At 43.1% G+C, this 60948-nt stretch overlaps 1 protein-coding gene across 4 annotated transcripts; it reads left to right on the top strand.

Annotated features, from left to right (window-relative positions):
* Positions 1–2212: 2212 nt before the first annotated feature.
* On the top strand, positions 2213–51420 carry ARMC1 (armadillo repeat containing 1). 4 transcript variants are annotated; one of them, XM_040354301.1, is made up of 7 exons: positions 2213–2315; positions 22923–23125; positions 26572–26663; positions 36513–36702; positions 43671–43787; positions 46451–46525; positions 48752–51420. In XM_040354301.1, exons 2-7 carry the CDS (start codon positions 22964–22966, stop codon positions 48941–48943), a joined length of 828 nt encoding a protein of 275 aa, XP_040210235.1. In that variant the 5' UTR covers positions 2213–2315; positions 22923–22963; the 3' UTR covers positions 48944–51420. The 4 variants fall into 4 exon arrangements, with proteins under 4 accessions (XP_040210235.1, XP_040210237.1, XP_040210238.1 ...); XM_040354303.1 differs by having other exon boundaries at positions 2255–2333; XM_040354304.1 differs by having other exon boundaries at positions 2258–2338.
* Positions 51421–60948: the final 9528 nt, after the last annotated feature.

Here is a 60948-nt window from a genome sequence, read left to right as displayed (position 1 = left end):
AGAAGCATGTTTACACTTGCCTCTCCCCGTTCTGCAGCTCTGTGACCCGATTGCGGGACACCAGCGGACATCGAGTCTGCAGGTCCCAAGGGCACGGTCACGGAGCTTGCGGCAGGGAAGCGCCGCCGGCGGCGCACAGCGGGAGTTTCAAAGTGCCGTATATATACGTCACTTTGCCCAGCCATACCATTCTGCGGACGTAAATCTACAGGAGCCGGTCGGGAATCGTTTAATTACACAGGTTCTGTGGCTGATTAAGGTGGTAATTAAACTCACTTAGTTCCTTATATGCACGTTTCTGCCCACGATTCCAGATTTGCGGCGGAACGCGTTTGCGATGCCATTATTTATTAATAGTGCTGTGCGATTTTGCGGCAATTGTGGCTTTTCTAATAGGGCGATCCGGTAGAAGCACCGGAGGGCGGCAGGAAGGGACACCATCTCCCACCGCCTGTAACAACGATCAAGCGGCTGAACTGCGGCTATGATTGTTCTTACGGTGCAGGGAATTGCTGGCTGATAAAGATGATATCTGGATGATGCCTGTAGCTGCATATGACGTACCTTGGGTGGGACGTGGTTAATTTCACTTTAACCGCTTCCTGCCCACCCACAATGTACTGGCCACTGTATGCAAAGTGACATACCCGTATGTCGCTGCAATTTCTGTAAATCTGAGGGGCAGATCTGAAATGAGGGGAAGCTCTGCTGTTTTTTTTTATTTTCCTTGCATGTCCCCCTCGGATCTACAGCGACTGCACTTCCAAGTGTACTTTCAGTGCAATTTCAAGTGCACTTTGCACTTGTAGTTTGCACTTGTAGTGCAAAGTGGATTTGCCTTTAGTAAATAACCCCCTTTATGTAAAAAGCAGTACACTTTACACACATTACACATAGTTAGGCACATAGTTAACGTCTTGTTAGCCCTGAGTATTAACCCCTTCCCAGCCTGTGTAATTTGTACAGTGACAGTGTATAGCATTATCACTGATCACTGTATTAATGTCACAGGTGACGTCAGTGGCAGTTAGTCAGTTCCCCCCCCAGCATCAGTTAGTGTCAGATTGACAGCAGCACTATTGCTGTCTTATTATAAGTCACTGATTGCCGCCATTAGTCTATCTATTTATTCGCTCTTGAGAAGAGGAGATTAAGGGGGAATATGATCAACACGTAAAAAATATATTAGGAGTCCATATAGTGAACTTGGTGTTGAGGTATTCACTTTAAGGTCATCACAGAGGACAAGGGGGCACTCCTTACGTCTAGAGAAAAAAAAGATTTAATCGCCAAATACGGAAAGGTTTCTTCACAGTAAGAGCTGTGAAAATGTGCAATAGACTCCCTCCAGAGGTGGTTCTAACCAGCTCAGTAGATTGCTTTAAAAAAGACCTGGATACTTTCCTAAATGTTCATCATTTAACTGGGTACTGACATTTCTAGGTAAAGTTGATCCAGGGAATATCCGATTGCCTCTCGGGGGATAAGGAAGGATTTTTTTCCCCTGCTGTAGCAAATTGGATCATGCTTTGTTGGGGTTTTTTGCCTTCCTCTGGATCAAATGTGGGTGAAGGATTGTGTATATGGGATTGTATTTTATTTTATTTTTTTGGTAGAACTAGATGAATTTGTGTCTTTTTGCAACCTAACTATGTACACTTATCGGGATTTTTTTTTATCAAAACATGTAGCAGAATATATTTTGGCCAAAATATATGAAGACATTTTTTTTTTTTTTTTTATATATATATATATATATATTTCATAGCAGAAAGTAAAAAATATAGTTTTTTTTTCTAAATTTTCCGTCTTTTTTTGTTTATACTGTAAAAAAAAAAGTGGTGGTCAAAATAGAGCTCTATTTGTGTGAAAAAAAATAATATAAATGTTGTTTAGTACATGACTACACAATTAGTAGTGCAGTGCTCCAGTAATATCTTCCGGAGCTGAAGTGGTTAATACCCAGAATGCACCATGCAGAATTTTAGAATGTACTGCAATGCTAAACATGGATATGAAGCTATCCTTTGTCTATGCAATTTGTAACGTCAACAATCCAGCACAATACACAGAAACCTGTCTAATGTTCAGAGACTGTTAGTTTTGACCTCTGCATTGGCTGCTGAACCTCCTGCCCACACAAAATATGGCAGCCACTGTCAGGAAAACGTCACTTCATTAACCAATAGGAGCAGGTTTCTAGAAGGAAACGTCTGATTGGTTGGCTGGGCTATGGTTTGTTATTAGCCAATAATCGACCAGACTTGTGGGAGGTGGACCCGGGCCGCGGCTGGAGGGGCCCGGACCAGTTATCGGTGAGGGTTTTCCGCCCGGTACGGTGTGAGTGATGTACGGGCATTGTGTGTGGTACGGAGTGTGAATGTGCGACACATTCCTGTACAGGGGCGGCACTATGTACAGGAATGAACGAGTCACAGGGGCAGGCTGGCCGACAACGACATTTCTTTCCATAGATAGATATAATCACTGATTGTACCGGAGGGATTGGTCGTGTATTATCTATACAGCAGGTTTATTATAGAAAGGAAATCCTGGCTTGTGTATAGTTATGTTATAACACATTCTCCCCTCATAGTACTGTACAGGGTGGGCGGTGTGGAGCTGTGCTGGGTAGAATGGTACTTCCTGGTATGCTGCCCTCACTTCCCACAATGCAATGCTTAGAGCAGACCTTGTTATAATGCGATGACCTGTGTTATACTGATCTGGATGAATGCAGGTCACCACCAGGACACACAGAAAACATTGGTTCTCTATGTGCCCCTTTCACACTGTAATGCAGTGATCTGCTACAAAATGCTGAATTATATGGCTTGCATACCACCTGTGATGATTCGATGTCGATTTGTGCGCTTCGCGTAAAGTTCACACAAAGAAAAAGCTGTAAGAGCCAGCCCACGAAGGACCTGTGCCGCCCTGCCCCATCTCCCTCGCTTACAAATGGTCATTTTTTTTCTTAACAAAGTGATTTATTTGCCTTTTTCTGCCTAGGTGAAAATTTCACTGATGTCCCTCTGGGCTCTGGTCCCAAGAGAACCTTGTGGCACATGCATGGGGTTCACCGGACATCTGTGCATGCATGGGGTTCACCGGACATCTGTGCATGCATGGGGTTCACCGGACATCTGTGCATGCATGGGGTTCCCCGTGCACGTGCAACCAATGCTACCAGTGAAGTTGAAAACCTTTCATGTCTTTCAGCATGCATGGGAAATCTGCAGGTGGGCCAATGGGCAAATCTGCACATGCGCCATAATAGTGCACTGGAGGGGAGAGGAGCAATCTGGACGGCAGACTGAAGTTCTGCTATAAAGTGGAGCTATACCCTCCTAGGCCAAGGAAGCTGTCTCTGTTTGATCTGCAATTGTCATAGTGCTGCACATGTGAGCCACTATGACAGTAGGTTCTTGATGGCTTTACAGTTTAGTTGAGAGTTAACATAACCACACTAATGTAAGGCTAGATTTACATTTGGGTGGTGGTAACTACATGTAGTAGAGTGCCACCAACTGTTCTCACTTAAAGTAATTGTAAAGTCTCTTTTAAAAAAAAAAAAAAAATCCAACATTACATCCAGCATACTAATGACACCGTGTAATTGTTATTTTCGCCTAGGCTTCTGGGCTCTGATTATTGCGGGACTGGGCGTTCCTATTGAAAGCTTAGCTGATTCACGTCTGGTGAAAATCTTCCCATGTCGCATAAAGCGGGTCACCAGTTTTCCGTAAAGAGCGGACAAATGCGAGACGGCGCCTGCGCCCGCCGTATAGAGCTGACTGTGCAGGCGCCATATAGCACCGACTCGCAGGTCGGCTATTTACGGAAAACTGGTGATGCGCTTTATGCGACATGGGAAGATTTTCACCAGACGTGAATCAGCTAAGCTTTCAATAGGAACGCCCAGTCCCGCAGTAATCAGAACCCGGAAGCCTGGGTGAAAATAACAGTTACACGGTATGTACGGAGAAAAAAAAATAATGTCGTTAGTATGCTGGATGTAATCTTAGAATTTTTTTTATGGGTGAACCTCCGCTTTAATAACAAATGTTATACTTGCCTCCTCTGTGCAGTTGGTTTTGCCTGGATCCTCCTCTTCTCGGGTCCCTCTTTGCTGCTCCTGGCCCTTCCCTCCTGTTGAGTGCCTCTGCAGTAAGCAGCTTGCTATGGGGGCAGCCGAGCTGCAGCTTCTTGTGTCCATTCAGACACTGAGCTGGCGTTTGGCTCCGCTCCCTCTCTCCCCTGATTGTTTTCCTCCTGATTGGCTGAGTTAATGGCGCCACTGCTGTGTCTCAGCCAATCAGGACAGAGAGTCCCAGATGTCCGAGGGACTTGTGCACATCGCTGGACAGAGATGAGGCTCCGGTAAGTATTAGTGGGTGCTGGGGAGGTTGCTACACACAGAAGGCTTGTTATCTTAAAGCGGGAGTTCACCCCAAAAACACATTTTTAACATTAGATTGAGGCTAATTACGGGAAGCAGAATCGGGTGTTTTTTTTATTTTTTAAATCGAAGCAGTACTTACCGTTTTAGAGAGAGATCTTCTCCGCCGCTTCCGGGTATGGTCTGCGGGACTGGGCATTCCTATCTGATTGACAGCCTTCCGAGCGTCGCATACAGCGTGTCACGAGTTGCAGAAAGTAGCCGAACGTCGGTGCACAGGCGCCGTATAGAGCCGCACCGACGTTCGGCTTCTTTCGGCAACTCGTGACGCGCTGTATGCGACGCTCGGAAGGCTGTCGATCAAATAGGAACGCCCAGTCCCAAAGACCATACCCGGAAGCGGCGGAGAACATCAATCTCTAAAACGGTAAGCACTGCATTGATTTAAAAAAAAACACCCGATTCTGCTTCCCACAATTAGCCTCAATCTAATGTTAAATTTTTTTTTTCGGGTGAACCCCCGCTTTAATGCATAGAATGCATTACGATAAAAACCTTCAGCCTTTATAACTCCTTTAAAGCTGATCCTCCTCTTTCCCCACCACTTTTGGCACTTGACTTTTTTTTTAGGGAGTGGGTACCTATTTCTAACAGGTACCTGCTTTCACTGGAATCGCCAGGGCGACTCCAGTGGAAGTTCTGCACCGCACTTCCCTGCCCGCAACCTCACGGGGCACATTGCAGGTCCCAGGAGGCTGTGGCATCATTCAGAGCACGGTCTGACTTTTCCATGCACAGTGGGAGCCAGTTGTGAAGCCACAAGAAGTCATAGCCGGCTTTCCACAGTAAAACATGCCACCATTAGGGACCCAGCGAAGAGCCAGCCCAGGTGAGGACGGCGCTGGATCCCTGGACAGGTAAGCGTCTATTAAAAGTCAGCAGCTACTGTTTGTTTAGCTGCTGACTTTTAATATTTTTTTTAATTTTTTTTTTTTTTTTTATGTCTAAGCCCTGGTTCACACTGGGTACGATTTGGAACGATTTGAGATGCGATTTGACATGTCAAATCGCATCTCAAATCGGCGGCAATGGCACTGTCCTAATCAGTGCGACGCCGCATCTGCGATTTCAAAAAGTAGTTCCTGTACTACTTTTTGCGATCTCGGGCCGCGATTTACATTAAATTGCGGCCGAAATCGCGGTAAAATCGCATTTTACCGCGATTTTGAATTCGCAGCAGTGTGAACCTAGGCTGAATGTCCTTTTTAAGCTTCAGAGGCAGGGTGGATTTGATTTAAATCAATCATAAAAGGGCTTGATTTAGAGGAGTTGTAAAGGAATATTTTTTTTGTTGCCTAAAATTAATGTCTGCAAGGTAGACAGACAGAATAGTGTAATGATTCTGTTAAAAAAATAGTAAATACCTATTAAATTCCTTCATCTATATCACCTCCGGCATTCTAGTTTCTGTTCTCTCATTCACTTCCTGGTTTGCATCCCTCTTTCATGTAAGAACTAAATTTCCCAGTATGCATTGCGGCACGCCCAGTAATTCACACCTCCTTGAGGTCTCTAACACGTAGAGAGCGTCCTGCCGCACAGATGTAGTTCCCAGGAGGGGGCGAGCACGTCACTGACCACCGCAGTAAATACTCCCTTCACTGTGGTGAGTAACAGTCAGACAAGCAGGAAGTGAACAGAACAGAGAAGAAATAGAGCAACTTCTGAGCAAAAACTAACAATGAGGAAGTGAAAAGAGGAATGTCTGCAGGTAAAGGATGCTTATTATGAAAAAAAAAATTTCCTTTACAACCCCTTTAAATCAAAATTTTTAAAGAGCAACTGTCATCTCTGTCCCGCAGTGGCTCCTCCTCTGACCCGCTGTTAACTCACCGACAGTCCCATTCACTTTAATGGGACGGCTGGTGATGCAACAAGGTGAGGGACGTGGCTGAAGCAGGTGAGTGGATGCCCGCTAACAGGTGCTGCTGTAATGGATGTGAAATGACAGGTGCGATTTAAATGTAAGGACTTATTCTTACTGGTAGTTAAAATCTTTAATATTTGCAAACAAAATGAAGGTTTCCTATTTAGAATAATAATACTAATCAGGTTAGTAAAACAGTGATATCGGGAACCGATTCAATCATACAGATTGTAGTGTACATAGATTTGCAAAACAAAGTGATAAAGGAATATTTCCGAACTTTGTTTTATCTCATGGTTACTGTGACATTGTGTGAATGCATCAATACAGTGCATGTTATCTCAGCTTGCAGAGCTTGGATTCATTTAATGAGTTTACCAAGAATGTAAATATTGTGAATATACAGCCTCATGCTGCTTAACTAAGCTCAATTTTGTGCTGAATAAACTAAATGATAAATGTATCTTAAAAAGAAAACTATCTTTTAGATAGATTTTTACCCCAAAAGCATTTTATTAAAAAAAAAAAAAAAATGGCTAAAAATGGAAATAAATAAAAAAAAGCATGGATTTATATCCACCCTGGACAAAAGTGTACACACATCACAGGCCGTGATTCTTTGAATTGCAGCTGGGCCAAAATTATCCCCCACCTCTGATGTTCCCCTGGCAGTACTGCTTGCCAAACGCAACTCTTCAAATGAATGGACCTGCCCAGTGGTGCAGGTTTTTAAGGGTTAAAACAGGTGGTGAGGCAGCAACGTAACGCCACCTGGCAAACACCTTGTGGATAAGGATGAGCTCCGGCGTGTTTGCATAGAACACGTGCGGAGCCCACCAGGAAGTCTGCACGGTGCTGCGCTAATCACAGCCAGGCAGACATTTCCCGATGCTCGGCTGCAGAGATCGGAAAATGTCTGCCTGGCTGTGATTAGCGCATCGCGGGTACCGACTTCCTGGCGGGCTCCGCACCTGTTCAATGCGAACACGCCGGAGCTCATCCTTACTTGTGGAAAGCGATCCACCACGTTTGGTAGCTCATTGGCTCCCACTGCTGTCAATCGCAGCCAGTGAGCCAATGGGGGGGGGGGGGCTTATGGACGCATAGAGCAGCGGCTCGGTAGCGCGCATGCAGCGGTGCCCCCAGGGCAACCGGCTTTCTCTGAGGACACTGCTCGAGGGGGAGGAGCCAGGAGTGCCAGAGGGGAACCCCCAAAAGAAGAGGATCGGGGCTGCTGTGTGAAAAACCTCTGCAGAGTGCAGGTACGTATAACATGTTTGTTATTTTAAAAAGAAAACAAGCTTTAGTACCACTTTAAAGTGGTTGTAAACTCTGTTACATCATTTAGATATTCAGAGTCCAAACACCTAATGACATCATTGGTGCATGTGCTCTGAAGGTCTGGCTTACAGTGCCGGTCCATCAGAACTTGTGCGGGAAACTGCTGCGTGCGTGGAAGTGATGTCATCGCGGCTCCGCCCACTCACAGTGCTTGAGTCGGCAAACACAGGGAAAGGTGTTGGCTGTCTCAGCGGTAAGTGGGCGCTGCTGGAATGGTATCATTCTAAGGTAAGCATTTCATAATGTGTTGGTATACAATGCATACTAGCACATTATGCTGTTGTCTTACAGGTTGTGTTTTTTTTGTATTCTTCAGCAGTTTACAACCACTTAAATTACTATTTTTGTGTAAGATATATATATATATATATATATATATATATATATATATAAAAAAATGTGTGTGTGTGTGTGTGTTTGTTTGTTTGTTTTTCTGCACCGTTTTGTCACTTCACACTAATCGGTCCTTGTCTACTTCCAGATTAAGTCTGACCTATTCATATCCCATACACTGCAGGAACATGGTTGTCAACCTTTTAAAATACTTTGCAGGAACATCTTGCTTCTGAGCTTTTATCAGGCTCTTTCTGTACAACTCGGTTATAGGGGACAAGTAAAGAGAATATATTTGTTTAGTTAAATTCTGAATTATTTAGTGCCTGAGCAAACTACATGAGAGTTCAGAGCTGACCTCTATTGGGAAGATCAGTGCATCACCCAAAGGTCACTCAAATGAGCATTTCAAAAAATCGCTGGATATTAAAATGTCTGACAGATCAAATCCAGTAATATAAACAGGTAGTGTTTTGCAGCTGCCCTAAAGCGGTGTTGTGTTTCATGGAACAAAAATGAAGAGAGAGTAAGAGCTAAGACAGTTGTAGCGTGTGATCATATGTTTAGGTCCACAAAATAAAGTAAATCAAAGCCAATATGTTTAGTTTTCATTCTATAAAATAGTAAAGGGTTAAAACCGCTGTCAGATTTTGTTTTGCCTTCAGTGTCTCATCAGGGTTAGTAAAGGTTCCGGTGGTTTTTTTTTTAATAACAAACATGTCATACTTGCCTCCACTGTGCAGTTTGTTTTGCACAGAGTGTCCCCGATCCTGGTCTTCTGGGGTCCCTTGGCAGCTGTCTTGGCTCCTCCCCGCAGGAGCTAACCCCCGTTCTGGGAATCGCTCTCCCAAGAGGGTTAGCTTGCGGGCACGCTCCCATGATGGCCGCCGACTGTATCCCTTGGCCCCGGTGTGCTGTGTCATTGACAGGGCTGTGGAGTCGGTAGATAAATGTTTAGACTCCTAAATGTTCCGACACTCTAAATTTAGTAGGAGTCGGAGTTGGAGTCGCTGCATTGTTTGCTGACTCCGACTCAGACTCTAGGTACCCAAAATTTCCTCCGACTCCACAGCCCTGGTCATTGACTTGATTGACAGCAGTGTGTGCCAATGGCTGCGCTGCTATCAATAATCCAATGAATGAGCCGGGAAGGAAGCCAGCTCGCTCACGACGTGGGACTTTAGACAACTCATGTAAGTAAACGGGAGGGGGGGCTTGTAAGCATCTGTGTTGTTGTTTTTTTTTTTTTTTTTTTACCCTAATGCATAGGTGGACTAGTGATCTTCGAACCCCCGGGGGCCAGATGTGGCTCTCTGCTTGCCTTTATCTGGCCCTTGGAGCGCTTCTCCTCCCACTGATATAAACTCTATTCCTCCCACTGACACGGGCACTATTCTTCCCCCTGATATCAAAGATGAGGCACTTTTTAGTCCCACCGATGCCAAGACAATTTCTACCCCCACTGGCCATAGACTTGTCCCACCCTAAAGTCTAATGAGCTGTAAACGTTCCCCTGGTCTAAACTGAACAGAAAGTGAGGATATCTTTCCATTCTCGGAGATATCCCAGCTTAGACAGTTGCCATGAGAGTAGATGTCCCCATAAGAAGATTTTTTTTTTTTTTATCTATTCTTCTGGTGGCAACTCAAAATGTTGGATTTGCCCTCGCATTCATTCCTGGTGACACAGTGATCAGGACAATTAGAGTGATTCTGGGGGAAAAAACCTGACACTGATTCTCTCCATCACTACTCCTATCCAAATAAAATAAAAAATTGTGTTTCGTTATACTTCAATTTTACCAATAAAACATATGAATTAAAAGCATTCATGGGCAATATAGTAACCTTTGTCAAAGGAAACGATCCATAAGCCACACATCATGAGGCAGACCCATGTGCATGAAGCCTCAGCCCTGAACTCCAAGCAGGCCACGCCCCAAACACTTTCGCTCCGCCCCTTGGAGCTTAATAATCTTTTTTTTCTCCCTCAGTGTAACATTTGATATATTTTCTATTGGGAATAAAATAAGGGGTTATGAGATTTGCAAATCATTGCATCGTTTTTTATGTAGATTTTACACAGCGTCCACCTTTTTGGAGTTGAGGTTATATAATTTAGTAAATGGATTATTGCTTCTTCTACAAAGGTTTAAAGGATATCGCCTTATTTTGCAGGAAAAAAAAAATGAACATTTTAATACAATTGCAAATTTAAAAAAAAGTTTACTCTGATTTGTCTATTGATTTGTGACTATCCTGCTGTAAGCAACTTTATTAACTGTAATTAACTGTTAGTACTATGAAGTCTACAGTCTCTGAGTCAAGCTGTTAGAGAGAATGACGCCAATCATCCAAGTGTTATCTGATTGCTGTGAAGTAGACAGTGAACAGGAATGAACCATTTTCAATTTGTTGATCATTGCACATTTTCTTCAACAGTGACCATACATCACAGTATAGTAAGGCCCCATTCACACCTGAGCGTAGCGTTTTCAGGCAGAAAGTCGCGCGCTTTCTTGCTGCTTTTTTGTACAGGTCAAGAGGTCACCAATGTAAAAAGCAGAAAAACACCCAAATCTGCTTAAAAAAAAAAGTTCCAGAACTTGTTTGAGTGGAGATGTCAATCATCTCCATAGAGAATGATTGATTTTTTTCCCCTCCAGCGTTTCGTAGCTTGAGGCTTCAAGCTACAAAACGCCCAGGTGTGAATGGGGCCTTAGAGCTGAATGTCAGAACCTAAAGCGGTAGTAATGGGGAAAAAAAAACTCCCTGCAAGGTTGTATGATAATGTGCTAGTATTCATCGCATACTAGCACATTAGATACTTGACTTAAAACAAAGCCCTCCAGTGGCGTACTGTCATCACTGCAGACATTTCCATCTTCACCTGGCCTCGCTTCTGGGTTTGCAGGCTTGAATGGCCGAGCCACGATGACGTCATTCCCGTGCATCCGTGGTTGGTTGGCACAGAGCTTTGCAGGAGCGGCACTGGTATGCCGTTCTTTCATGGCACACGCGTCGGTGATGTCACTGCCTACTGCTCACATCTCCAAAACCATGGGCACTCAACCTGTGCACCTCCCGCTTTGGAACTACAAGTCTCATCATGCCTCTGCCTTTGGGAGTCATGCTTGTAACGGTCAGCCTTGCAATGCCTCATGGAACTTGTAGGGCCGCAGGTTGAGCACCCTAAATGGTGCACGTTGAGGAGATATAAATTTTTACCTACGGCTTAGTTTTATAATACAATAAGCTTACTTGTTGCTAAAAATAGGTGGAAAGAGTTTAGTTGTATTGCATACTTGGACCTTGTTCCCACTGGCGTATTACAGTGTCCACATGTGCGAGGGCAGAAATCACAGGTGTTCCATTCACCCCCATGCAGGCAGTCACATTCATGTAAATTGGAACACAGCCAATGCTTCCAATTTGACAGTCACGCTGATGCGGGTGTCTGTGCAGGCACTGTGGCCCAGTTGATATGAATGGGACTTTCTGCACAGGGTTGCATGGAACACCTATGCCTATTTGTGAGGGAAAACCTGTCCCTCACACAAGTGTACACTGTAGTATGCCTGTGGGAATAAGGCCTTATATTGGTCCTCTTGGCACATCTCATACCTGATGGAGAACCTGGAAATCACTAGTCAGCACTACTAAAGTGGTGGCTGTGAGCTTCATAGTTCTGTTTGGGTTCTGTGTAGCTCTCCTGATCCACTTTGAACCCAGGTGGTTGCTTGTTCAGCACTGCCACAATTCATATAATGCTTTTTTTTATTTTTTATTCAATGAATACACTATGATCTTTGATTGGATGATGTGAGGGAGCCGGGACGGTGATGTCATAATCTACACCTTGTCCAGTCCTTGTGAATGGCACTTCTAATACTACAGTATATAGTAGGAGCCTGTTCATAATGCACATACCAAGATGTAAGATAAGAATTGGCTGCAGAAGGGGCTGGCTTTAAAGTGAACCTGTTGCTTTTCCCTATATGGACAATAAACAGGTATGCTATAAAACAGCTGTTTGTCAGGAGCTCTGAGTTGCATGATGTTTTTTGCAGGTATATACTAAAGAAGTGAAAAAGAAGCCTGCCTAGCAAGATTAGGGAGCGTGTGAGCTGCATTGCGACTGTGTTGTTGCTTTTGTTAGCACTAAGCCCATTATATGGGGCATTTGAGGACCACATAATAGAGCTTTGTGACTGAAATATAACTGGTAGTTCATTTACCTTGTATAGGAAGCTAAGGGGCTTTAGGAGTTAGTTCTTGTGGAGGTGATGCTGGCTGATTTTGGATGTAAGCTACTTGAGCAACTCTGCAACTTTGGATTGTGAAAGGAAATTATAGCCCTGTGGAAATCCCATATAAATAATTTCTCGAGTCGTCTTCCAGGACGGCACCTTGAGAGTAGACTGGCTCCACCTGACAGGAAACACAATCAAAAAGAGGTTTAAAAACCCCGCCCCTCCCCGTGCACCTCAGTTCATGATTGTGTTTCCCCCAGCGAAACGTTTTTTTTTGTTTTTCCAAAAAGACCTAAGGCCTGGGGCTGGTGGTCCCCCTCCTGGGTGAGCCATGGGTCCTGGGAGGCCTTGAGCTCAGTGAGGCTATTGCCTGTCCGGAGGGTCTCCCTGTATTGAGGGGGGGGGGGAGCGGAAGGAAAAACCATGTTTGGAAACCCCCCCCCGGCTAGGTGTATCTGGGATAGTGGCTACCTCAGAACACCTAGGTGGCTGGAATCCCTCTCTCCCGAGCGTCCTCCTACCTGCTGGGCCGGGTAAGGACACTTCTCCGCGCTGTGGACTCGGCTGCTGTTCTCCCAGGCCCGTTTCTCGGTGGAGCCAGCATTTCCGACGCTGCGTCGATGGCGGCGCACGGTGATGACGCGCTTCCGGTTCCGGTCTTCGCCAAAATGGCGGCCGCCATTGGCGTTAGCTCACACGCTCGGAGCGCAGCAGGGGAGAGAGTGGCGCCCGATTCGATAGTGCCATGGAGCGTGAGGACCGCCCGGCACTAACCGCTGCTGCAGAGGAAGCCACCAAGGGTGAGTCTACCTCCAGAAACTTCATTGGGGCACTTGGACTGGGTCCTTATTCCCCACACACCCCCCTTCCCTTCCCCCTACTCCCATTGTATTAAAGCCTTGTCTTTTACTTTCAGGGGAAGAGGTTACTGCCCAGGGGGAGGCTTCTATTGTTTCTGCTAAACATACATCTAAAGCTAAAAGATGTGGGAATTGTAGCATTAAGCTAGCCACTGACTATTCCAAGCTTTTGTGTGCTAAGTGCATTCAAAAGCTTACAGGGAAGGAAACTTCGCTAATAATGAAAGAATTCCTGACGGTTCAGTCAGAGATGCTTTCCACATTAAAAGAGTTTAAGGAAGCCTTAAAACCCAAAGGACCTGATCCCCTAGCAGCTGGACCCTCCTCACAGGAAAGCTTATCCACCTCGGCTCCAAAATTGTTGAGGGCTAGGGACGTTCTTCTGTCAGACTCTGAGGATTCAGAGGCTCAGGAAGAAGGTCTCATCGCCAGACAGATGAGGAGGATGAAGATGCTAGATCAGGCAAATTCATTTTTTCAGCAGATGACATGGGTGGTTTACTGGCAGCTATCTATACCTCTGAGGGGATTCAGCAGCCGACCGAACTAGTGTCAGCACAGGATAAGATGTACCAGGGTTTAGCTAAACCCCAGCCAAAGGTTATCCCAGTTCACCAATCTCTTCAGGACTTAGTTCTAAAAGAGTGGGCAGAACCTGAAAAGAAGTTACTTAGGTACAAAACCTGGAAAAGGCGCTGTCCCTTTAAGGAGGAACTAGAAAACAAATTTTTCAAAGTCCCTAAACTAGACGCTTCCCTAGCTCAACTGTCTAGACAGTCTGACCTCTCCTTTGAGGATGCTGGGAATTTAAAAGATTCACTAGACAGACGGGCAGAGACCTCCCTTCGCAGGGCCTGGGAGGCTAATGCGGCAGCCCTTGGGCCCGCCCTGGCCTCATCCTGCATTGCCAGGAATACGGATACCTGGCTATCCAGGATGTTAGAACATATCCCACAGACTTCAAAGTTTAAGGATATCCGAGATTCCCTTAGAGTCATAGGTAGCGCTGTCGCCTATCTAGCAGACGCATCAATTGAGTCCGCTCGAGCCTCTGCTAAAACAGGCGCTCTTATTAACGCCTCAAGAAGGGCACTATGGCTCAAAACATGGGAAGGAGATTTGGCCTCCAAATCCCGTCTCTGTGCCCTACCCTTTGAGGGATCCTTCCTCTTTGGGACAGGTTTAGACCAGGCTCTAACTAGGGCCTCAGAAAAGGGTAAACGGTTCCCTCCCAAACCTAAACAAAATAGGAGGAGATTTTTTCGAGGCCCCCAGAATAAAAACCGACCTTCAGACCGAAGAGCGGCCTTTAATAGGAGGTGGATCACAGGAAAGGATAAACCAAAAGGGGGAATCCTTTTCCCTGATCCTAAACCCGCTGGGAAAGACTCCAAGTGACTCGAGAGTCGGGGGAAGGCTCTCCCGATTTCTTCCAGCTTGGGAAAGCATAACACGGAGTCCTCATATTTTGCAGATAGTGAAGGAAGGCTACAGATTGGAATTCCGCCATCTTCCCCCACCAATTTTCCTCCTCACTCATTTACCCCAAAATCCCCTCAAAGCGGCAAGCCTTCTAGGGAATGTGTCAGACCTAGCACAACAGGGGGTCATAGTCCCAGTTCCGGTAGACCAACAGGGTCAGGGGGTGTACTCTCACATCTTCGTAGTACCAAAACCCTCGGGAAAATTCCGTCTAATCATCAACTTAAAACCCCTGAATACTTATCTCCTCTACAAGAGGTTCCGCATGGAGAACATTTACAGTCTCAAAGGACTTCTTTTAGAAGGGGTATTTATGATAACCATAGACCTGAAGGACGCCTACCTCCATGTCCCCATTTACCAGGACCATCAAAGATTCCTGAGATTCGCCATTGTTTCCCCTCAGGGGATCCAACACTGGCAATTCACTGCTCTTCCCTTTGGGCTTGCCTCCAGCCCAAGAGTTTTCACGAAGGTGCTAGCAGAGGTGGTCGCCTTTCTACATCTGAAGGGCATCTCCCTTGTTCCCTACCTCGACGATCTGCTGCTGTTCAATCCCAGTCGAGCACTTCTTCTCACGGACCTGACCACCGTCCTGACTACACTGGAATCCTTAGGATGGATTATAAACAGAGAAAAATCTTCTCTCCTCCCAGAACAGAGAAAGATCTATCTGGGATTCTTAATAGATTCCTTAGAGAAAAAGCTTCTCCTACCAGTAGACAAGGTCCAGAGACTCATCTCAGTGGTCAGGTCTGTCAGGGGAACAGCAGATATTTCACTCAGGGAGATCATGAGATTGTTGGGACTTATGACCTCATGCATCCCAGCAGTTCCGTGGGCCCAGCTTCACTACAGGCCACTACAGGCCTTCCTCCTCTCCTCCTGGGACGGGAAGGAAACATCCCTAGACTCCAGGGTCTCCATTTCAGAGTCGGTAAAGAACACTCTAGAGTGGTGGCTCATTCCTCGGAACTTGGGAAGAGGCCTTCAGTGGAACCAGTCAAACCCCCTCAGGATAACCACGGATGCCAGCTCCTGGGGATGGGGAGCCCACATGGCGGGCCTACAGGCCCAGGGTTCCTGGGATCGACACCAAAGGGAGTCGTCTTCCAACTTCCGAGAATTATCAGCGGTCGGAAGAGCCTTGGAAGCGTTCGAGGAGAGAATCCTGAACCAGGAAATACAAATTCTCTCCGACAACGCGACCACGGTGGCGTTCCTGAACCATCAGGGAGGCACCAAGTCCCGTTCGCTCCTAAGGTTGTCCCTAGAAATTCTAGGCTGGGCAGAACAGAGGGTTCGCTCCCTGTCAGCAGTTCACATCAGGGGAGTCCTAAACCTAGAAGCGGACTTTCTAAGCCGCCAACCCATTCTCCAGGGAGAGTGGGAACTAAGTCAGGAGGTCTTCGATTGGGTATGTCATCATTTCGGCATCCCAGAAATAGACCTCTTTGCTCACAGGAGGAACAAGAAGATAGAAGGGTTCTTCTCCCTCTCCCGGGATCAGGGATCGAAAGGTGTGGACGCGTTGGCCCAGGCCTGGACATTTTACCTAGCCTATGCCTTTCCTCCTCTGAATCTGATCCCGAGGGTATTGCAAAAACTGAGTCGTTCACAAGGGAGGCTGATTCTGATCGCTCCCTGGTGGCCCAAAAGATCTTGGTTTCCAATGTTAGAACAGTGGTCAGTCCTTCCTCCCCTCCCTCTCCCGGTCCGGGTGGACCTTCTGCGGCAGGGGCCGATCTTTCATCCAGAGCCAGGCTTTTTCAGTCTGACGGCCTGGTACTTGAGAGGTGGAACCTGCAGCGGAAGGGTTGCTCAGAGAAGGTAATAGATACCCTCTTAGCGAGTCGTAAGGTAGTTACCAGGAAGATCTATGCCAAGACCTGGGGAGTGTTTTCACGCTGGTGCGCGGCAAGACAAGCTCCACTACCCGAAATCTCCGTTATCTTGGAGTTCCTTCAGAAAGGGGTAGATCTAGGTCTAGCTACGAGAACCCTAAGAGTACAGGTTGCCGCCTTGTCCTACTTTTTAGACAAGAGGCTGGCTCTGGATCCTCTTATTAAGAGGTTCCTGACGGCCAGGGATAGGTTGTCACCTATACAGATATCCAGAGTTCCCCCTTGGGACCTCTCCCTGGTGTTAGACCAGCTATCCAAACCTCCGTTTGAACCGATAGACAGCATTCCGGTTAGGCTGTTAGTATTTAAATTCTCCTTTCTTTTGGCCATCACCACGGCTAAAAGAATAGGAGACATGCAAGCGCTCTCAATCAAAGAGCCTTATTTTCGTTTATTCGAGGACAGGGTAATCCTAAGTCAAGATCCCCTGTACCTACCTAAGGTGGCAACGAAGTTTCATAGGTCACAAGAAATTATACTTCCTTCTTTTTGCGCAAAACCACAGAATGAAAGAGAACAAACCTTTCATTGTTTGGATGTAAGACGCTGTTTGTTAATTTATTTAGAAAGGGTGAGCGAGTTCAGACGCTCATCACACTTGCTAATCAATTTTTCAGGAAAGAAAAAGGGTTGCCAAGCATCTAGAGCCTCTATATCTAGATGGATAAGACAGGCAATTTCAGTAGCATACAGTAAGGCTGGCAAAACAGTACCTAAAGTCAAGGCACATTCCACGAGATCTATAGCAACCTCCTGGGCAGAGAGAGCAGGAGTTTCAGTGGAACTCTGTAGATCAGCAACGTGGTCAAGCCAGAATACCTTTCTAAAACACTACCGAGTGGAACTCCTGTCACCCCAAGACTTGACGTTTGGCAGAAGAGTCCTGCAGGCAGTGGTCCCGCCCTAAGGTAGGCCTGAGGGTTACTTGCTTATCTCTCAAGGTGCCGTCCTGGAAGACGACTCGAGAAAATACCAGTTACTCACCGGTAGCTGTTTTTCTATGAGTCTTACAGGACGGCAGGCCTATTTCCCACCCTGAGGAATTTATATGGTTTGTATTTTTATATACTGGTTCCCGTGCTCTTATGGTGGTTACTTTATCACGAACTGAGGTGCACGGGGAGGGGCGGGGTTTTTAAACCTCTTTTTGATTGTGTTTCCTGTCAGGTGGAGCCAGTCTACTCTCAAGGTGCCGTCCTGTAAGACTCATAGAAAAACAGCTACCGGTGAGTAACTGGTATTATCTTTGGTGCAGAACCATGGATCTGTACAGTTCTTATCATTTATGGCTTGTACACATGATCGGAATTTCCATTGGGATAAGCTCCCAACAGATTTTTCCGACGGAATTCTGTTTAAACTGTCTTGCATACACACTGTCACACCAAATTCTGACCGTCAAGAATGCGGTGACGTACAACACTACGACGAGCCGAGAAAAAGGAAGTTCAATGCTTCCGAGCATGTGTCGACTTGATTTCAAGCATGCGCAGTTTTTTTCTCCGTCGGGAGTTCCATACAGACGAACGGAATTTCCGATATTATTTTCCATCGGGAACATGTTCTCTTTCTAAGTCCGTCGGAATTTCCAAAGGAAAAACTCAGGGCTACACACGGTCGGAATATCCGATGAAAAAATTCCGTTGGACTTTTTTCATTGGAAATTCCGATCGTGTGTATGCGGCATTAGACCCCTTTTACACTGGGGCGGTAGCAGTAAAGTGCAGCTAGTTTTAACGGCGATTTATCGCTGTTATAGCGGTGCGCTTTTAACCCCCAGTCCTGCAAGCGCACCACCCCAGTGTGAAAGCACTCAGGCTTTTTACACTGGGGAGGCTTGAGAGGCGCTTTACAGGTGCTATTTTTAGCGCACAAAAGCACCTGAAAAGCTCCCCAGTGTGAAAGGGGTCTTGGTGACTGGGCTGTGATACTGAATGTATTTGTGAAGTAAATTGCGCTAACTTATATTTATATAAACATTTACCACGACTGATCCTGTGAACTTGTTGCTCAAAAAACAAAAAGTATGTACATGTGTCTATGGTTATTAATTAATGTGCAAACAATCAACAAATAGTGTGCAATAAATACCAATACAGTGCCCTGTGCCAAACTATAACATATGAATCTCTCAATCCATCAAATGTGAAATAAATCCAAAAAGATTTTAAATATGCTACTGTTACAATCCACAGATTGAATGTGCCCCAAGAAAGCAAGAAAAATGTATTGTACACAAAAAAAATAATAAAAAATATATATGTATATGTGCTAAGAAAGTCCTTAATAGATAATTTCTTGCTGTGGTGCCCAGCTATGTTTCCACCTTCACCGCCAATAGTGCCTACACTGTCACCGGATAAAATGGCCACTCACCAGATGGACCCAGAAATCTGCCTTTGGTTCATATGGATAACCACTCCCTCTCTCAGGTTTATCAGCAGTCACTCCCAATGCTTTGGCTGTAGTCTTGTTCTATATCCATTAATGTAACATATAAAAGACTATCATGGTGTAGTATATCAAAGAATTTATTACGATTAAAACATATATAGTTAGTCCACTCACACAGGGGTTGACAAATTTGCTTGGAATCTAGGAGCCAGCTAAAAAGTTAGGAGCCAGAAAACGTGCCCCGTCCCGACGAGCTTGCGCGCAGAAGCGTGGGCAGCGCCTGCATATGTAAACAGTGTTCAAACCACACATGTGAGGTATCACCGTGATTGGTAGAGCGAGAGCAATAATTCTAGCCCTAGACCTCCTCTGTAACTCAAAACATGCAACCTGTAGATTTTTTTAAACGTTGCCGATGAAGATTTGTCGGCATTCCACTAGCGGACGCAATTTTGAAGTGTGACATGTTGGGTATGAATTTACTCGGCGTAACATTATCTTTCATAATATAAAAAAAAAAATGGGGATAACTTTACTGTTTTATTTTTTAATTAAAAAAAGTAATTTTTTCCCCAAAAAGTGCGCTTGTAAGACCGCTGCGCAAATACGGCGTGACAGAAAGTATTGCAATGATCGCCATTTTATTCTCTAGGGTGTTAGGATATCAAAGATATATAATGTTTGGGGGTTATAATTAGAGGGAAGAAGATGGCTGTGAAAATAGTGAAAAATGACATCAGAATTGCTGTTTAACTTGTAATGCTTAACTTGTAATACCAACGGCCACCACCAGATGGCGCCAGCTCACATCTGGTGGTAATAACTTGTAATACCAACGGCTCACCACCAGATGGCACCAGCTCACAAAAAAAAAAAAGTCGCCAGGACACTATTTCTAGTCGACCTGGCGCCCGGGATTTGTCGATCCCTGGTGTAGTATATCAAAGAATTTATTATGATTAAAACATATATAGTTAGTCCACTCACATATAAAAGTGCCTGGGAGCCGACACTGAGCTAATCCAGCCGTAAATAGGAGTATACAAATGTACGAGTATGTCCTGGTCCGCACGTGTGATGCCTCACTTTATCGCTTGCGTTCCCAGCCTCGGTATACTCAGACTGGACATGACGAGCTGGCAATGGTCCCGCAGCCTCAATCACTTAATGCGTGATACTCTATGGCAGCATTTTCAAGTTGTGCTAGCAGTTCATGTTTTATGACACGGGTAACTAAATTGCACACTTTAGAATGACCTTTAGCCCTGGTTCACACTGGGCTGCGGGAGTGAAGCCGTGCAAGTTCAGCTGAACTCGCACGATTTCACTCCCGCCGGCAGTCCCGATTTCGGCCGCGATTTAAGAGATATCTGTGCAGGTTTCTGCACAGATGTCAATGTAAATCGCGGCCCGAAATCGCAAAAAGTAGTACAGGAACTACTTTTTGAAATCGGTGCGGCGTCGCACCGATTAGGACAGTGTCATTGGCGGCAAATGCCGCCGATTTGAGATGCGAATTCATCGCAAGAAATCGCATCTCAAATCAAAGGAAATCGTACCCAGTGTGAACCTGGGCTTAAAGGTTGCACTGTTGGTGGGATTTGAGAATAGTTTTGTAGTACTCAGCTCAGTGGAAACCGCTAGTCAGACTCTAGTCCCAAAGGCTTCATAGCATTATTGCTGGAAAGGGGGGCAATCAAATCAAGATAGCAAAAAAACAAAAGAACAAAAGCTGGACAGCCGCACTCCAAAATTTTCTTTAAAAGAGATGTCTTTATTTTCAACTGTGCATACAGTCACTGCAAGCCCACAAAAATCAGTATGGCCAACGTTTCGCACTGGCGTCAGTGCTTAGTCATGGCTAAGCACTGACGCCAGTGCGAAACGTTGGCCATACTGATTTTTGTGGGCTTGCAGTGACTGTATGCACAGTTGAAAATAAAGACATCTCTTTTAAAGAAAATTTTGGAGTGCGGCTGTCCAGCTTTTGTTCTTTTGTTTTTTTGCTATTACCGCATTGCCAGCACCCTGGTGGTTCAACAACCCCTGATCATCACGAGGCTCACCTGGAGCGGTGAGAATTCTGTCTGTGAATCAAATCAAGATAGTCCCTACCCTCAAGGAGCTTACAATCTAAGGTCCCTAACTCACATTTATACATGCACATACTAGGGCCAATTTAGACAGGATCCAATTAACCTACCAGCATGTCTTTTGGAGTGTAGGAGGAAATCGGAGTACCCAGAGGAAACCCACGCAGGCACAGGGAGAACATGCAAACTCCAGGCAGGTAGTGTCGTGGTTGGGATGCGAACCATGGCCCTCAAGTTGTATGAAAGTCAGACCAATGTAGTGCATGAACTACTTTGAAGTTGCTGCAACTTTAAAGGGGTTGTAAAGGAATTTTTTTCCCCCCTAAATAGCTTCCTTTACCTTAGTGCAGTCCTCCTTCACTTACCGCATCCTTCCATTTTGCTTTTAAATGTCCTTATTTCTTCTGAGAAATCCTCACTTCCTGTTCTTCTGTCTGTAACTCCACACAGTAATGCGAGGCTTTCTCCCTGGTGTGGAGTGTCGTGCTCACCCCTTCCCTTGGACTACAGGAGATTTAGGACACTCTCTACATTGCGGATAAATAAAGGAGCTGTGTGTTAGTGGGCGTCCTGACTCTCCTGTAGTCCAAGGGAGGGGGTGAGCAGGACACTCCACACCAGGGAGAAAGCCTTGCATTACTGTGTGGAGTTACAGACAGAGGAACAGGAAGTGAGGATTTCTCAGAAGAAATAAGGACATTTAAAAGCAAAATTGAAGGATGAGTTAAGTGAAGGAGGACTGCATTAGGGTAAAGGAAGCTATTTAGGGGGGAAAAAATTCCCCTTAAGTCGCACATATATGAATGGTTATCATTGGAAAAAATGGAACGACTTCTCATTCAACTTTGATGTCCAAAGTTGCATGACAAGTCGCACGAGCAACATGTTTTTTTTTGTCACTTGAATTACTTTGGGGGCAACTGAGTGATGTGGCTGCTGTGAGCACTGTACCATACTGTATGTAGCAATGTGTTCTGGCAACATCTGTAACTTCTTTTTTTTTTTTTTTTCTTTACTTAAGGACCGAACCTGTACGTCGTTTTGTTCATGAGACACTGCAGGCACAACAGGGGAGCAGATGCATGTGTTTTGCGGCCGCGATGTCCGCAGGCCACCAGCTATTGTTCCTCAGAGAGGCCGAACAGGGATCTTCCAATGTAAACAAAGCAGATCCCTGGTCCCAAAAAAGTGTCCGATCTGTCCGTCGTGAGGGGGGGGGGTGTTGGTTGTATCCTCTCTGTGCTCCCTGTTCTGTAAACATGCTCTCTTAGGCCCCGTACTCACGACCAAACATGTCTGCTGAAACTGGTCCGCGGACCATTTTCAGCAGACATGTTTGGCCGTGTGTAGGCCCGAGCGGACCATTTTCGGGCGGATCGGACAGGTTCCGCCTGTCCGGCCGGACATGTACGGTCGTCTGTACAGACCTACCGTACATGTCCTGCCGCCCGCCATCCCTCGCATGCGTCGAATGACTTCGACGCATGCGTGGAAGCCTTTTAAAGGCAGGCCGCCCACGTCGCAGCGTCATTGTCGCGGCGACACCGCGGACACGCCCCGCGTATTGTTTACACGCGGACCTCTGTTCGATAGTGTGTACGGCCATCGAACAGAAGTCCCCGGGCAGACATGTCCGATGAAAACGGTCCGCGGACCGGTTTCATCGGACATGTTTGCTCATGAGTACTCGGCCTTAGTGTTAGGCTGGCAGCACTGTGCAACATTTATAGCGCTCTGATTGGCTAGGAGTGTTGATTCTTCTTTGAGTATTGCAGTGCAGCTAATCTTTTTTTATTATTTTGGATTTATGCTAGTTGTGTTTAAAATGTATTTATGTTTTGGATATACTTCCTAGATTATTTTCTAACTCTACATTTTGTTTATTTTTAGCATAAATTAAGAGAGCCTAATTTTTAACTTTGTCCCAACCTTAGCTATTCTTTTGCGTATGGCATAAAAGAAACACTTGAGAACAATGAGCGGAGAGCCGGATGCGCTGTCAGTTGTTAATCAGCTGCGGGACTTGGCTTCAGATCCATTAAACCGGCGAGCCATCGTACAGGATCAAGGATGTCTCCCAGGACTCATCCTATTCCTTGACCATCCCAATCCTCAAGTGGTTTACTCTGCTCTTCTGGTAAGTGCATTTAGAGCATTATTCTCCTCCTTTTTGATGACGTTTATGCAAACTTCATCTCCAATTTAAAAAAAATTATGGAATTTGAATTATAAATTCTGTGTTTTTCAATGTATTTCTAACTAGTAATAGTCTGTCCATTCAGAAATGGTAGCCGCTGCTTTTCCTATATTTCTACATCTGTAGATCAAACTACTGACTCAAGGTAGAGTCAGTAGTTTGAATTACTCATGGGCCGTATTCACACTAGAACAGATGGCTGCCAGAGCACTTTATTTCTCCGGCAGCTGTCCATTCCCAACTGCAGTGCGCTGCTCGATTTCAGCACATCATGCGCAGCACTTTTATTTTAAGTGTACAAAAGTACCGTATTTATCGCGGTATAACGCGCTCCCGCGTATACCGCGCACCTCTAAAGTTGCCCCGAATCCTGTGGAAAAAAAGTTTTTTTTTTGTACTTACAGTTTTGGTGTCTTGCGCGGCGTCCATCGGCGGCTTCGTCGGGTCCGGTGTCCGCTTGCGGCTTCGGGTGTCCTCTTCGTCGGGTCCGGCGTCCGTCTGCGGCTTCGGGTGTCCTCTTCGTCGGGTCCGGCGTCCGTCTGCGGCTTCGGGTGTCCTCTTCGTCGGGTCCGGCGTCCTTCTGTGGCTTCGGGTGTCCTCTTCGTCGGGTCCAGCGTCCTTCTGCGTCCTCGCGTCCTCCCCGCTCGTTTCCCGCGCCGAGTTTGAATACTGTGCCGACATATACAGAGCGCAGTACACTTGTGTATTGTCGGCAATGCTCGGCTACCCACGCTGACGTCCTGTACGTCAGTGCGGGAGGAGCCGAGACTGCCCGACAATACACGAATGTACTGCGCACGGTATATGCCGGCACAGTATTCAAACTCGGCGCGGGTATCGGCGTATACCACGCACCCACGATTTTGCCCTGATTTTCAGGGCAAAAAAGTGCGCGGTATACGCCGATAAATACGGTACATTCTTATGTCCCTGTACAGCAGCCTAATGCGCTGTGCTGTTGTACAGTGCCAAGCGATTTTGTACTGTGCGCTGCGATAAAATGCAGCATGTTTGCTCCGGGCTGCATGAATGGGATGCACCTTGTTACAGTGCTTTTGTTCTGAGGTATACAAAAGAGGGAACAAAGTGTGTGGGTGTATACATATACATATATACAGCGTATCTATATATTACGTGGACTAGTGTCCAAAAGATAAAACAGCGCTGTGAGTTGGTGTGTGTCCAGCTCAAAATAAAGCTATCCTGGAGATCAGTGATGATATGAGAGGTGATCAGAGAAGGTGTAAGTGCACCATACACCTAAACAGATTCACCCCTAAAGAGTGGGTTACTCCCCCAATTGGGGTGCAGGCTTACCACAGCAAAGGGATTAACTTTGCAATCAAACCATCAGATCATCCGGGTATTGATAGGGATTTAACTCTCAGCCGAGGTACATGCAAGGCAAACAAACAGACCGAACATAGTGTAATATTGCCTAGATGTCAACTCGGCTAAGTTGGGTGAAAACCAAAAGCTAATGCCCGTACAATGTATCACTATAGAATGAACATGTAAACAAAAAGATTTCACTGCGGTCTTCCTACCCACAGGGGCCACGCGCGTGCTGTGCGGTTGCTGTAATGTCCTACACTGTGGTTGGTGGAACGCAAGTTGTCTTCCTTGTAGCGCCGTTGTAGCCACGCCTTGACGCGTTTCGTCACTTCCGACTTCGACAGAGGGCGCCCTCTGTCGAAGTCGGAAGTGACGAAATGCGTCAGAGCTTTTGGTTTTCATCTGTTTAGGTGTATGGTGCACTTACACCTTCTCTGATCACCTCTCATATCATCACGGATCTCCAGGATAGCTTTATTTTGAGCTGGACACACACCAACTCACAGCGCTGTTTTATCTTTTGGACACTAGTTCACGTAATATATAGATACTCTGTTTTTATTCTTTTAAATGGTTTCTTCCATTTAATTTAAATAGCTGCTTTTAAGATTATTACCACTTTTATTACTGGTATTTTCTTCATACCTATAGTATTATACACCACTTCACTTTCACTTTGGGAAAAAGTGTTATATTGTTATCTGGCGCCGGAAGTGCAATACTAGGCCACGTTTATTTGCACATCTCTATCTCTCTCTCTCTCTCTATCTATCTATCTATCTATCTATCTATCTATCTATCTATCTATCTATCTATCTATCTACATTTTAGTTTTTAATCATCATTTATCAATTTTGATGCTTCGTACTGCGGTAGGCACCGGCTCAGGAGTGCTATAAATACAGACGTAGGACCGTGAACAAAAGATTACCCCCCATTTCTCAATGCAACTGCTCTGCTTTAACTACATTTGGCATGAAATTTTTTTGGGGGGGGAGTGGGGGCTTCAGGAGAAGGGGACTTCCTGTCCCACTTCCTCCTTCTGCCGAGGGGCTGGAAAGGCGATTTAGCTTAATCGCCTTTTCACAGCCCCTCCCTGTAGGCGAGCGCCTGTCCAATCGGACGGCGCCGCTCGCGCACTGCCGCTCGCGCATGCGCAGTGGGTGCCCGGCCGTGAAGCTAAAAGCTGTCACTGCCGGGTGCCCACACTAAGAATGAAGACACCGGCGAGGGGGGGCAAAGAGCGGAGCCCCGGCCGGCGCGTCGCTGGAGCCGTGGAGCAGGTAATTTTTAGTTTATTAAAAGCCAGCAGCTACACTTTTTGTAGCTGCTGACTTTTAATAAACGTAAAAAAAAGGTGGAAAACCCCTTTAAGGACCGCCTCCTGTACCTATACGTCGGCAGAATGGCACGGCTGGGCACAAGCACGTACAGCTATGTCCTCTTTGAGTGCTCAGCCGTGGGTCGCGCGCCACGACCCGGTCCGAAGCTCCATTCCCCGTTCTTCACTGTGGCGCCGTCATTGATCGTGTGTTCCCTTTTATACGTTTTTACATTTTTATTCAAAAAATATTTCTCATTGGGTTTAGTTACACTTTAAAATATAATTTAAGCCAAAACTTTTATTTTTTAGTTCTGGTCAGAGTGGAGAGGGATTAGAATGCTTGTCCGTCTTTTCTTTCTTTCTTTCTGTGTCCCAGATAGGGACATTCACCCTCCTGTATTTGTCCTGTTTCCCATTATTATTGAAAGTAAAAGAAACCTAAAATGTTGGGTTGTCCCCAGAGAAATATTAGAGGGGAGATTTTCCAATAGGGAAACCTAGTTTTGGTGACCTGGGGGTTGCCAAGGAATTCCCTTAATTTGCAGTGATTTTCTTTCACTTTCTGTTGTGAAGGTAAATCTTTCCAATGGGACACAGATGGCAAAAAATAAACTTACAGGAGTTATAACCCTCCATTACTTTCAATGTACTCTGGTGTTGCTAAATAATCTATATGTACTGTACATGCTGCGCAATTCGTATAAAGTTTATTTTTTATTTTTTTCAGGGTCTCCGATATTTAGCAGAATGTCGTGCCAACCGGGAGAAAATGAGGTGCGAGTTGGGAATGATGCTCAGTTTGCAAAATGTCGTCCAAAAGTAAGTTAGAAGCCACAGGTTATATTATGCAATATAAAATGCTGGAATATTTTGCAGTTCTTGTGCATTGTAAAACAATATTGTAATATTTGTCCAAAACCTTTATTCTCCTTTTATACCATATGTTGAAAATATCCTTGTCACTTTTGAATAAAGCCTTGCTCCCTTTGACTTTAACCACTATCCACCCTAATGCCGCGTACACACGTTCGTTCGGTCAATCCAATGAGACCGGTCTGATGGACCGTTTTCATCAGACCAAACCGATCGTGTGTGGGCCCCATCGGTTATTTATCCATCGGTTAAAAAATTTGAAACTTGTTTTAAAATTAACCGATGGATACCTAACCGATAGAAAAAAAAACGATCGTCTGTGGGCACGTCCATCTGTTCAGAATCAAGCTCAGAATCAAGTCGACGCATGTTTGGAAGCATTGAACTTTGCTTTTTTTTCAGCACGTCGTTGTGTTTTACGTCACTGCGTTCTGACACGATTGTTTTTTTAACTGGTGGTGTGTAGGCACGACTAACCATCAGTCGGCTTCATCGGTTAACTGATGGAAAAATCCATCAGACCATTCTCATCGGATTGACCGATCGTGTGTACAGGGCATTAGGCCTTCCCCTGGATGTCCTCGGGTTTCAGTGGTTATACTGGGATCATTGCTGCAGCTGCAAACTGCTTTCAAACCACCATCCCCCACCTTCCTGGGCTCTACTGTTCCACTGGAGAGCCTGGGACTAAAGCCGGTGATTCCGCTGGCTGATCATAGCGATGAGGGAGGAACTTGCGTTCCCCGATCGTCTCTATGGTCTATGAAAGCGGTGAGGATTTTTTGTCACTTGTGATTTCAGTTTGATGTTTACAAGCCGTTACCAGCTTGTAACAGCATCTGATTAAACCGATTTTGGTTTGATCAGAAGCTTTTAAAGGCAGAGGCGTACCTGTCACTGCACGTGCTATCACAAGGAGCGTTGTTCATCTCTTGTGATAACAATAAACTTGATCAAAAAATATTTAAAGAGATAGTGTAAAAAAAATAAATAATTAAAGCGCTCCCTGCTTCCCCGTGCTCAAGCGCAAAGGCGACCATTCTGTATGCACTGCACGCATTTGTGAATGATGATCACACCACAAACATCGCAAGAGCAATAATTACAGCACCAGATCTTTTATATTTTTAGTAAACAATTTCATAATATATTGTGTTTTTGTGCATTAAAATCCATGAACGTGTATTGTTTCCAAAAAATTTGTGTTTTAAAAAAACAAACAAACGGTGTGCAAATATTATGTAACCTAAATTGCATCACCCACCATTTTTTCTCTAGGGCCTCTGCTTTAAAAAAATAAAAAAAAGTTTGTCTCGCTAATGGTTAAATAGTTTGGACCTGGCTGCCCCTAATCATTGATTTTCTTTACTAATAGATGTACTCACTGTCCGCTATATAAACTGTATGTAGAATTGGCTATATACTGTATACATTGCTGGGTTTGGGCAGAGGTTTGGGGAGTCTGTCTGCTTCCGAAACAAAATCTAGTCTGGCTGAGGCTGTTTAGCCAGTCACGGGAAGTCTTATATTTTTATCATTGAATACAATGCTTCCTCTGGCTGAGGTGGAGATGAGGGCAGGTAAAGTCACAAGCTTCTCCTCAGCCAAACCGAGGATTCCTTTATTCATTAATAAAATACAAGCCTTCTTGTGACGTGCTGAGTAGCAGTCAGCCCAACTTTAATTTTGTTTCAGCATTGCAGACAGAGCGCTGTATACTGTACATAGCTGATTATATTGCTGAGAGCGGGCTCGCCTATTTGTAAAGGAAATAGTTAATTTTTAAAGGCAAAGTAAAGATGAAGGTAGGCTTTAAAGGCAAAGTTCACATTTTTGGGGAAAAAACATTTTTTTTTTGCAGGAAAAAGATCCTTTAAACAATTGTTACTGTGTTGAGAAAAGGCTTGATGGTTTGTTATCTTTGCTGCAGTGCTTTCACTAACCACTAGATGGAATGGAAACTACGTACAACATACTACCAAGCACAAGTATCCATCCTTTCAATTAGTTTGTAGAAAGAAAGTCCCTTAAAAACTAGTGCTATACAGTTAAAGGGGTTGTAAAGGTTTGTTTTTTATTTTCTAAATAGGTTCATTTAAGCTAGTGCATTGGTTCACTAACCTTTTCCTTCGATTTCCCTTCTAAATGTTTTTTTTCTTTGTCTGAATTTCTCACTTCCTGTTCCTCAGCAAGCTTGCCCCCATCATCCAAGCTCTTCTGGCTGGGGGTTAGTTGGCGTGCTCGCCCCCTCCCTTGGGACTACATCTCTGTAGGGAGACGCTGTGAACACAATGTCTCCCCGCAGGGATATAGTCCCAAGGGAGGGGGCGAATATTCTGACTAACCCCCAGCCAGAACTGCTCGGATGATGGTGGCAAGTTTACTGAGGAGGAACAGGAAGTGAGAAATTCAGACAAAGGAAAAAAACCATTTAGAAGAGAAATGGAAGGAAAAGGTAAGTGAACCAACAATGCACTAGCTTAAAGGAATCTATTTAGAAAATAAAAAACGAACCTTTACAACCCCTTTAATTGTGTTTTTTGTATTGATTAGTTTAGCCTGGGATTTCTCATCCTTGTTAGTATAAACCCTCAGCAAAAAGTTTGAGAGCTCCTGAAATAAAGTTCACAGCCACATCTCACAGAACATTGGTGTGATTAGCGAGCTGTTGATATAACAATTATTTTTACAAATGGCATTCAATTATGCAATCAATTTTCAACTCTAAAACATACCTTTTTCATGTGAAACTTGTACTGGCTTTTTCTGCATAGATGCTCTGTGCTGCAATGGTGTGGCGGTGATTGGGAACACTGGTCTAGTGATAGTGGGACTTGTGTAGCGGTGATCAGGAACACTGCTGCTGACTTACACTGGTTTGGTGACACCGGGGCTGGTATGCCGACAATTATACACCGTTGCCGGCCTACACTGGTCTGGTAGCACTGGGACAGATGCACTAACCGAGATTGATGGATCCCCATTGGTAGGCATTGAAAACGCAGCAGGAATGCACCTGTGTTGTGTGTTTGATGCATTTTATGAGTCACGAGAGCTATTAAAAACACACTATAAGCAGGTAAAATCGCGGCCATTATTGGCACCTTTTTTTGCTTTCGGCACAAAGCTAAAAAGCATATTTTCAGCTGATAATTTCCAGCGGGCAAAAGTTTGGTGCATCACATAATTACGGCCATAGAATTATTGCTCTGATGGTCGTGGTGATACCTCATGTGTTGTGAAATTGCGGTTTACATATGTGTGTGGGGCCTACACATGCATTTGTGTGTATATGCGCCGGGCGAGAGGTGGGGGTATGGGAGTGCTTTTCCTTTTTTATTTAACTTTATTGCTGTTGCAAGGGGGCTAACAACCATCATGGGCATGTGACGGGTACTTTCTATGGAGACATCAGCATCTTTTGCATCCCAAATCGCCCCTGCCTTCCAGTGCAACTATCCATGCTTAATTGGCTACATCCTCGGCTGCAGTAGCTGAAATGACAGCTGTGACTCCCTGAAGTGATGTAATACATGTTGCTTCCGGGGTCATTAGTCTCAGGAGGGTGGACCTTGTAAAATGCAAAGTCTGCTTAATAATCTCTGTACTTCCAAAATGTACCTGTAAGAATCAATTTTTTTTTTCATTTACTTCTCTTACCCCTCTTTTTCTCCCACAGTATTCGAGTAAGGGTAATGTGACACTCCTTTCAGCGAGATCCTTTAGAATGCAGAGTAGGCCAAATTTTGCAAGAATTCGCTTTTTAACTGGACTGGAGTGTTGTCTTGTGAAGTTTCAATTGCTTAGCATTCTTTAGCATCGTAAAGGCAGTGATATCAAGCTCTGCAATGTGGTTTTGACAGGCGATCCGACCAGTTCTCCTATCCCCCTCTCTGTAGTCTTCTGGGACACATCACAGATCCCAGAAGACTGCAGGACCGATCGCAACACGCAGTGTGATTTGTGGGCTGTCACAGCCAGGTGCCCACAGTTAAAAAGCTAGCGTGGGGAAAGGGGCGGCTCAGGTGATTACTTCGCTGGATTGTGGAACTGGTGAGTGTGTTTATTAAAAGTCAACGGCTACAGTTTTTGTAGCTGTGGACTTTTAACCACTTCCAGACCACCCGCCTTAGTGTTACGTCGGTACTTTTGAAGGGGGATATCGTTGTTATGGCAGCAGCTAGCTGCCATAACCCCAGTATCCTCTTCAGCAGACGGTCCGCTACAAGATAAAAGTGGTGTCTGTAGGGGATTCGCCACAAGATCACTTATCGACGACGGGAGAGGGCCCCCTCATTCCCGTCGATCGGGTCCTCTCCCTGGCTTGGTGTGGATACGAGTGAGGCGAAGATGGGCCCCCACCCGTCTCCATATCGGCAGTTTACTACCGCTTTAAAGTAGAATCAAAGGCAAATTTGTATTATTATTATTTCTTATTTATTTATTTATTTTTTCCTTTCCTGGTCTGTAGCCAAAACAGGTCGTCATCTGAACCAGTGTTCCCATTGAAATATTGCCCTTCTATTGATGCTTTCTTTCACTTTTAATGAGAACAGTAAACAGAACAAATAAAGGTGAATCTCCCTAAAAGGCGCAGACAACAATTAAAACCTGACAGGGGTTCTACTAATGTTGCTCTGTGCAATAAATCACTTGGTGAAAAATTAGTCATTACTGCAAATAGCATACTTTAGGTATAACACAACTATAGTTTGATGCTGTGCTTGCCCTTTAAAATACAAACATGCCAATAGCCATGACCTTTGGAATTATTACGTTTTTGTTTCTGTATATACAAATACCCGGTGCATAGAAATGTGGGTGATAAATCCACATCCCAGAATAAAGAAGACCTTCAGAAAATGTCACAAGCAGAGCACAAAACTGACATCGGGAAGGTTAAAGAGTAGATTAGCAAATGCTTGCCTAGGTTAAATATGCCTCCTTCTGATAATTGTATTCACAATTACTACTAATTTTCATATAATCTGCCTCAATGAATTTGCAGTTGTAGAACATATCGGAACAATGTCTGATGTTTGCATCTTTCCTGCAGCAAGACATTCCAAACATTAACTCCTTCAACCCTCATTGCTTGCCTGACTGCACTCCGCTTGGATGGAAGAAATGTTTGTTTAGGCCCCCCGGGGCAGTAAAGGGCTAATCTGGTTTCCAAAAAGAAACTAAACTTTAAAGACATTTATGTTATGTCAACTTGGGAACTCTTTGTCAGCAGAAACATAAAATGCCAAGTCTGACTTCAAGTCAAGCTTAAAGACATATTTACTTGACTTTTCCGAAGAACAGAAGTGACACCTTCCACAGTTCCATACAGAGATAACACTGAGTGCATCCGATGCTGAGCATAATCAAGAGCAGAGCACTTTGTCAATGCTGGTATTTATGCATGCTTCACACATTTTAATGTGTCCATATGAACTACATTAAAACTAGCAGCTTCAACTGTTGTTAAATAATTGAATTTTATGGCCTGTAAAGAGGCTCTTCCCTCTGGTAACAGCTTTGATTTATGTTGCAAAAGGCCAAACTTTTTCTTTATTACATTTTCCTCTCCATAGCATACGATAATCTACATGTTAAATAATTCAGCTCATGAAGAAATGGAACACCCGTCTTTACTAGATCATCTGCCTTTAACAGGCTGAGGAGAATCTATTCCACTAATCTGTTCTTTCCAATTAGTATTCACTTAAGGTGATTAGAAACGTTTAATACAAGTTTAATTATCAGCTGTCCCTTAGAGCCACAAATGTCATTTGTTAGAACAAGAAGCCTATCTGCTTTAGTGTATCACTTCAGTGTTTGGCCCATGTTGTTGAAGTCGTTAATAGTGGTACATTTCAGGCCTTTTATTTTATAGAAGCCAACCAATACTTGGGCTACTTTCACACTGATCTATTCTGATGTCCCTCTTCTAAATGTATACCTCACTTCCAGTCTGATTAAACTGTTACCACTGTGCCAGTAAGCTTCAGAGACTTCTAACAGGGCCACCAATTGTCAAGTAAAAATGGCCGCCACGTGATCCCCCGTCATTGGAGATCGGCAACCATGCCTTCCCTGGGGGATTGGGCTGTTGAAGTGGACCGCATAAGGGACCTTGAGCGTCTGTTGGCGGAAGAGGGTGGTAAAAGCGAACCGTTTTCTCTCACCTGGACTTCATGGTCCATGTTCCGATACTCTTCTGAGTTTATCTCTTGGGCCGAGGGTGGCCTGGATGATGTGACCCTGACGCCATGATGGAGTGATCCTTGTCCCTTGACTCTTGTCCCCTGTCTCTCTACCCCCCTCTTTGTCTGCCCACGCTTCTTTTCCTTTTCTTGATCTCTAAATACTTCCTTAGGAATTTATTGAGCTAACGTATCATGGCCTCGACCCTCTTATTGTTCCTGATTCGTTATGTGACCCCATATGTCTTATTTTACTTGCAGATTCATGCATTATCTCCTTTAATATGCCGTATGCGGCGCAACACTGACCCCCCTCACAAATGTGAGGTTGGTGGATGCAATTAATGTTCATTTTATATATCTGGGGATTGTTTAATTGAACGGCCTTGTAGTGGTCCGCTTACACATGCTCTCGTTCCCTTTTCTCACGTATCTTAGACATGATTTTGTTATGTCAAACACGTTGCTTACTGTTACTTACTGTTAATGTAATTGTTTTCACTGTATGTCTTTATGTCTCTTCCTTTTCTTCTTATGAATAAAATAAGATTGAATTAAAAATGGCCGCCACCAGCAGTAAAAACCTGATGGGAGATCCATTTCTTCATCCAAAACAAGGCATGCACTTTCAAATATGTTTGGTTGCCTAATGGGGCAGCCTTTGTTATCAGTACAGATAACAAAGCAACTTTAAAAACTTTAACCACTTGCCGACCGCTTCACACATTATACGTCGGCAGAATGGCTTGGCTTTCAAAGGGACGTTGTACGTCCCTGAGCTGCAGAACAGAGGGATGCCTGTGTAAAGAAGGCATTTCCCTTTTCTGCCTAGTGACAGGACTCTGATCTATTGCTCCCTGTCATCGGGAGCAGCGATCAGTGTTGTGTCACTGGTAGCCCAGCCCTCCCACAGTTAGAATCACTCCCTAGGACACACTTAACCCCTTCCTTGCCCCTACTGGTTAACGCCTTCCCTGCCAGTGTAACTTTTTTATTTTTTTTTAGTTTTTTTTTTAGTTTTTTTTTTTTAGTAATTAGTGCATTTATATAGCACCGATCGCTGTATAAATGACAATGGTTCCAAAATGGCGTCAAAAGTGTCCGATGTGTCCTCCATAATTTTGCAGTCATGATAAAAATCACAGATTGCCGCCATTTCTAAAAAAAATAAAAATTAGGTAAAGCTATCCCCTATTTTGTAGACGCTACAACTTTTGCGCAAACTTGTTTTTCTTTTTTTTTTTCTTCCCAAAAATTTGTAGGAGAATGTATAGCCTAAACTGGGGGATATTTTTTATAGCATAAAGTAAAAAATATTGCTTTTTTTTTGCGCAAAAAAAATTAACTGCAGAGGTGATAAATCCCACCAAAAGAAAGCCCTATTTGTGGGAAAAAAAGGACGCCAATTTTGTTGGGGAGCCACGTCACACAACCACGCAATTGTCAGTTAAAGCGGGGGTTCACCCTATCAACGCAAAAAAAAATATTTTTTTTTCTTTTACCATAAAATCAGGCATTGTAGCGCGAGCTACAGTATGCCTGTCCCGATTTTTTTTACCCCCGTACTCACCTTGTACTCGTACATCGAAGATACCGGGGAATGGGCGTGCCTATGGAGACGGAGGATGATTGACGGCCGGCTCTGGCGCGTCACGCTTCTCCGGAAATAGCCGAAATAGGCTTGGCTCTTCACGGCGCCTGCGCATAGCCTGTGCGCAGGCGCCGTGAAGAGCCGAGACCTACTCCGGCTGTCTTCGGGGAGAGTGACGTGCCAGGGCCGGCCGTCAATCATCCTCCCTCTCCATAGGCACGCCCATTCCCCGCGGGAGCCGAAATCTACAATGTACGATTACAAGGTGAGTCCGGGGTTAAAAAAATCGGGACAGGCATACTGTAGCTCGCGCTACAATGCCTGTCTCGATGGTAAAATCAAGTCAGTGAGGGTGAACTACCGCTTTAAAGCGACGCAGTGCCGAATCGCCAAAAATGGCCCGGCCATTGGGCAGCCAAATCCTCTGGGGCTGAAGTGGTTAATAGAGAATGTTGACATTGTCAAATCCTGTTCTGCTTCTGATCATCAGAAAACATTGATGGTGTTGTCAGGGAACCAGGTCTAGGAACAGTATAGCTGGCCAATCTGCAAAACTAATTTTTAAGATTCTTCAAAACTATGCAATATGAAAACCTAAACGGTTCATTGAGTTTGTATCTAGTTAGGTAGGCCTAGGTTAAGAGCATTACAAAGATATTGGCAGATCTGAAGAAGGTTGTGCAATCCGATTTTAGCCTCTGTGCTTGCTAATGAGATGGCCGACAATAGCTTAAAGTGGAACTTTACTTAACAACTTGATAAAAAAAATAATGTTCTTTAGCAAGGAACATATATTCCACATTAATAATTATACTACCAAAATTTGTGTGTGCTGTAAATTGCCCCCAGCACTGCTTCTGTTACTACTTGTAAGAGGCTGCAATTTTGCTGAAGCCCAAAGCTGTAGCCGTAAATCGTAAAGGACTAAACCCGTCAATTTACCAGTTTCAAAAAAGTTATCCGAAATGCTGAGAATGCGAACTGTCATATTTGACTGTATCCTCAACCAAACTGTCAAACCATAATACAGCTGGTGTTCTAACTAATAACATGTGCAGCACCATGGCAGTTGCAATTCAAACAGACACAGCTTCCTTGGCTGTAAAGGATAGGAGGGTTTAGAGTGGTTGTAAACCCTTTACAACCACTTTTGCCTACAGGTAAGCCTATAATAAGGGTTACCTGTAGGTACCGTGAATTTCTCCTAAACCTGCACAGTTTAGGAGATATTCACTGTATATGCATGTGCCAACGTCATCGGGACATCCGCACAGAAGAAACGGCTTGTACGTGCCGTTTCTTAAGCTGCTGTGCCATTACCCGTGGCTCCTGCGCGCATGCGTCATCACGGCTCCGGCCAATCACAGCGCCGGAGCCTGCGATCCCGGAAATAACATTCCGGAGACATGTCGCTCGTCACAGCGGTGTATGGGGACCACTGCAACAGTTTTGTTCTAAGATAAGTATTTCATAATGAGCTAGTATGCAATACATACTAGCTTTTTTATGCCTTTGTCTTGCAGATTTTTTATTTAATTTTTCTAGGGATTACAACCACTTTAGTTCTATTTTAAGGCTGTCGGCAGATTTGCCTCTACAGTCGGCAACTCTCTGGTCGAGGATCTGTGACAACCGAGCCATGCTGATTGACATTTAGTGCAAAAGTACTGTGTGTGTGTGTGTGTGATAAACAATTACTATTTTTTTATTGTATTTTTTTTATAAAAGCTGCAAAAAACTTTTGAACTTGCATTAATGTGTTAAAACGTAGATTTTTTTTTAGTTTAAAGTAACTGCTCGAGTGACTCCAATCCTGACAAGAATTCTTGATTGATCAAGTTTTGCATATGAAATCGCCTGAAGATTCAGCTTTTTGATAATGTATCTCCATTAATTGTGCTATATTGAAATAGTTGGAAAGCTAAAGCAGATCGTAACCTTCATGTGTATGGTGTAAATGTTTGTTCAGACACTTGAACTTGTCTTTGTGACTGTCTCTTTACCTTGGTACAGGACTACCACACCGGGGGACACGCAGCTTCTTGCCACTGAAGTCTATGACCTTTTGCAGTCTTCCAGCACAGCAGATGGTGACTGCATGAATGAGGTGAACTCACGGAGGCGGAAGGCTCAGTTCTTTCTTGGAGCCACAAATAAACGTGCCAAAACTGTGGTTTTACATATTGATGGCCTTGAGGATACGGTAAATATTGAGCTTTGCTGTTTAATACATGATCTCTTCTATATTGTGCCTCCTATTATTCTTTCCAGCACCTGCTTCACACAAACATTAAGATTTGTGAATTGTTAACTCTGACCTGGAAACATTTCAGATGTTCTGTAACTTCTAAAAAGTAGCCATGTGTGTCGCGATTTAGGCCTTTCTTTGTGATCTCTCCCCGGCCACTTTATTAGGTAAACCTGTTCAATTGCTTGGTAACATAAATTGCTAATCGGCCAATCACGTGGCAGAAACTCCATGCATTTAGGCATCTAGACATGTTGAAGACTACTTGTGTAAGTTCAAACCAAGCTTCGGAATGGGGAAGAAAGGGGATAGTTGTTGATGCCAGACCGCATTGTCTGAGAATTTCAAAAACTGTTGCTCTATGGGGATTTTCACACACAACCATCTCTAGGGTGTGGCAGGTGTGCCTTGTTGATGTTGGAGGAGAATGGGCAGACTGGTTCAGGATGATAAAGGCAACAGTAACTCAAATAACCACTCAATACAAACAAGGTATGCTGAATACCATCTCTGAACGCACAACACATGGAACTTTTAAGCAGATGGGCTACGGCCGCAGAAGACGACCCCGGGTGCCACTCCTGTCAGCTAAGAATGAGAAACTGAGGCTACAATTCGCACAGGCTCACCAATTGGACAATAGAAGATTGAAAAAACGTTGCATGGTTTGAAGAGTCTCAATTTCAGCTGCAACATTCAGATGGTAGGGTCAGAATTTGGCTTAAACAACATGAAAACATTGATCCATCCTGCCTTGTATCAGGTTCAGGTGGTGTAATGGTGTGGGGGATATTTTCTTGGCACACTTTGTGCCCCTTAGTACCATTTGAGCATATGGATTGTGATCTTTGTGCACTGGCCAAAGTGATTAGGATGAGTAAACTAATAAGCTAATAATGAACAAGTATATGCAGCTCAATCTAAAGTGGAAACAACTCACTGTGTAGAAAATAAATAGAGGGAAGTGATGAGCGCAAATAAAATAAAGTACTGAAATTAATAAGAGAGTAAAAAAACTGTGTGAATAAATATATATAATAATAAAGGTGCTGTATGATCAGAACATAAATATCAGCGAATCAAAATAGTGACAATGAATTAAGGAATGTGACAAAATAAATAATGAATCACAAACTGAAAAGTGCTGGATGAGCAATCCTATCTATTATGCACATGTGTGCACAGTGCTGATAAGATGCTGGTGTAACAATAAAGTTCAAATACTGGTGAATGAGAGAAGGTGCTTGTAGGATCCAATGACATATAAGCAAGAAACAATTCATTGAAGTAAAGTTCATAAACCAGTGTATTTCATGTATTCAAAGAGTTTTCTATACAGGTTAATCCTCTGATACTCCTCTGATGAAGTCACGTGACGATACATGTAAGGAATTGGGTACCCATGTGACCGGAAGTGACATCCGTCCATGCTACAGCTACACCAGACCTTGGGATTGCTGTTTTAAATCGTTTGTTTGCTTTTTGTAAGACTTTTTTAAATAAATATTTTGGCTTAACGTGCTTCACGATTTTGGGAATCTTCACATTCTTTCCTGGATTGGACCTGTGGACAACCTGTGGACGTTTTGGAGGCATCCATTTTCTTGAAGACCAGCCTGGTTCACAACAAACACCCATACAAGCTGACACGCTGTTTGGGAGAGGACTACGATACACCACTCTGAGCTACTGCCCTGTTGGGCTAAGGTAAGCGCTCTGTGAGCCCAGTATCAGGAAGGAAGAAGATTACCCTGTATAGAAAACACTTTGAATACATGAAATACACTGGTTTATGAACTTTACTTCAATGAATTGTTTCTTGCTTATATGTCATTGGATCCTATAAGCACCTTCTCTCATTCACCAGTATTTGAACTTTATTGTTACACCAGCATCTTATCAGCACTGTGCACACTTGTGCATAATAGATAGGATTGCTCATCCAGCACTTTTCAGTTTGTGATTCATTATTTATTTTGTCACATTCCTTAATTCATTGTCACTATTTTGATTCGCTGATATTTATGTTCTGATCATACAGCACCTTTATTATTATATATATATATATATATATATATATATATATATATATATATATATATATATATATACACACGGTTTTTTACTCTCTTATTAATTTCAGTACTTTATTTTATTTATTTGCGCTCATCACTTCCCTCTAACCATTTGAGCATAATTTAAACACCATGGCCTACCTGAGTATTATTGCTGACCAACACCTTGTTGACTCTACGCCACGAAGAATTAAGGCAAAAGGGGGTCCAACCCGGTACTAGCAAGGTGTACCTAATACAGTGGCCTGGCCAGTGAGTGTATATATGTGTATGTGTTAGAGTGAGATTTTATATATATATTATTTTTTTTATTTTTATTTATACATCTTCGTATATGATTATATGTGTCAATGCATATGAACTCGCCAATGAACAGTGCTATAGAGAGCTTTAACATTCGCCCATGCCTAAAAACATTACAGCAGCTGAACAAACCCCCCCCTCCAGTTGTGGAGGAAAGACCACCGGCCCAGGCGCCGACTCAGGGGGAGCGCACTTGCACACTGACTTTTTTTTCTGCTCCACTGTCACTCCCAACTTCAGGTAGCAGTTTGGCAGTCTCTTTTGTCCCTTGCCAGTTAGTAGAACAGCCATGATGACTACTGCATGCCAATTGTACAGTACAATACAAATAAATCTTGTCAATAGGTTATATGCTGCCACCTCAAATGAGGACACTGGCAAACAAAGCTGTTTGGACAGCCCATAGAACTTCTCCAAGTCCCAGCAGTCCTCAGTTTTTTGCTAGTGTACTCAATCTCGCTACTATTCTAAGCAGGTTTTTGGCCTACAGTGCTCAGCATAAATGAGTACACCCCCAACAGATTTGTCAGAAAACCTTTACTATCTTTTCAGAATCGACTATACTATAAAATACTCCCACAAATGCGGGCCATTGATAGCAACCAAGATTTTGTTAATTTGTGCGCACAAAAAAATATTTTTGTAACGAATTCATTCAAGACCATGTTTCTAAAATAAATACACCCCAATAAAAGTCTTGGCCCAGGTTCACACTGACCGCAGAAACTCTCACAATTTAATTTTATGCATGCCAGTCCCGACTTCAGGGGCGATTTCAGAGATTTTTAAGGTTTTTGTGGATGAGGTGCATTTTAGTTTTGTAGCCAGAAGCATCTCCATCCGCTTGACTTAAAGTGGAGGTTCACCCGGAAATGTTAATTTTTAACATTAGATTGATCATTTTATCAAGGGGAATCGGGTAGTTTTTTTTAAATCGAAGCCGTACTTACCGTTTTAGAGATGCATCTTCTCCGCCGCTTCCGGGTATGGGCTGCGGGACTGGGCGTTCCTATTTGATTGACAGGCTTCCGACGGTCGCATCTATTGCGTCACGTTTTTCCGAAAGTAGCCGAACGTCGGTGCGCAGGCGCCGTATAGAGCCGCACCGACGTTCGGCTTCTTTCGGCTACTCGTGACGCGATAGATGTGACCGTTGGAAGCCTGTCAATCAAGTAGGAACGCCCAGTCCCGAACACCATACCCGGAAGCGGCGGAGAAGATGCATCTCTAAAACGGTAAGTACTGCTCGGATTTTAAAAAAACTTCCAGATTCCCCTTGACAAAATGAGCATCAATCTAAGGTTTTTTTCGGGGTGAACTCCCGCTTTAAAGCATATGTGACCCAAGATATTTTGTATCTTTTGTACTTGTATGAAAAAATATCATCCTGTTCGCTTTGCATTTCTTTTTTTATGTGAAATTCCTGGTCATGGTGATCCAGTCCCCCTGCTTTACTTTTTCAAACTGCGCTATAAATAAAAAAAAAAAAGACACCTTTTTTACTTCTTTTTTTTTTTTACTTTATGCTATAAAACATACCCAATAAATAAAAAACAAATCGAATGTATTCATCAATTTAGGCCAATATGTATTCTGCTACATGTTTTTGGTAAAAAAAAATATCCCAGTAAGTGTTTATTGTTTGGTTTGCGCAAAAGCTATAGCATCTACAAACTATGGGATATATTTATGTAATCTTTATTTTAATTGTATTTTTACTAGTAATGGCAGCGATCAACGATTTTTAGCGGAATTGCTGTAGACAAATCGGACACCTAACTTGACACTTTTTGAGGACCGGTGACACCAATACAGTGATCAGTGCTAAAAAAAAAATGCACTTTCACTTTACTGATGACACTGGCAGGGAAGGGGTTAAGTGTGTCCCTAGGTGCTTTCTAACTCTGGGAGTGCTTTGACTGGGGGGAGACCAAGATCTGTGTTTCTGCTTAGCAGAAACACAAGATCTCCATCTTCCCCCTCTGGCACAATGGCAATCTGCGTCCGCCAGACCTGCTGATTGCCTCCTGCTGTGTCCATTCACAGCAGGAGCGGGTCACCAGCAGCGCACACCAGACCTCATGCCCAAAATCAAGTACAGGTACGTGATTTTGTGCAGGAGGGCCGCAGTACATCTGCGTGGGACGGTCCAGAAGTGGTTAAGAGGTGTGTTCAATAAAGACACAAGAAATTTAAATGTTGTGTTATCAGCTTAAGCACATTGTGTTTTGTCTATTCTTGTGACTTAAAGGGGTTGTAAAGGTTCATGCTTTTTCACCTTGATGCATCCTATGCATTAAGGTGAATAAACATCTGACAGTTACGGCCCCCACACATTTTACTTACCTGAGCCCATTCACCTGCTGCGCTCACCCCCGACGTCCTCTTCTCCACTCAGTCTGACCGTTGATTGGCTAGAGTGGATGGATTGATAGCAGCGCAGCCATTGGCTCGTGCTGCTGTCAGTCACATCTAATGACGTGGGGGGTGGGGCCAAGTGATACAGCCGGCGGCTATAGCCGCTCACTGTATCACGGGAGTGCGCCCGCAAGAACTAACCCCCATGGGAGAGGGCTCCCATGAAGGGTGTTAGTTCTTGCTGGGGGGAGCCGAGACAGCTGCCAAGGGACCCCAGAAGACCAGGTTCAGGGCTTCTCTGTACAAAACGAGCTACACAGTGGAGGTAAGTATGACATGTTTGTTTATTTAAAAAAGAAATATAAAATTATCCTTTACAACCCCTTTAAGCCTGGTACGCTATATAAGTTTGTTTTTTGCAACTCAGTGGACTGAAACTAACACAAGCAATGTTGGTAGAGCAGTCTCCCCCACTGTGCTATTGTGTTCTGACAGGGCGCCCCCAAAACACATTGACCAGCACTTGCAGCTATTTCTGCGAGCGCTGATTGGATGCCAGTCGTTTGGGAGATCAGCTTTGGTAGGACAGGTAGCTGTACACACGGGCCGAAAATTGAATTGATTTTGCCTGATAGCCGGCTTGTGTGTACTGGGCATTCGATGAGGATCAGATCACATTTAATGGCAAATTACAGCGGAAAACAAGTTAATTCCAGGGGGTTCCCATACTTCTTCTTGCCACCGTATGCGGTGGTTTAATCTAAGATTGTATTCACTTAATACATTCCTCAGCATTAGACATAATGAAGCAAGGAAAATGTTCATGGTTGGTGTGCTTTTAAAAGAAAGTGGATTGTCTGGCTTCAAAGTAACAAGAGTGAGTGGCGTGCACAAAGCTCGTGATGTGCCGATTTGCTGAAGGGTTGCAACATCTGCTTTGATGCGTTCCGTCAGCATGCATGCAAGGTGTCTGATAAACAGAACTAAACGCTAACTGCTTAGCAATGAGCACTTCAGTCAATCAAAGCTTAACCAAGGGGAAATGCTTTTCTAATCATATGGAGCAAACAACTCCTGGCTTTTCAGCAATGTTTTATGATTTACAGTTCATTTTATCCGCTTGGATTTATTAATTTAACATGTAAGCATTGTACCTTTTTTAGTCACCACCAGTAGTGAATACATGCCAAGGTTGTCCTCTGTTTAACCAAGCATAGATTTCTTTGACTTAACAGCTTTGCTGTTGGGGCAGTAACTGTATTGAAAACAAACAACGGTGCAGTTACCGTTTCAGCAGATCTGTTAATGTCTGCAATTCTGAAGTTTATAATTGAGTTGCAATTGCAAATTGGTCCTTGTTAAAAGAAAAAATTGTGCCAAGGTTTGTATAATTGTTGGTTGCCACAGCTGGGGGTTTCCAGCTGCCTTTATTTTGAAGAGTAAATTTGAAATTGTAATTAAAAGTAAACATCCAAAGGCCCGTACACACGATTGGATATTCCGACAACAATTGTCCGATGGACGTGATATCTGGGATAATCCGACCGTCGGTATGCTCCATCGGACAATTGTCGGAATTTCCGACAACAAATGTTGGCTGTGCATGCTCTCAAATTGTCCAACAAAACATGGGTTCCCCTTGGTTTATCCGATTGTGTGTACACACATCGGTCGGACTGAAATCCAAAGTACAAACACGCATTCTCTGAACCAATGCTAAACATCAGACAGTAATAACAAAAGTTGCCCAAAGGGTGCCGGTAAAGAGCTAGGGTGGTTTGGTGTATGTTGGCTGAAAATGTTCTGCCGTGTGTATGCAGAACAAGTTCACGGCCAACACCCCTTCGGACCAAAATCCACAGATTTGTCCGATCGTGTGTGTGTGAGGCTTTAGAGATTGTTGTTGGCAAACATTACAAAAAAATTGTCCCTATTTCGTATTTCCCCACTACTGCTGTTCTGGAGAAAACTCCAAATTTTGGATTTCCCATCGCTTTCTAAATGGTAACAAGGACAAATAGGGTGCACCTCACCAGTGGGGCCACAAATAACAATAAAAATCTCACAGGATTCTAACTCCTCACCGCATTCCAATCATTTTGGCTTTAGATGTACTTAAAGTGATGAGCTTTATATAGGAATTTACTTTTCATTTCAGACTTGCACCTTTTTTTTTTTTCTCCCCAGTCTCGAAGGAGTCTTTGTGAAGATGCCCTGTTAAAAATCAAAGGCGTGATTAGTTTTACATTTCAAATGGCAGTTCAAAGATGTGTGGTTCGAATTCGGTCAGATTTAAAAGCTGAGGTAAGTGACAACCTAAAATCACTATGTAGTAATAAATATTGTTTTTCTAAGTGTGTTTTATAGGAGGCACAGTACATCGCTTTAAATTTTAAAATAGTTTGTTCAAGAACACATTTTTTCCACAAAAAATGAGTTCCACCCAAAAGTGGAACTTTCCGCTTTAGGTACTCCTCGCCCCCTTGCATGCCACATTTGGCATGTAATTTTTTTTGGGGGGGGGGAGCGGGTTTCTAGTTTTGATAGGCACTCAGCTCCCGCTTCCACTCCTGCTGGCTAGGCGACTTCTCCTTCTCCTCCTCCCTGTAATCTTCTGTGACACGTCACAGGTCCCAGAAGATTGCCCGGCCTCTGAGAAGGCACAGCACAGTGCGCACCAAGCTGTGAAGCCGCAATCTGTCACAGCCGGGTGCCCACACTTGCAATGCTGACGCTGCGGAGAGGGAGAGGAGCAAGGCTTCGGGCGGCCGCATCGCTGGACCGCGGGACAGGTGAGTGTGTGTATTAAAAGTCAGCAGCTACACTTTTTGTAGCTGCTGGTTTTTAATAAACTTAAAACGAGTGGAACTCCGCTTTAAATATGTGTATGCGTAACCATCTTACTAATGCAATAGAGCTCGGAGGTGCCAGTGCAGGGCAAATACCATCAGATAGGTCAAAAAAAATTGCAAATGTCTATATAATTGAAGAACTCTTTGACCGGACATACCCGGAGTGAATTCCGGTTGCAGGAAAGAAATTGGCTCGATTCCCCCATTAACGCAGACAGTGTTGATGCGGGAGTCCCTCCTGCCAGACCATTGTGTTCTCCTGGACACGGGGGAGGACTGAAGAAGCTGTCTCCGCTGGGAGAATACCGCGATTGATCAACTTGGTACATGCAGCCTGCCCATTAACTGTTTGAATTTCGTCTGGTTCCTGCTAAACCTGCCAAGATTTAAACAGTGTATGGCCAGCCCTACTTCATCAGGCGGCTTCACCCATGTGAATCTGTAGACAAGATAAAAAAAAAAACAGGGTAGTGCCTCTAAGAGCCAGTTCATACCACAAAAAAATGTCCTCTGGATGCTTTTCTGCATGCGTTTTTTTTTTAACATGGAAGCCTTCTAGATGCCTTTTTTTCCTTACATTTTCCCAGGTTGTTTTGTTGTGTTTTTTTTATTTTTTCTCCCATTGTCCAGGGGTCCGGTGCTTTCTTTTCTACATTCCAGTATAGTTTTCTGTGCAGAAAAAAAGCAGCATGTTGTACTTTTTTTTTCCCTGAAACTGAAATGCACTGTGTTGGTGTGAAATATGCCATTGGAACCTATATAACCTACTTTCCATGCTTTTTGATGCAGAAAAAAGCACTACATGTGGTGTGAACTGGTCCTAAGAGTAGCCAGATCAACACATACAGTATAAAGGTAAATAAGGTGCACTGCTCAACTGTGGGAATGGCTATTACTACACCACAGTGTGGAGCAGGATCAGATTTTTTTTTTTTTTTTTTTTTTTTTTTAAACAAACTAGTAACTTATAAGTTAAAGGATAAGTTCACTTTTTAAAATCAATAAATTGTGCATTTGATATTTTTTGTTGCAGGAGCCTGGAAAGCATTGCACCAGCAATCAGCAGATCACTGATGCCATGCAGGTCTCCTGCGCAGTGTCAGTGTATCGGCTTACTAATACGTTCTGTACAGGTAAGCCGATACTACCTGACAGGAAGACTCAAGGAACTACCACAGAGCCATGGTAGTTCAGTAAAAAACTACAAGTCGACGGCCACTAAGGATGTCGGGGCTTGTGATTGATTCAGACACATGGAGCTGTGTGTCTGAATAATGCGGCTGTGTGGGCGGAGCCCCGCACAGCCAGGCTATTTTTCAAACAGAGCCACTTTTACCCATACTGCTGCCACAGGGAGGGGGTGGGGGCAGCGACTGCAACATTGGGAACATGTTACATGTTCCACCCTAAAATTGAATGGATCATGTAACATTTTACCAAAGGTGAACTTATCCCTTTAAACTGATAAGAGAAATTGTTTGGCTTTCCTATTTGTTCCCTCTAAGTCAGCTAAATTTATCATTAAAAGTGTTTTGTTATATCTGTTGGATAAATTCAAAAATATGTTCATCCTTCCAGAAATTAGCTGATCACTGCTTATGCTCTCTGACTGTTGGCTGGGAACAAAAGTAAAGAATATCTCTGTAGGATACAAAGCACCTCCCTATTCTGTTATGGAGAAAAGGAGGAGAGAGTTGTCCTGTAGTCTGAACACGCTTCTACCTGAGGATGACAATGCTGTCCCCCTGTAGATGCAGTACAGTGGGTGATTGTTGTCATCCTAGTACAGAAAGTATGTAACTGCCAGGATTAGCAGATAATCGAAAATAAAAAAACAAATGCCAGGAAATCGGAGTAGAAACGAATGCCGTCGCCACTACATAGGACTGGAAAGCTGCACTATATAAAATATTTGCTCTTTGGTTTGAGTACACTATAATGTTTTTTATACAGTTCTGTGGGATTACTTTGAATACTATTTGAAAAAAAATTAAGTCATTTTTACTGTAGTTTGGCGCATTCCTACAGCATGTACAGATATGTATTCTATGTAATGTAGTACAGCGTCTTTTATTTTCGCTTTGTAAATGTTGTTGTGCTTTTACTTTGCTCTAGGCTTTGGCCACAGCAATAGCATCTACCAAAGTGATGACAGCACAGCAAGTAGTAAAAGCCGAGTCTGGAGAAGAGGTAGGATATGAGTCCAATGAAAGTTAATATATTACTGCCTGAATGTGCATTCTCTACGAACATATTACCCCTTCATGCAGCTCATTAAAGCAGAGGTCCGCCCAAAACAAACAAACAGCAGCTACACATGCTGCAGCTGCTGGCTTTTAATAATGGGAAACTTGCCTGTCCTGGAGTCCAGTGATGTCGGCACCGCAGCTTGTTTACATCAGCTGTCAGGTGCTGCCGCCGCCATTACAGGTAAGGGTACCTGGCAGTGTAGCCTTTCGGCTTCACGCCGTGAACCCTACTGTGCATACTTGAGGCCTGCTCCTCTCTCCTACTAGCACGTTAAGGGAGGTGGGAGCCCCAGCCGTGACGTCAATACCCGCAGCTGAGGCTCCTGAAAGTGGGAAAGAATACCTTTCAAAGACAGGTATCCTGTCCCCCCTCCCCCCCTGAAAAGGTGCTCGTAGTGGCACCGGAGGGGGGGGGGAGGAATCGGATGAGCGGAAGTTTTGGGTGCAGCTCCGCTTTAAGTGGGCTATAATGCCCAGGCGGATGTGTTGCTTCTGTCATGTGATTGGCTTTCACAGTGGTCACATGTTTTAAATTTTGTCCTGCTGGCTCCCAATTAGAAGCTGTAACCAAGAGCAGTAAATGGTGTACGCTCTCTGGACGCAACCTCAGACTGCCATAGATGCTTTATGTGTGGCAGCTGGGCATTAAAGCCCAATTTACCTTCCACCGGATATGTGTTGCACAGTGGGAAAAAGCTGTATAAATATTCTGGTGTTTTATAGCACGTTTCTTACATACTCAATAGTGGTCAAATAATGACAGCCACATACATTAGTCTTTTTGCCTATGGTCCAGCTTTCTTTTTTGAATTGTGTGATGTTTCTCAAACTTGTCATTGTGCAGGGCATAACTTTTTTTGGGTGGGATTTTTTGGGAGATTACCTTGCACCTACAAATATTGGGATTGTGCCAATTCTATGTCTAGACCTACCTCTGTTCTCCTAGTCCTACAAATGAAATATGATATCTTATATGTGTCATGATGCATTGAGTTGCATTATGATGCAAGTTTTAATGTTTGTAATTCTATTGTGTTCTAATAAAAAAAAAAAAAAAAAAAAAAAAATTAAGCAAAAATGTAATGATGTGAATCTAGCATAGTTACCACATCTACCCTTTCATGGAGTTTTTTTTGGAGTAATCTAGAGGTTTTTCAGGTGTGAAAGGAAACCAATGTATATTCTCCGCTAGACAGCTACCAAAGCCTTTTTTTATTTTTTGTTGGTGTAGACCAGGGGTAGGCAACCTGGGGCCCTCCCAGCTGTTTGCAGAACTACAAGTCCCATCATGCCTCTGGGAGTAATTGTGACTGCCAGCCTTGCAATGTCTCATGGAGAATGTAGTTCCACATCAGCTGGAGGGCCCCAGGTTGCTTACCCCTGGTGTAGACTTCCAAAAACCTGTGGCTATATTAAAGTCTTAATTGAGGTCACATCAGTGGATCACACTCCAGACAGATGGCCCATCCTGCACATAAAGTGCACCTGAAAAATGTGAACGGAGCAGAATGGAATTTCTCCTAGTTGGAGAGATGTCCACTAAAGCTGCCCATGGATGGATTGAAATTCAGCTGGTTCAGCATGGGCTGACAACGCTTTGATCCATGTATGGGCACTGTGGTTGTACGAAAGTCGATCTACTGATAAACTTCTGTACAACTGCCTTGCTGATGCATTTCCTTTGGATCAGCGCAACAGACTATAGCTGGCACTATTTTGAGCCATGTATGGGCACTGTAGTTGTACAGAGATCAATCTTCTGATCGACTTCTGTACATCTGCCCTGCTGGAAAATTTACTTTGGATCAGCACTGCAAGTTATAGCCTGCATTGCTGATCTATACAATCTGACAGCATGGAAGTCTCCCTGCTATTAGAATACAAAGACCCTGTGGGGAGGATTCCCCCATTTACTATGAATGTATGGATGGGGGAAATTGGGTTAATTTTTTATTTCCGTTTGACCCACTGGTTGAACAAAAAAAACAACAACCATCTATGGCCAGCTTTTCATTCTATTGTGTGTCTCACAAGGTTGAACACAGACAACAATAAAAACCTGACTGAGGCTCTAATGCTTCCCTATTCAATCCCAAAGTTGAAAAAAAAAATGTCTGGCATTCCACTTTCATGTAACCATACTGACTCTCCTTGTATCTGTTTGAAGCTGCTGGTTCCATTTCAAGATACACCAGTGGATGTGGAGCAGAACACAGATTTACCAGACTACCTACCCGAGGATGAGAGCCCGATGAAGGAACAGGACAAGGCTGTGTCTCGTGTTGGGGCACATCAGGACGGTGGAAGCAATTGGCTCAGCACTGCGGCAAACTTTTTATCCAGATCCTTCTACTGGTGACATGGGCTTAGGGACTAAAGACTGCAACAGAATTCAAAGAGATATTTCAATCACCCCAGTGAAGTGCAATTTTGCAATAAAATAATCTGCATAAAGTTTTAAAATGACGCAAACTATACTGTGTTTTACATGTACAGTAACAAGCTCGTAAATCAGCATTACGGACAAAGGTTGTAGAATATGCTGCTTCATTTTATTGCCTGTTGCCTCACGTTATTAATGGGTCCACCCTTTGCTATTACACTGTCATGTTAAAAGCCAAATGATTGTGATAGTGAACACTTGTTAATGTCTTGATTTCAGCCTTAAGGTCACTGGTATGTCTACTTCACAGGAGTTCTCTGTCCACCTCGGTACTCAGGACCTTTATTCTCATTAGACATTAGCAGTGCATGAATGCCTTTTACAAACAATTCTTGTTCTTGCCTTATTATTTTAATTTTTTTTTCTTTTCCTTTTTTTTTTTTTTGTGACTTTTTTTTTTTTCTTTGTCACCAGATGCACAAACTCATTGTTTTAATTTGTCACTAAAAACCATCCAAACAAATGCCTTTGACACTATAGAGAGGATATGGGTTTGTAGACTCAAGACTAAAAGATTTGTGGGCTGTAATGACATTTTCATTCCTTTTGAGACAGAGATCTGCTGGTACTGTCTGAATTTTTGTAAAGGTTACAAAATCATATTAATATTCTACTAAATATAAGAGCTTGTGTTATGGAAAACAAGTAAATATATTTATTGTTCATTAAAATGTGAATTTGTATTAACTAGTAAAAGCAATGCAATGTTTGAAGGGTAACTCAAAGTGGAGTGGGACAGAGTCTTGATTTCCACATCACGTATCTGGCATTGTGAAGTCTAGCACCTTGCACTTTTGGGTCTACTACCCTTGGTGAAAACTGACAGACCAGGTTCACCTCGCCGCCATCCACGAACTGTTTTCCATTACCCTTATATTACAGTTTATCTGAATATGAAATACAGAGGGTCTTCCACTAAGCACTGTTTGCAGCTTACTATGCATAACTGTGCAGGTCTGACTAAAGAATTTACAAGAATGGGGGGAAAAAAAGCTCATATTTTGTTAACCAATAGCGGCTCTCCTTCCTTTTGTTTATCGGCCACTGTGATGCAATCATTGGTGGTTCTGGATACAGTTACAAGACATAGTGAACTGAAATCAGAGTAGGCACAGATGGCAAATTATGTGGAATCTTACAAAAAGCTAGTTAATCTACATATTTGCAGCCCTTCCAGGGACAGACACCCTGATAAATGTGTTGCTATACAGTAAACTACACATCTCAGCTCTTAGAAACCATGAAAAAGATATTCAGATCTAAATTCTTCTAAAACCTAATAAAAGCACCACTAAAAATAGCTGGCCGGGTTGATTTGATGTGATGATGTAACAATTGTTAACCACTATTTAAAAGCAAAAAAGGATTCTTTGCAAATTCCAGGTGATTGCTATGTACCATGGTGCCCTTTTTTAAGACCTCAATGCCCCTTTTTTTCTTTGATTTCTATATTGGTGTTTTTATATTCCAGATACTTGTAATATAAAAGGTTGAAGTGTTATTTTTAGCTGTCTAAACCACCAGTGGTTGATTGTTTCCAAGTTTTTTTTTTGTGTCTTGCTCTAGTGGACCACACATCATTTTGCATAGATTCGTTATGAAAGGTCATGATGCAGGTTTTATATTGAAAGGTGTGTCGCCCTTTGATATATAGCGTGGTTTATGGAAAAGTATGTTTTCCTTTTTTTTATTTTATAATGTTTGATTATTTAAGATCCTTTTGCATGTAAAACGGTGGTGTATGTTGGAATGACCATTTTCATGGGAAGTAGGCAACATGAGAATTTTTATAGTATGCTCAGTAACCAAAGGCCAACATTTTATCCACTAATATCAATCTTAAAATGGATGAATATAAGGCTAGTTTCAGGAATGGCTAAAAAAATAAATAAATGCATTTAAAAGCCCATCTGTAGTGAAACAGGAAGTGCTGGGTAATCCAAATAAAAGGGGAAAAAATAAAAATAAACGAATGGGAAATGGGGGATATATATATATATATATATCTCACTCACACACACTGGAAAGTATTAGAACTTGCTGTCTGTGACTTCCTGTCAAGTTGACCTTTCCTCCTTATTTCAAATGTCACAGAAAATCTTTCCAACGGGGACATGGAAATAAAAAACAAAAAATTGTATCTGAAATGTAAAATAAAATGGTTGGAGTTATGTATATTTGTGCATTAACAAAGTATAATTGCAAGTTAAATTGGGTTAAGTCCTCTATTGTGCCAGCTATAAATTGTACCTCTATTTTGAGTTTCCATCTTGAAATGAAGAGAATTTCAGATGCGCCCTGGAACCTTGTATCTAAACTGCAGTTTAAATGGAATGAGGAGATGGCTGAAGGTGGTTGTAAATTCTTAATAAATATGGATATTACTGCATTTATTCCAGTATCCACTGTTTTTTGTTTTTTGTGTTGGGGTTTTTTTTTTTTTTTTTTAACATCCTTGGATTTGTTGTAAAAATAAATAATTCTTAACTACAAATTTGCAATCCTGTGGAAGCGAAGCATTTGAACAGCTCTGATATGATTGCAAGTCAAAAAATGTTTTGCTTAAGTTTAGTTGGTTCATTTGTTTCCATTTTTCAGAATATGTTTTGTTGTCTCAATATATAGAAAACATTCAAAGGTCTTTTGAGTTTTTAAGTGAGCATTTGCTCCAATTTAGGCCTCAAGCACTTTGAGTGCTAAAAATGCCCCTCCATACTCGCATGGGCATTTAGAGACGGGAAAAACAAAACACTGCCAGCCCATCCAGGAGCAGAAGTGTTTTGGCAGACAAAAACGCTTGAAACGCACAAAGTGCTTGGGCATCAATTCTTTCAGTAGCCACATGTCATGCATTTCTTAATGCTTTTCCTCCTGGCGGCAGAAAAAAAATTAACACCTCTTTCACACTGGGGCGTTTTTTCAGGCGCTTTAGCGTTTAAAAAAGTGCCTGAAAGATGCTGCAGCTGCAATCCCAGTGTAAAGGCGTGAGTGCTTTCACACTAAAGCGCCTGAAAAACCCTTAGTGTGAAAGGGGTCTTGGCGTTAAAAAAAAAAAAAAAAGCCCCCCGTAAAGCACCTGAAAGAAGCCTTGTCTGCAATCCCAATTTGAAAGCCCGAGTGCTTTCACACTAAGGCACTGTGATGGCAGGGTGTCAAAAAAAAGTCCTGCAAGCAGCTTCTTTGCAGTACTTTAGCAGCGGTGAATACACCGCTCCTAAAGCGCCCCTTCCCATTGAAGCGTTTTTTTTTTTTTTAAACGCTAAAGCGCCTGAAAAATGCCCCAGTGTGAAAGGGGTCTTAGCGGTGCTTTACCAGCATTGTTCAGGCACTGGCAGGGTTGAAGGGCTCTGAAAGCATTTGGGCTTTCACATTGGGATTGCAGATGAGGCTCAGTGTGAAAGGGGTCTTAGGAGCAAAGGGCCTCATCCACACTAAGTGTTACAAATGTTGCTTTTAGAGGCCTCTGGCTTTTTTTTGGGGGAAAATTTTTTTTACTTTCAGCTACAAAACATACCTAGTAAAAAAAATCGAATTTCCTCATCAGTTTAGGTCAATATGTATTCTGCTACATATTTTTGATAAAAAAAATCTCAATAAGTGCGTATTGATTGGTTTGCGGGAAAGTTTTTTTTCCTTCCTAGTAATCTGTGATTTATTTTTTTCCTGGGACTATGACATTGCTGCGGACAAATCAAACACCTAGCTAACACTTTTTGGGGACCAGTGACATTATTGCAGTGATCAGTGAGTGCTCAAACAAAATGCACGGTCACTGTACTGACACTGGCAGGGAATGGGTTACCATCAGGGGCGATCAAAGGGTTAAGGGCTTTATAACTGTGGGTGGAGTGTTTTGAATGGGGAAAAATGGAGATCTGTGTTTCTGTTTAGAGAAACACAAGATCTCAATTTTTCCCTCTGGCAGAAAGGTGATCTGCCTTGTTTACATAGGCAGGTCACCGGTCTGCCTCTACTCGGAACGATCATCTGATTTGCTCCCGCTGTGTCCAATCATAGCAGAAGTGGGTTGCCTGCGTCGAACATGATTTAGTTCATGAAGGCTGCCCTGATGCAGTAGATTTGCGTGGTGTGGTCTTAAAGTGGTTAAGTGCTCTTTAATGCTAGGCGCGTCAATTAATTTCTGTGTTCAGAATAAATTATTATACTGGTCAACACCCAAGTGCTTGACTGCCTAAACGCGTCTAGACACGTTTACCCAAGTCAAAACATTTTCTGCCAAAGCACTGCTGCCAGGAAGAAAAGCATATTTAGGAGAGCTGGGCAAACTACCTGTGAGCATGAAGCTTAAAAGTGCTGTCTGGGAGCAAACCCTGCCAATTACAATTCCCTTATCCTATGAGCATACACTTACTGACTACTGAGGGCACATTGGACTAGCAGTTGATGGAGCTTGGGTAAGCTTTGAAAGCATTTGAGCTACAGTGACAGAAACTAAAGCAGAGTAGGGCACAAAGGAGACTTTTCAGGCTCATATAAGTTTTTCGCACACATCTTAGAGTATCTCTAACCTAAAATAGGACTAGGGCCCATCCAGACCTGTCTGGTCCAATGTGATGCATTAACATTCATTGCTTTAATGCAGCTTATTCAGTTTATTGGGCTCTCTGAGGACCTAAAACTAACATGTGTACATTTTTGCCAACTCGGCACACTGCACCACATGTTGGTACATTGTCACATGTTACGAAAAAAAACTACATCTGTAAAAAAAGAACAAAGAATAATTTGGCAGTTATAAAATTTGTCCATCAGCCTATAGTGGAGTTAAGATAATGATAATTAATTTTTCTTCTATGGGAATACTGGTCGGGAAGTCAGGTTCTTGTTGAAAATGATTGCTCTCTCCCATGTTGATTTTAAAGGTCTGATAATTTCTTGAAACTTTTTCTTATTGAACTATTAATAAAGTGAGCTTGTCATGTCCAAAAAGTGGACAGTAATAGGAAAGTAAAGGTATAATTTAGTGCCTAAAAATACCTGCATTCATTTAAATATGTTCCTTTGTACCTGTGAAGGACCCTGAATCCTAGGCTCAAGCTATATACAAGACTTTTTTTTTTACCCCAGGTTAAAAACTGAAGCAACGATGTGACCAAGAAAACAAAACAAAACTGCTGTTGAGTATTGATTTTAGGTACATAAAGGTGATACTACTGCCCATTCCCCATATCCATCATGGCAGCCCATTGTAGTTCTAGGGCCAGTAGGGGGTGTGTGGAGGGAGTGGCCAGGAAGATTTGGAACATTGCTACTCAGAATAAACCAGGGTTTGGCCATAGCAGAAGTGTTCAGAGGATAATTTTTTTTGTGGGGGGGTGTCAGAGTCATTTTAAATTGCACCTGCTACGAAGTTCCTTTACTGCTCATTCTCCTATCCCATTTCATGGCCTCTCTGTCTTGCATGTAGACAGAGCAAGATGCACTCCTATGAAATGCCAATGCATACTGATGAGAAAAGCAGTGTTGCAGTTTTAAACAGCCTAGCTGGCTCATTTTGGAGCTGAAAACAGCACGAGCTGCCTGTTGTAACCATCAAATTCTTGGTATTTTTTCAGTGATTACAATTTAGGATGAGTCTATGGTTAAATCAATTGTGAGTCAGTTCAATCAAAAGCCTTCAGCTTTAGCCCACAGTGGCTAGTTTGCACATGTAATTTATTATTGACTGCTGTCCCAAAGTGACCAGCAGATCTAAGGTCAGTATTATTTTTATTGGAAAATCCAGTTACACAATTAGTTAATGGCTTCTATTAATGCAATGCTGCTTCGAAAAAGCCCATATACTAGCACACAAACTACTATTGGGTCAAATGTTTATAGACCAAAAGCCAGGAGTTTCCTTCAATGCAAGTTCCCTTTATAAATTGCATTAGGCAAATGTTTCCCAAGCCTGTAACATCTTTCAGTAGATGGAGAGGTGTCTTGTGAATAATAAGGCACTCTCCTTAGCAGCAGGGCACATCAGCCTTTTACTATTGCATCTATTAATTGTGCGCCGTCTAAATAGTGATAATAACTGTTGTAATCGTACTTTCTTTTCCAGTCACCAGAATATGCATTGCCTGTTACTGCTGCTTTCTCTGGAAGCAGCCTGTAAATTACATTTTGAAATATGTTGTGTAAAATAAAGCAATAAAATCATATTGGTGTCTTTTTTTTTTTTTTATTACAGCAAAGAGACTCAACTCATCTATACAGACCTTATTTGTTGTTCTGTTATTAAAGTGGGTTGCACAAAATAAAATAAATATAGGCTTTTGCCATGGATATGCAAAATTCTAAATAATGTGTAGCCACATTCTCTTCTAAAATGTAGAAGAACACATAGTAATAGTTCATTGGGCCGTGTTCTCAAATGAAAATTCATTAAATTAAATCGGTCTTTTTCAACCAGAGTGCCTTGGCAAAATGTCTCAAAATTGCCCAAAACTTGTCAACAAGTCGCCGGTGGACCAAACCTGCCTTTTTGTTACACAAAGCCACAGGTCTTTATTCAATAGAAAAAAAACTACCCCAGATTATGTAGAGATTCCCCTGAGCTGTCAGATGCAGGATGTGCAGTTGCTCAACTGCTTTCATGGCTGAAACGCATTGACATCTCGTGTATATATTCATCTTTTATGGAGTTACAATAAATTTGGATATATTGAAGAGCATGTATGGAGTTGCGGATTGTCTTTACCCATTTACAGATTTTTATTGTGCAGCATTACAACCTTAGACATTGTGTGTGCCAGCCGCTGGCATCCTAACAACCAATAATATCGGTTGATAAGGAGCATGTCAGGCACCTGCACAGCATCCTTGTTGGCCCATCTCTCTCAGAACTTAGGTCACAATAACTGAGTGAGGGAGAGGATCTGACGCAGAAGAGAAACACTAGTACCAGTGAGCAAAGATGTATTTTCTTTTGTAAGAGTAAATAACCTCTAATGTTAGGTGTCCTACATGTGAAGTCGTTGTTGCGTTCTGTAAAACTATTTGTTTTAGTTTTACATTTTGGAATGAGGTGCCTCAAGATCCATAACGTATAATTTAAAGGGTGCAGTGACTGAAAGAAAGGTCTCAAAACACGGATTTAAAAAAAATTCTCATTGATCCTAGTTGTTCGGACTCCAAATTCAGTATGCCCCCACCCCCTATTTACAGTAAAAACTCTTTGTGCTGACAAAATCTGCTGCAGCCTGCAGTCAGGCCCCTACGGTCTACGTAATATGTGCAGCAGTGATATGATTACAGACAGTGTTGATATTTTTAAACCTTCTCCTTCCTTCTGAGTGGACATCATATGATGTCCTTCACATTGCGCCACTCGTGCATACCCCAAGGGGCACACAAAAATTGGTGATAGGCTGAGTCCCTCGGGACACACAGCATTCCTGATCAGTGTAAAGAGCCAATGAAATTGGCTATTTACCACGTGATCCGCTGTGCTAACTTACAGGCGATCATAAATATAAACTAACAGCTGTTCCGGGATTCTCCTCACACACCGAACCTGTGTGAGGAGGAGAACCTGGAAACAGTAAGTTACCAGTTTAACACCTTCACTACTGTGCACCACACTGCCCCAAATAAAGAGAGCCTGACAGATCATCAGTGGACCTGTCGGTGCAGCAGAGGACCTGTCAGTGCGGCTCATCAGTGCAGCCATCAAAGGATCTGTCAGTGTGGCCCATTAGTGCAGCCTAATCAGTGTACCTGTCACAAAGTCAACATTACTGACGCCCATCAGAAGTTTACCTGTCAATCACCAGAGCCTTCATATCCAAAAAATATTTTACTAGTGAGGAGGCATATAAAACCCTTAGTACGTCAGAGGGTAGTGCGTTTGGGGGTGTATTTACCATCCGATTCGCAATACAAGCCAGTAGAAAGTATTGGATCGGTGAAATCGGAGGTGGAAACAGTCTCTCCTAAAATAATACAACACTCTGAAAACCAGGCAATCACCAGCAGTGTCATACACCCCAAAGGCACCAACACCAATGGTGCTAGACCCCAGAGTGAAAGGCCCAGTACCAGCACTGCAATATCACACCAGACCCTAAAAATCCAGGCCCAAATCTTTCTTCCAGATGCCCTGGAAAACCCATTATAGCTGCCTTCCAGCTCCGGGTCAGCTACAATCCCCCTTTCACCGTACAGCTAGATTTACAGGCCAACAATGAACATTTTTAAGATTTACTTCAATACATCGTGGGTCAGACTAACCTTTTTGCAGATCAATATATTGGAAACAAACACAATTCATCCTATGCCCATCCATTTATTTCAATGAAGACGTCTCACATGGGAGGAGTTTAAATTGTTTTTGGGCCTTGCGTTTAATATGGGGCTTACAAAAAAAGAAATTACATGCCTACTGGTCCACCCACCCCATCAATCACTTGCCAATTTATTCCGCTGTAATATCCAGGACACGCTATGACATGATCATGTGCTTCCTACATTAGAACGATAACTCACAGTGCCCTCCCCGAGATCATCCCAATTATGACACACTATATAAAATCTGCGTTTCTAAGAGATTTGCTGAAAGTTATGTCCCTCACCAAATAATTTATGCAAAAGAAACCCTTGTCCGGCTCACTGGTCAGCTGCAATTCAAGCAATACATTCCCAGTAAAAGGGCTAGGTATGGATTGAAGCTCAACAAGCTTTGTGAACGAGCCACAGGATATGTGCATGCCTTTTGTGTGTACTAAGTCAAAGACTCCCAGGTCCAGCCCCCTGAGTGCCCAACTTACATTGGCACAAGTGTAAAAATTGATCTGGTCAAGATGGTAAATTTATGTTATGGGATTGGGGTCACCAGAGAAACAAGGAAAACATTTGAGTTAGATATGGATTAAAAAGGATTTGGGGATCCACTGTGGGGAGTTGCAGAATAAGTAGGTAAATTTAGGTAATATTTCATTTTTAGCTGATTTATGTGGTCCAAAAGAGATAATGGCAAATTGTGCCATGTCTTCAGTTTGATTTTAACATCATGTATCACTGGCATTAATAATCTGAATTCTAGCAGATTACCCTGAGGGCTCTCCCTCAGAGGCAGCAACAAAGTAGCAGAGATGGAGGAACTGATACACATAGCTAAGGAATCCCCATAAAACATAACTTAACATGGGCCAAGTCGACAATACAAATGCGACCTGAAACACACATTGCTTGAAAAAGAAACCACTTCTACACCATCTTTTGATTCAGACCACACACTCATACCCTCACAACACTTCTTCGTTAGACTGTTGTAGACATTGATTACCGCTTTCCTGGCCAAGGACACATCTGAGATAAAGAAAAATAAGCTGTTGAGCGGCTTTCTGGAAGACCACATCATTTTCCCTCCTGAATTGAATTTATTATTTAAAGGGGTTGTAAAGGTAAAAAAAAAAAAATTAAATGTCCTTATTTCTTATGAGAAATCCTTACTTCCTGTTCTTCTGTCTGTAACTACACACAGTAATGCGAGGCTTTCTCCCTGTTGTGGAGAGAGCCTCTTGAGGGGGCAGGCAGGAGTGTCGGGACACCCACTAACACACAGCTCCTGTCTCTATCTGCAAAGTAGAGAGCGTCCTGACCCTCCTGCTCGCTCCCTCCCCCCTCAAGAGGCTTTCTCCACACCAGGGAGAAACACAGTTTTTTTTAACCCGATCATTAAAACGGTCTTGCCTACACACGATCGTAAAAAAAACAATGCTTTAGAAAAGCGCGGTGATGTACAACATGTACAATGGCACTATAAAGGGGAAGTTCCATTCGGATGGCGCCACCCTTTGGGCTGCTTTAGCTGATTCCGTGTTAGTAAAAGACGATTCGCGCTTTTCTGTCTGTTACAGTGTGATGAATGTGCTTACTCCATTACGAACGGTAGTTTTACCAGAACGAGCGCTCCCATCTCATAACTTGCTTCTGAGCATGCATGGATTTTTCACGTCATTAAAGCCCACACACAACCATTTTTTACAACCTTAAAAACCTTAAAAAACGTCAAAATAGAGCATGTTCGAATTTTTTTTTGGCCATTTTTTAGAACCCAAAAAATGCTCTGAAGCACACACACAATTGTTTTTAATGACATTAAAAAAAAACATAATTTTTTTAGAACCCGAAAAACGATTGTGTGTACGCGGCATTAGGCCCTATTATCTTCTAGGCAATTCCTGCCTGTCTACAGAGAGGAATATGTTGGACTTGACTCACTGTGATCTGCTGTCTAAAAGTGAGAGTTTCAGCTTTGAATTCAGCCGTAAAGACCTTGAACATCCCGTGTACCCTATTTTTATTACTGAGGACAAGAAGGGCCAATCCCAAATTTCGCTGAAGAAGTACACGACCTTTAAATCTCCTTAAAGCATACTTTTCCTGCAGAATCCACTAGATGGCAGCATGGAAGTATTATTGAATTATATTGTAATACCGTTTTGAACTATGATTATGATGTTTACATTGCATATTAAACAAACTAGGAAATGGTCCATAAAAAAGCAAACCAAGAGTGGTTATACATTTCACAGAAGTTGTTTACTTTATAAAATTGGTCATCTTAGATTGTAAGCTCTAACGAACAGAGCCCTCTGATTCCTTGTGTATCAAATTGTATTGGAACTGTAATGTCTGCCTTTATTATGTAAAAGCGCTGCGCAAACTGTTGGCGCTCTATAAATCCTATATAATAATAATAATAATAATAATAACATTTTAAAATGATGTAAGAGTTTATATAATAATTAAAATCATTTATTGTTGCATTTATTCTAGAATACCTGTTCAATAATGCCAGAACAATTTTTTGTAAAATGAATTATATATTTTTTTTAAAGTCTTGTTTCCTCTGGTCAGTAAGAAAGATAAACAGATGGGAAACCTAAACTTTTAGATGTACTGTTCCTGTTTAACCACTTCCTTACTGGGCACTTAAACCCCCTTCCTGACCAGAGGACTTTTTGCGATTCGGCACTGCGTCGCTTTAACTGGCAATTGCGCGGTCGTGCGACGTGGCTCCCAAACAAAATTTTCGTCCTTTTTTTTCCCACAAATAGAGCTTTCTTTTGGTGGTATTTGATCACCTCTGCGTTTTTTGTTTTTTGCGCTATAAACAAAAATAATATTTTTTACTTGTTGCTAAAAAATAAATAGCTCAGTTTATTTTTTATTTTTTACTCAGTCTAGGCCGATACGTATTTTACATATTTTTGGTAAAAAAAAAAAAATCGCAATAAGCTAATGGTTTGCGCAAAAGTTATAGCGCCTACAAAATAGGGGACAGAATTATTATTATTATTTTTTTATTTTACTAGTAATGGCGGCGATCTGCGATTTTTATCGGTACTGCGACATTATGGCGGACACATCGGACACTTTTGACACATTTTTGGCACCATTTACATTTATACTGCGATCAGTGCTATAAATATGCACTAATTACTGTATAAATGTGACTGGCATTGAAGGGGTTAACACTAGGGGGTGAGGGAGGGGTTAAATGTGTACCTTAGTGAGTGTTACTAACTTTGGGGGGAGGGGGGTGACTGGGGGAGGTGACCGATCTGTGTCCCTATGTACAAGGGACACAGATCGGCCTCCTCTCTCCCTGACAGGACATGGATCTGTGTGTTTACACACACAGATCTATGTCCTTCTCTCTGTAACCGCCGATCGCGGGAGCCTGGCGGACATCGCGGCCGCCAGGCACGCGCATCGGCATCCCAGTGATGCCGCCCAGTGGCCAGGAGGACCGGAGGCCGTATAAAGACGGCCACTCAGAGAAGTAGAACCACCCTGGGGCCGTACAAAGTCGTACGGCCGTCGGGAAGTGGTTAACAAGGGTAAGGTATCCTCTATTTTTCTTCACATGTCCCATTCCTATTGTCATGGTTTGTAATAGTCTTATGCCG

This window comes from Rana temporaria, chromosome 5 (assembly GCF_905171775.1).
Source record: "Rana temporaria chromosome 5, aRanTem1.1, whole genome shotgun sequence".
Lineage (NCBI taxonomy): Eukaryota > Metazoa > Chordata > Amphibia > Anura > Ranidae > Rana > Rana temporaria.
Note: the sequence above shows the minus strand (reverse complement) of the source record. Positions and strands in the feature narration are given on the sequence as shown.

Bases quoted from the DNA above. Each gene is read 5' to 3' on its own strand.
- ARMC1 (XM_040354301.1), top strand. From the start codon at position 22,964: ATGAGCGGAGAGCCGGATGCGCTGTCAGTTGTTAATCAGCTGCGGGAC. The intron at 23,126-26,571 runs GTAAGTGCATTT...TATTTTTTTCAG, and splicing joins TGGTTTACTCTGCTCTTCTG to GGTCTCCGATATTTAGCAGA. The intron at 26,664-36,512 runs GTAAGTTAGAAG...ACCTTGGTACAG, and splicing joins TTGCAAAATGTCGTCCAAAA to GACTACCACACCGGGGGACA.